Source organism: Numida meleagris, chromosome 3 (assembly GCF_002078875.1).
Source record: "Numida meleagris isolate 19003 breed g44 Domestic line chromosome 3, NumMel1.0, whole genome shotgun sequence".
NCBI classification, from domain to species: domain Eukaryota; kingdom Metazoa; phylum Chordata; class Aves; order Galliformes; family Numididae; genus Numida; species Numida meleagris.
In genome coordinates this window covers 39,991,068-40,063,156 of record NC_034411.1, presented here as the reverse complement: position 1 = coordinate 40,063,156, position 72,089 = coordinate 39,991,068, and the positions used below count along the sequence as shown (strand labels likewise).

Below are 72,089 nucleotides of genomic sequence, written 5' to 3'. Positions count from 1 at the left end.
GAGCTCAGCCATGCAGAAAAGCCAGCCCGCTCTGCCCAGCAGCTCATCAAAGGCTGTTCACCGGGAACGCTCGGCAGTCAATCCCGATGCTGAAATCCAGGCTCAAGTTTCAGTTTCAAGTGAATTCAAAGTTCACAAGTGAGGGTATTTTCTCACAGGTAGCGGTAAGCCTCTTTATTCTGCTTTCATGCTCCCAGGTCAATTCTTCCCCTCGGATAATTAAACCCAGTGTGGGGCTGAGGGTCTGTAGGACAAAAGGACATGCTCTGGAAGACACCCCAGGACCTCACCATGGCTGCGGGAGCCCCTGTTTCCCTCCAGCCTCACACCTGTGTACAATTTAAAGCCCTAAATGTGCAGCTCTACCACAGGCATGGGCTCTACCAGTCCAGAATCCCTGTGCTCCAGGACTGCCAGCCCTTCTATGGCAAGGAGGGGACTTGTGGGAACCCTCACCCCACGTCTCCATACACATGATGACCCAAAACCTATAATCTGCTCTCCCAGAGCCTTTCCTGGCTGCTAAACTGACTTTCCAGCAGTGTGCGAATGAGTGAGTTTAAGATCTCCTCCTCACTTTGACTCATAAAATCATGCTTGCTGCTATTCCTGATAAGAAAAAAATAACACCTTTCCAAACAAGAATAGAAAAGAGCACTCTGTTTTTGTGACACGTATTGCCACAGTCTCGGGTTTAAACCAGACCCAAATGGCCACGCTTATTATTCTCCTGTGGGCAATGAGGAAGCAGTTTCTCAATGTGGAGATGTAAACTGGAGTGATTCATTGTGCTTTACTTGCCTCATGTGATTTTTCTAGCCAATTTGGGTAAATACAATATCGGAAATCATGTCCTATACGAACAATTGCTAACAGCTGCTAAGAGCCCCATCACTTTTTGCCTCATTTAATATTCTCTGTAATTATGCTAGTCATAAAGTCGTTCAGTATTTCTGTGGATGTCACACGCCCTTCCACGGAAACCTCAGCAATAATTAATGCTCCATTAACACTTTAAGTGTCTTGTTATTATTTATTCATTTAGCATTAAAATTGATGAAGCTATTTTAGGGAGGAAAATGTCAAGATATATTATACAAAAATTTGTTTTTTGCACATAGTCACTATATCCATACAAAATCCACAGGACATTTAGGTAGTGACGACTGCCAGTGATTCTGCAGCCTTAGCTATATTCTCCTCCCTGCCTGCTGCCACACCATAATCCCTTGCTCACATGAGGAAAAGACCTTTGGAAAATGAAGAAATGCTGTCAGATGAGTCTTTCTGTGGAGAGACCTCATACCCAGGAAGTTTTCACCGTGTTCCCATCTCTATTGTACTTCCAGATTTCCATGAATGAGCTGCACTGAAAAGTCCTCACCCTGTCTATAGGCCAGGCTCTTGATTCAAGAGAGCCTTTTGTTTTCTTGATCATTTGTGGACAGAACCCTAAAAAGAAATATCTGGGAAATTTTGTTCTGATTTTCCCTTTGGCTGCTGGGAAAAGTCAGCCAATAATCTGTGCCCAAATGGCAGTGTTTGTCTAACTAAGAATCTGTGGGTATCCAGCAGCCCAAGCAAAGGAGCCCTGCCAGGGAGGCAGGTGTGATCTGCCTGGGGTCACACAGAAGGAAACCTGTGCCTGCTGGCAGACAAGCTCCCACTGGGAACTTGTGGTGCAGCTGGGAGGAGGACTCAGGTCTCTCACCCTCATGTCACACCAGTGGGCTCATCCTTCCTGCCCTGTGGCTATGAGAGGCACTTTGAACCCAAGGACTGCTTTTGCAACTGCATTCAGAACTGTTCCTCTGTGTTTCCTGACGCTATATTGGCTGTAAATTGATTTTCCAGCTATTACCGTCATCAACAACTCTATTAACAAGAGATATCAAGGCAAATTGCAAGCCCCCCATGGCTGAGTTTATTAAGGGGTGGAGTTCCCCAGTCAGCTCCGGACTACCACAACTTGGAAGAGATTTTCCTTTCTTACAAAAACAACAGGGAGCTCTTGTTGCACGCCCCCCCCTGTCCTCAGTTAAGCTATCTCACAGCTGTTGCTGACTTCTAAAACTGGATCACACAGAAGCGTGGCCTCTGTGTTGAGATTTACTGCCAACAAAAAGAAAAGAAAACCTGCTAGTGCCTGAAGAGACAGTCACACTTTTATTCCACCCTCTTTCCCATCCCACACACACATATATATACATGGGTACCTTGACAATAACATCTTGTCATTCATTTCAAAGCCTTTGTTATATAAGACAAAACCATGTATTTTTTGGACACACTGAAACTTAATATATTTATTCTGCTTTTATAGTTTTCCTTCTTTGGAGGAAGGCTTCATGCGCAACAGGATGTGCTGCCTCCTCCCCTACACCTTGTTTTCCTTCCCCTACATGCCATCTGCTACAGCTTCTCTATTAGAAGCACCACCTCTGAGGTAAGCTGCCCAGTCTGGGGCTGCAAGGACACTTCTAGAAGGGACTGCCTGTTCACCTCACACACTAAAACTTGCCATTGCTAGCACTCGGTGCTGAGCTACCTACCATGGCACACAGACTCTGCAGCTCGGCAGGGGATGGCTTGGCAGAAAGGCCAGGCAATTCATCGCTGCTCACCATGGGGACCATCTCCCTGTGTGCTGCTTTCTCTCCCATCCTAGATATTGCAAGATATTGATAGTATAAAAACAGCAAGTGCAGCAAGGTGCATACAAATTGGAAATAATAAGTTAATGGTCATCCTCCAGTTCCCCATGGAGAGGAAAGGGCCATTAGCTTCACTAAAGCAAGAAAAAGCATTCTTTTTTGCTCCCATTTTCCTCTTTACTGCGATGTGTAAAATGCACGTATCTGTGCCTCAGAAACCTTGCTTTGAATTATAACTTCTCATTACAGGGAAGAAGCTTTAGATTCAGTTTCATCTTTCCTAGAGAAGCTTTTTGCTGCCTTTCTTCCACAATAGCCATTCTGCAAATTCACTGAGTAAACACAACCCAAAGTGACAGTTCAAGGAAACTGGGTCCAAACTCCTCACCTCTGGATCTGATGCCCAGGTTGACTCTCCAGGTTTATGTAAAGACCTCTGTACTTTAATTTCAGCCAGTAACTCTCTCCCCTCCACTTCTACTCTGCTACACCAACCCACAGAATGGTAAGACAACCTTTATTTTGGCTTCCCTTTCATTTCATGAGTTTCTATGGAGGTGAGTGCTTTCATTTTTTGCTTCCTTCTTTCCTTGAAGGCCTCAGTCCCATCTTTACCAGACTAATGAGATGAGGAGGTAGCCCAGACACAGTCAGCTTAATGAGAAAGACACCACTTTCTCCTGTATCACTTAATTCCCTGAAAATAGTGGGCTACATTATCTCATCACTCACTTGTAGGAAAATCAAAGATTTTTCTCTAAATTATGTGGACCTGGTTTTCACTGACTTCATGGACTTGTTCCAATTTATGCCAGTGTAACAGAGATTAAAAGCAGACCTGAATCGCCAGTGACTGTTGACACTACTGCTCTGCACTGGGTCATGGCAGGGTCAAGACAGTCATTATTTTTCTGCTTTGATGTTAAGCACTGATGATGTACGTGGGCTATCCAAACTTTGGTCTGGATTCAGATCTGAATCTGAATTTTCTACCAGAAAGTCAGGATCCAGACCTAGGTGAAGTTCTACCATGGCAGATCAGTTGCAAGGAGAAAATTATGACATGTGGACACAAATAGGTTAGGAAAAGTAAAGAAAGCATTTAACTGAAACAATTCTACATTCAAACACCTAGGCTTTATGATGATGTAAGATTGTTGAAATGCTAATGAGCATTTCACTGACTGAAGACTCACAATTTTTTCCTCCCTACCAAATTTGTTTCATTTTTACAAAGAAGCAGCAGATACAGGTACTTGAGTAGTCTGTTCTCTTTGCATACAAGTCTCGTAAAGGATGTTGCAAACTGTCTGCAAAAATTTTAAGCACATCCTGGATTGAATTTTCTTAAGAGGAATCCAGCACTGCTCACACCTCGACCCACACAAAGAAAAGAAATAAATAACAAGGAGAGAGAGATGTTTCAAGAGATACACAGCCTATTTGCAAGCCAGGAATAAATATAATCTTGTCATAGAGTTCATTTCCCTCAACCTCATTCGAAGGAATCTGTCCATCCATAAAAGTCAGTGGATAATGGCAATGCATTTCTCAACAAAGCTTCCTACCTGGGAAATACAGCTGCCAACAGAGAATGAGTTTGACTGCAAGGAGGCCAGCAAACAGATGCTTTGTGTAAGGAGTCATGACATGCAAATTGAAAGGATCACTGCTGAAGGCATCTGCTACTCATCTCAAAGAGAGGAAGAAGGATGCATTCCTAAACCATTTCTACAGGAGCTCATGATCTCAGTATACTGTGCTCATGGGGACTTTAATTACCTTGACATCTGCTGGTTGTGATGTTCCTAAAACCTAAGATAAACCACCATAAAGATCACCTATGACATGAAAAGGATAGGTAATAAATCAGAAAAACAGGAGCTATTCTGGATCAAAAGAACAAGGAGTGTGAGGACAGTAGGGGAGTTTGTAGTATTTACTACAACTTTTTTGAATCTGGCCCATCCAAACTACCTGAGATCACTTGCTAAACCCAACTGTTACTCAAAAATAAATCACTGAAATAAACTGCTACTAAAAGCAATGCCACTGGATACATAACCCAAATAGTGCAGTTCTTAACCCAGCAAGTGTTTGGTGGTTTTTGTTGTTGTTGTTTTGAAAAGACTCTCTAAGAGTTGCTTAAAATACACTCTTTAGATATTTATTTTTGCTGTCATTAGTTAGATTCTTTTTCAGAATATTTACACAGAGTCCTAAATGAGCTCTAAACTTAGATCTACTTGTAAGTATAGGCTCACCCTCAGTGCCACATGGGAGGGAATTATGAGCTCTGTCTGTACTCAGCATATTTCCAGGGAACTGCCAAACATGCTGTTGTGTGTGTCAACGTAATAACCAGGCAAGCTTGCTTAAATGCTCACTCAGCTCAGTTGATAACTACAGTACAAACTGAAGTAGCCAAATCAGAGGATGGGAGAGTTCCTCCCTGTGGACTTTAGGCAGGAAAGCCTAAGTACCCTACTTGGTGAAAAGAGAGAGGGAAAGTCAACTTTGAGGTCAAGCAGAGCAGAAGTTCAAATTAAGCTAAATGTACTAGCTTCAAACTGGGGTCTAATGGCAAAGGAACTGTGTACTGAAATTGTTCAGTAAAGCAACTGAAGCTATCAGACACTCTGCAAACAAAAGGACAGAGACAAGTAGAGCAGAAATACATTACAAAGAGTTAATAAAAATAAGACCAGACTTCTCAGATACGGTAGAAACCAATTAGAAGAAACAGGCAAATGAGAAAATTCTACAAGAATAAAAACAATATTGAAACAATGAGCTACTTCTTAAAGGATCAGGAAATACAGCTACCAATACTTTGTAAAACCTCAGTCTGATAGGGTTCCTCTTAGAGATGTTGAATCCTTCTCTTTTGTAAATGTCCCAGAAATTTTGTATTGTATTTCTATTTCTCATCAATTAGACTCCTGCCATGAAGACTTCACTCTATAGAGGACAAGGCTAATACTTAACCTTACTGAGGCAAGCAGAGACAAACAAGTCACGGAAGGAGAATTAGGCATGTAACAACACTTAACTTCACTACAAAGACTATGGCTCTATTATTTCTGTTAATTGGATCCCCTCTACATGCATAATAAATCCTCATTTGTGTGGAATGGCACTGAAGGCCATGAGCTGGCAGATGCAGTCAGGTGAGCATGGCTGGTTAGCCACCTTGCAAGGCTTGTGGAAAATCAGTGGTGGAAATGGTTCTTGACTTGCATAGAAACAAAAGGAACAAACATGTTCTTGAGTGTTAGGCTTCATGTATATCTTGTATACAGCCTCAGAGGACTGTACAAGGGACTATTAGAAGTCCTGCGTTAGCACCTTAGGGCATATCTGGTATAACCTCTTCAGAGAAGGAAGCTGCAATGGGTGGTCTCAGGCATAGCTTTCCTTGTGCCTGCCTTGCACAGAGCTTTTCTATTTATTTGTAGTGTTCTTTAGGTATTTATTCAAAAGTCTAATGACATTTAAATGAAAACTCTTGTGCTGATTAAAAGCAGGTAGGGGAATAGCTGGGAAAATGAAATGCACCATACATAATCAGATCCAGATGACATGCAGACCAGGGTTTTGAGGGAACGAAGTTAATGAATATAGTGAGCTTCTGGTAATTAGATTTGAACAGTCACAGCAAAGGGGGGGATGTAAGGGGAGGTGGGGGGAATGCAAACATTGCATAGATCTTAAAAGGAGGAATAAACAAGAGGAGAAAAAGAGCTATCCTAGCAGAGACTTATAAAAACCCACATCACAGACCGTAACCCTCAGAGGGAACAACCGCGGAGCATTTCTCCAGCTTTCCCTTTCAAATGCATCCAGTCCTCTTTTCACTCACCATTTCCATGGTCATGCACTATTTGCTTCTTCTCCTCCCTCTACTCTGCATCCCCCTCCTCTGCGTTTGCGTATCTCCCTCATTTTACTCTTTCAGGTTGAAGGGCCCCTCCCAGACTGTCAATATTTCTCTTTCCAAAGCACACCCTCTCCATCCTGCCTGTGCAGTTAGAGAAGCACGGAAGCTCCACGTTGCCCCTTTCCTTTTATTTAGTTCTAGGGCAGATCCTTAATTCTGACTAGAACTGCATTTCTTCACCACATAAGCACAGCCACTCAGATTGGGGGAGGAGCTGGAGCCTTAAAAAACACAGCTTTATGTGCCTTCCCAGCAGAGAACCTGGAGCATTAATCCCTTTTCATCCCCCAAATACACAGAAGGGCAGGCCCCAGCTGCTCTACCCAGGCCCATCTCCTCTTCCTCACACACACACAGGGTCCAATTAGCGCATCCCCAGCATACATCCATACGCGCCTTCCTCCTCCTCACCCAGCAGCAGGCCTTGGCAGCTCAGACCAACCCAGGAACAGTAGGCTGAGAGCACCTGCAGCTCCAGGGCCTGTCTGCATCCAGAACTGACCATATGAGGGGCTGTTTGTACCCTAACTCTAACCCTGCGCTGACAAAGGCCCCCTTCAAGAGGCCATGCACCCGGAGGTGGGAAGCTGCCATGGCACGTTGCTGCTCCCCAAGGGAGCCCCACACCGCTGCGGCCCTGCGACCACACTGGTAACAAATGATCCACAGTCTGAAGAGAAATTCAGTGGGTCCGGGGGGTTGGTACTTAGCACTGAGCTCCTGTGGGCCCTGCTGAGAGGGTCTTGGGACAAATTCCTTGCATTGCATTAGAGTTAGAGTAGAAGCTCACGAGGACATAGTCCTGCCCCACTCTGAACCCACGTGAGCCCCAAGATATTGCAGCATCCTGTGGAACCACAGAACTACGCTTCTTTTTTCTTTTTTTTTCTTTTCTAATTCTTGTGGATAAGTGAATTCAATTAAACTATGAATAGTTGTTGCTATTTGAGTTGTTCACTTTTATGCTGAGTATTGTCTTCAATGTCCTTCCAATAGAGAGTTATACAGAGTGTTAACAGAGCTGTCTGTTAGGCAGCAATTCCACTTGAGAAGCAGAAAGTGCGTTTAGATGGAGATAAAAATACAGAGGTTTTTTTCTCTCTTGACATCTTTGCTAAAAAGTGGAAGTTTCTTCTGGGATCTATTATTTGGGATATAATCTCCTCTACTTTCTGTCAGAATACTGACTCACTGCACCAGAGTGATCAGGTGAAAAAACAAATTCCCGCTGGGAGATGTAACACAATCCCTTTTTCTCCCTGAAGCCAGAAATAACTTAAAAATCATTTTTAGTAATACTATCAACCTAAAGTACAGCAAAAGACTAAAATAGTTCGATTTGCACAGAATTGGAGTAAGAGAGCAACATCTCCTTGCAGCATTGTGCATGACTGATGGGTCAAAATGATTTGCTGGATCAGAAGCACTTCCCTCCCCAGGAGATGTTGACTGCAGCAGTAACTTCCCATTTGCATATTGCACAGCACAGCTCAGTGTGTTGGTTTTGAGGCAATCACATGTTAAAAGGCAATTTGGAGAAAATTACATACAGCTTCAGATGTCATTCACAAAGGATGGGGTAGTGGCATCTGTTTCTCATAACCTTTGAAACATTACATATGTTTCAGAATGGTACTGTTTCTTTAGAAGTAAACCATATAATCTCTGGATTTTTAAAATTAAGCACAGTACATTTAATTTAGGCTATTGTTATTCTAAAAAAGACAACGCTAACCTTTTTTGACCTTCTCTGTGGTGTGAGTTGTTGTTGGCAAAGTCACTTTTGGTCTCTTTGTCTGATCCAGGAGCATATTTCATGCATCGCCTTATAATCTTAAGTGGTGACTAGACCTTTGTGTTCTAGATAAGGTCACAAAAACAATTTATCCAAGGCATTTGACAAAGAAAGGAAAAATTGCCCACTTTTCCCATCAAACATAATTACCATTCACCACATCTAAATGAAGCGCTTGTTGCATCTTTAGTGGAGAACCAAAAGCCGCTATGAATCAGTTTATTTGTCCATTAGCTCAAATCTGGGGCAGTGAAAACAGAGGAAATGGGCTTTATAATTAACCCTCTTAGTGCTCTGATGGAAAATTGATAGATCTGAAATGTATGCCGCAGCAGGCTTCTTTTTTTTCCCTTTATGAATTACTGAAAACCATAAGGAAAGCTTCCTTGCCCTCCTGCTGAAACACACAAGATCTGAAAGCGGGCTGGAGAGAAGGCACGAGGGCAGAGAAACAGGCAAGCACACAGCCGGATTCCACAAGTTTATTCAATTAAGAATTAAATGTTTGGAACACGGTTTCATTTGCCAACAGCTGTATACAATCATTTGTGGTTTTGAGGCCAGGGTAATTGGCATGTTATGAGCTTTTGCCTCAGCTTTTGGCATCTACCTGAAAACCACAAGGGAATAGGGACAGCTCAGAGCAGGGCTCAGCTGGGAGCCACCCCGGGGAAAAGGGAGCTAGGAGCCCACAGAATCTCATGCCGGAGTCTTCCTGGGTGTCTCTCACCCTCTGCAGCACCTTCTCCATATTCATTTTTTGTGACCACAGTGCTTTAGTTCATCAGGGGCGATGAGCCTCTGAGAAGGAAATCAGTCTGCTTGTAGCTGCCCTCCCTTTCCAGCGAGTCTGTCATCTGCCGGGACCCTGCGAGGCTGCCTTCGGAGTCCTGCAGGGTTTCTAGGATCCAGAAAGTGTCCTTGGCATTTTATGGGTGTGAAAAAAAGTGAGTCATGGGTACTATCTGGGAGGCAGAGAGCCATCAGAAAACAAACTGCAGAAAGGTCTGATGCGTGGGTATTGGGCAGCTGGAGCCCACCAGCACCTCAGGGGGCTGGGGAGGCACTCCTTGTTGGATGGCATCCTGCCAGAGCCAGATTGCTTCATGTGCATGGATTTATGCTTTTAACTAAATACGGCTGTTTTCAGGAAATCAGCTGAAGCTCCTTGCTAATTGAAAGCAGTGAGGGAATTCTATTTTCCATGTTGTGCTTTGGTCCTCAGGAATCCAGCAGTCTGAGCCTAAATCCTTGCATCTCAGAAGCTGCCACCAGCTCTTGTCTGGCAGTGACATGGTCTCCCTGACCTCTCCTCAAGCCCTGTCTCCTTGTGGGGCATGCAGGAACTGTGCACACTCTACACACTGCATCCTCTCCTCCCATTCTGCATGTTTGTTTCCTCCACCAATTGCACTGGGACGCTATTTTGGGAAATGATGACCATTTGCTGCATGTTGGTGCAAAGCCCAGCACAACAAGCCCTAGCTAGGCTGAGACTCCTTGGCACCATTGCAACATTATTATTACGTGCTAATAACACTGGCAGAGCCAGGTTCTTTGCGCTATGAGCATCATCACTACAGAGTTCACACAACCTCTTTTATTATCACCTGCAGCCATTTACTTACTGCTTCCTGTCAAAGGCAAGCCGGCCTTGAACTGTTCCTCTAGCTTGCGCTGCTGCAACCACTATTAGATCCTGATTTCTTAATTGCTTACACCTTAAAGAGATGTCATGTTTCCTGTAGAGAAGCTCCCAACTAATGTCTAATAATCAGCCAGAGGAGATCTGAAACCTGCCGTGCTACTCTGCATTAATGTTCTTTAGTTACAGTAGTGGATTACTTTTTCCCAGCGGTGCTCTGAGCTTTGTACAAAGAAGAGGAACACTGTCATTGCCATTTAAGAGGTGAAAAAGCTGAAGCACAATGAAGCAATATGCCCTGCCCAAAGTTACACAGCAGATCAGCAGCAGTTGCTAGAACTAAAACACAAATCCACCAAAAGCTGTTTCATAGCCATTCCACTAAGTGAGAAGTCAACACAGTTACTTAAGAATAACAAAAAGTATAATTCATCCCATATACATCCAAGAATAGAAACCAGTTGTCTTGCCAGGCACTTTTGTGCAACTTGGCTTGGGTGAGTCCATTCTTAATGCGTGCTCAACTGTTTGTTAAGAGGATGGAGAGACGCAAATGGAAGCCTTCAGACTCCACTGTATGCAAACTTCTCTTCATCACAGCACAGCATGTCCTGCTCCTGATGGTTTTGGTTTCATGGTGCGTCAGGTGGACAACAGATGTTCACCTGCTTAAGTACAGCAGCAGCAAAACTCCAAACAACCTATTAGCAAAAATGGACTGTCTACTTCTGTTGCTTCGCAATCATGCAGGAGCCCTGCAGATGTATTTGTCTATACATCTCATCTAATTTCCTCCCAGTGAACTCAAGCAATGGAGCCTCTGCACTTTCCTTTGGTGAACCATTCCTTTCTGCAGCAGGACCCTGCTCTGCTGGTGTGGTTTCCTTAGCCTCCAAATGTCTCATTTCACCTTTCCCTCCCCAACCACGCTTGCTGGCAAGGATGCAAAGCACACTCAGGGCTGTCAACATTCCCCTCACAATTGCACTGTTATGGTTGTTCATCTGGAGCACATCTGTGTGAAGTTGGGAGTGAACTTGCATTGCACCACAGAATGGGAGCTGGAGGGCTGAGGAGCAAGGTGATCTCACTGAAGCCCTGGGACCAGCTGTTGCACTGGGATGGGTAATGAACCACTGTGTGCTGGGTGCAGCCCTGGGGTAGGTGCAGGAAACTCAATAGCCTGCGATACGCAGGACATCACATGGGATGCCCTGCTGCTCTTGTCTAGATGAAACCCTATGAGTCTTACGTCTGAGACTGGTATTGTTTATAGCACAGTTGTTTGGCAGCTATGAAGCTCCAAGTGTATTTGTGGATCTTGGAAATTGCAAGTCCCATGCCTGCTCCAGCACTGCAGTGATGGAAGACGCTGTATACATGCCCATCAAGAGAACCTTAGGATGAAATCCCTGTCCTATTGGCTTCAGTAGAAAACTTACATCAGCTTCCCTAAATGTTGGTTTGCACTCTTCCTCTTCTAAGCTCCATTTCTCCTGGAAGTGCCCCACAGCATAATACAGAGCACCGCTACCAAACCCCAAATGTACTAAGCACTGGAAAAAGTTCAACAAATAAGTTCAGCCAATAATGCAGTGAAAAAAGATCTGATGTCAGGAGGTAGTGTGGAGTTCTGCCAGCAGTTCCAGAAACATTCAGCCTGGAGAAGATTGCACAGAGAGACCAGAAAACAGCATGGCTGGGCTGGAGCTCACTGGTGGCATGAATGCAGGGAAAAGGTATGGAATGAAGAAAAAATGCTAACTTCCTAACAAACAGACCACCAAAGCAATTACATCCTCTTGCATCCCCTCCACAAACACTGTTAATGCTTTCCTCCTGCTCCTCCTATCCCAGGAAAGTTTTTTTAAGGGAGACAGTATGTGCCATGTTGGATCAGGGAGCAGTGACACTTCAGAATGTTTTCTGAATTAATAAGGTGACCGTGGGTCTGGATGGAGGTGACAGAGGGATGGACAACTAAGCTGGAGATAGTGTGAAGAAAAAGTGCAGCACACAGCTGTGCCACCTCCAAAGACACTAATCTCACAGATTGCTCTCACCTGGAGACAGAGCACTGCAACACGTTTCAGATGGTGCAAGTAGGATCCTGCCTGCAATGTTCCTGTGGACAAGGCTTTTCTTACCTGATGGGGAGGAGGAAGAAGGCGGCAGGGGCCCCTTCAGCTGACAGACATGTGGTCTGTAATGAGCTATCTGATGATTTCCCTGAGGGTGCATAGGTCAAGGAGGAAAAGCAGATGAAAGAACCAGTGAGCAAGTGCCGCTGGCTTGGCAAAACCAGCCAAGAGTTGATAATTCAATAGGCTCTTTGTGAATTCTTTGGTTTGATTTCACTTGCTATCCCCTTGTTATTCCCCCATCATTAAGCAACCTCTGGAAAATCATGATTAAAATCAAACCAAACCCCAGCAGCCAAAAAGGGAGGCACTGCTAGAAATAGGATCCTAGCTTCTATAATCTCATCTGCTTCCTTATAAAACTTGTTGGATCAGCTCTTTCTGCTCCCTGCTTTGAAGAACTTGTGGGGTTGAGCATGTTTCTTATGCCTAGCAGGACATGTTGGGTTTGGACTTCATATCCCCCTTTCGTCATCCATCTTAATCCTCCTCACTTTTCCTTGCATTAGTTTGCACTCCTCTAATCGCTTGTAAACCAGAACTCTGGCAGAAAACACGAGATCTCAAATGGACTGAGTGTGAGATGTGAGTTTCAAGAGAGAAAACAGAGAGGTCTCCTTGCAGACCTCATGCCCGCAGAGGTGGCTGGCTGAGTTATAGTGATGTTCAACTACCGGTCTATAATTTGCTTTTAAGTGATAAATCTTTATACTGGATTCTGTGCTGGCATTAGAATTCTTTTTAAAACCTGGCCCACAAAAGTGCTCCTGCAATTATTCACAGCTTCTCACAATACAGAGGGATTAGGGTCTCCAGTGAAAGGACTGGGTGCTGGAATCTGAACGAAAGGAGATATTTCTTGTGCACAACTTAGTTTAAATGGTGTCCCACTGCTAGAGGAAGCTATCAAGCCAAATATTTAAACAGATTCAGAAACAGAGATCAAATGAACTCAGGAAAAACTGGCCCATTACCAGTGGTTAAAGAGGACAATGCAGATGGCCAGAAGGAAGAGTTAATGTATGGAGAATCCTCAACACTCTGAAAGGTTTCTGAGAAAGGGTGGCATGAAGAAACAGGCTCTCAATTTCTGGAAATAATCATGACTGGATTTGATGGGCCCCTGAATAACCTCATCTAGGCCCTGCTCGCAATAGACTAGATTATCCTCCAGGCAGGAATCCAAACCAAACTTTCTCGGTTCTATGGATTCAGGTCTGAAGCCAAAAATTCAAGCTGTGAGGAGGATCTTTTTTCCATAGTCTTGCCTTTTTTTTTTTTTTTTTTTTAAATTTTTCCAAGTACCTGCTACTGCAGAAGCGGCATACTGGGCTGTATATGTCCATTTTTTGTATTCTTAACATCCCTTTGTTGCAAAACACCATTTTATTTTCCAGTTAGAGAGACTGTAAATTCAAAGTTCACACCAGAAGCAGGGCAGTCTTTTGACATAGTCGTGCAGTAGGAGGGATAAGCTATATTCTTTGGATGAATTGTAAGCTGCTTCCCAGAAAACAAAACAAAACAGAAAGCAGCTGGGAATAAGAAACAAGCAAGGGTGCATGTTCTAAACATCACTCCTTCCATCAATAAAGCTGTTTCTTGTATGTGTGCATGCCAGCGTGTATCGTGTCTTATCGAGCTAGAGCTGAGTGCTTAGCAGATAGCATTACTTGCAAAGCCACTGCCCCTAGAGTCTCCAGTCAAACCATATAAAATGATTGCGGGTTCACTCAAGCACCTCCCGACTTACATCCACTGAGACAGCAGCTCTCTCCGTAATGGTCATAAGAGCCTGTGAGCAGTGGAAGGAAGCAGCTGAGTGCAAGGAGGTCTGGTGGGAACAAATCACCACTGCTTGTACCCGATGGAACTAGCCCCTTGCAGAGTGACCTCTGACTATGTAAGACAGGCCCGCAGAAGGCCATTGTGCTCCTTTGATGTCCAGGGACACACTGAGTTCCTTGAGCTGGAGGTGCAGCCTCCTGCTACACTGGTTTTCTTAATACAATAGCAGGTACAGTAGCTGGTGCCTCAGGCTCTCAGAGCTCCTCACTTTAAGGCCTTTGTCCTCACTGGGGCAGTGATCCGAAACAGTGATGTGCTGGCTTTGTTTCTGGGCCAGAGTCCAGGGGACCTTTGCGGGCAGCAATCTTTCATCTCACCCTACCTACCTGTTTTGTTGGATCTGCCTGCAGAGCCCACACAGTTCTTTGTGTCCCTGCTCAAAACAACCATGCCAATACACTTTTTTTTTCCCCCCATAACAAAACCAGGATGGAAGAAGCTTGTGCTAACAAGCTTCTGCGAACACACTTAGCTGTGAAAAGCTAATAACAACAGGGGCACCGCTCTCAGACTTCCTTAAAGCTCTGCAGCACAGAGCAGTGAGCAAAGCCAAACTTCATTTATGGTGAACTCCAAGCGATGGCCTCATTTGCTGAATTATTTGAATCAGTGGATAATTTTCCAAATGGATGAAGCAGTCTGTGTGTCTTTTGATTTGACCCTGTCTATAAGACAAGCTTTGCCTGTAGCAGCTCTTCTGTACCACTCTACTTGGCTTCAGCTGAATTGCCAGACACGACCAAGGCTGGTCTTAGCAAAACAGCTTGAACCTAGCGAGACAGAGGTTCGGGGTATGTAGATGCAAGCAGATGTACTCTATGGTCTGCCACTTGTATTCTATGCTTTACATTTTACATTTTCTGTCTGTGTTCTCAGAGTGCTCTCTAACAGAATCACAGAACTGTGGGGTTTGGAACCTCTTTAAATGATCTCAATATGCCTAAGTGGTGGTTAGTGTGGGACCCCCACAGGATCACTATCAAGATAATAATTATACCTATGCAAGATGTTAAGACTGAAAAGCCAAGTACTGAAAAGTAGGGAAACAGAATTAATATTCTATTCCCTGGAGGTGTTCAAGGCCAGGCTGGATGAGGCTTTGAGCAACCTGGTCTAGTGGGAGGTGTCCCTGCCTGTAGCAGGGGGTTGGAACTAGATGATCTTAAAGGCCCCTTCTAACTCAAACCATTGTATGATTATAGAATCATACAGAACTCTATTTTTTTCTTCTGTAAAACTGCCTCATTCAGCACAGAGGATTTAGACATCCTGGCAAATAACCAGGACCACCTGCAAGACCCCTATTCCATTGTATTACAGTGGCAGCTAATGGTTTCTTCTAACTCAGATCACTTCCTGGCATGGCTGGGCAGAATGAGGAGGAGTGGTAAAAGGACAAGAATGAGAGTGAGGCATAGGGAAGAAGGGTTTATTCTGGTTTTGCTCTCAGCAAAATGCTCTTCCAACCTATGCAAGTGGAGACACACCCAGAGCCTCTTTTAGCCTTCACAATCCTTCACGAGTGTTTTTTTCCCCCTCATCACTTAATATGTCAGGCAAGGACTGAGGCTGGAGGAAATCTAGAGATGAGAAGAGAGGTTGTAGTTCTCAGTGGCTGAATGCTGCCCAGGATAATCGAGGCTTTGCTGCTCAGCGCCTCAGAGATGTTAAAACAAGTCACCTCAGCCACGAGTTTTGCAGACAGTCACTACTTTGCTTCCTCATTTTTTTAGTGCTTTCAAGTCCTCGCTCCAAACCACAAGAGCACTCGGACTTCTACAAGAAGATGCCATCAAATTTTGTCAACACAGCCATTTGTCTCCAGTCTCCTCAGATGTGGCTAACCTGCTTCATCAAAAAATTCAGGCTGGGGCAACCCCCAGGAATGTAAACTTTCAGCCCACAAGGTGAAGTGGTGGCGCGCAGATAAATACCTCAAATCAAGCTCTTGGAATGGGAAACATTTGGCACAGCTAGTAAGAGGCAAAACCAATACTCAGGAATAGAGCTTGTCCCTATAAATAATAAAAAGGAGCAGCTGCTATCTAATAAAGTCAAAGCATGATGCAAAAATGTCCTCCAGGATATTTTTGTACATTTGCAGGAATTGATGTACTTCTGAAGTGGCTGTACAGAATGCCTCTTTGAGGCTATTTGGATTTTATCTTTGCTTTATCATGAGTGTATCTGGGCTTCCAGCAGCAGTATGGGCAGACAGTTGTATCCCTCTGGCACCCTCACCTCCAGGGAAAGATGTGCTGAAGCACTCTACCTGAGGCCCTTTGTCCCTTTTACAGAAGACATGCAGGCATCTATGTCCCCACATTTTAGATCCAAAATCTAGGTAACTATGCTTGTACCTCACTGTGGATGCTGTGATTCTTCTGCTTCAGTTCTTAGCTGAAGCTATGAAAACATTGTAAGTAAACTACCCAAATTCAACTTTATTTGAAAATTTGAGAGAAGTTTGTCTCTGGGTACCACCATGTTATAAAGGTGACTTGTTTGATACCTAGCACGTGAGAAAAGCAGGTTGTAATTTCATATGCTTCAGTGCATCCTGCAGCCAAGGATGTGCACATCCCTTTCTGCAGCTAATGGCAACAACAGGAGGGAACTGTTCTTTCCTTTAAATATTTGAGAGAGGATTGAGAGAAAGACAAAAGATCACATAATCTGTAACCAATGAAATCCCTCCATCTTCCTCAGCTGTCCTACTACCAAGATTAGAAAGCCCTGTATTGCTTTGGTCAGTCAGCCTGGCAGAGAGAAAAAGTTGCCACCAAATGGTGCTGGGGACCCATGGTAATGGACCTCCATAATGCTGGCAGACTTCACATTTTCAGGTGCCACTTTCCTGCAGATTTGGACTTGAAGTTAATCCTGACTATATTAAAAGCTCTTGCTATTGCCTTTTATGCATTCTCTTTTTTTCCTCCTTTCCTTCTTGCCTTTGCTCTTTCTGGATCGTTGAAGTGGGAGGAAAGAAATTAAAAGAAAAAAAAACACTTAGTACATCAAAAGTTTTTTAGACACTAGAAATTGGTAGAAGCCTGAAGAGGCCACCCCTGGAAATCATCCAGCTGGTAAACATCTTGTGGATGTCACCTTCACAAGAGCAGTGCCATTTCCTCATGGAGTGGGTGTACTTATTTACTATGTCATTAGAGTTGTTTTCTTTCAGGCAGTAGCCTTTAAAGGCCTTCCCTGGGGATTCATCAGGCTGGGCAGCAAGCCAAGTGGAAACCTCTAACATTAAGTGCTCAGCTCCGCTGGACACTCTTCACTCTATATTTCAAAGACAACAAAAATGATACAGATCTAATTTTCTTCCAGTAGGAAAGAAATTATGACCAGGTAACACACTGAGCCCAACACAATGGACAAGCAATGCCATGGCAACTCCTCTAGGCAAGAACAATGAGGTGTTGCACACTCATAGCTGCGAGTCGTGATATTGGACTCTTTACCCTGCTTGCCATGGCTTGAGAGAACAAGGCTGCTGTCCCCCTCTGACTCTGCCCTCTTACTGTTACTGAGTCCTGTCATAGTCACAGACCTTCCCCCTGTCCTGCTTACAGTGGTTAAATTCTGATGCCGAGATTTTAGTTGCAACAGGCCAGAGCTCACAGGACGGCTGTACTCATTAACTGGCCCCAGGCCAAGTGACTGTAAAGCCTCACCTTGCATAGCAGGTTACCACCCCGGGTTTTGAAGTTTAGTTTTAACAGACCTTCAGCCAAGTTAAACTCAACGGACACAGGATGTGGCTTGAATAGTATGGGGATTTAGGGTTGGACATTAGGAAAAACCTCTTCATGGGAGGGCTGAAGCAACCCTGAAAGAGAGCCCTGCGAGGATGCTGGATCCCTGTCCTTGGAGGTCTTCAAGCCTTGACTGACAAAGCCATGTCTGACTGACCTGGCCTTGGTGAAGTCCTTCTTCAAGCAGGAGGCTGGACTATGTGAACTTCAGCCAACATTTTCTACAATTTCTACAAAGCAAAGCAAAGCTTGTCTAAACTAATCAGGTATCTTTGTTTTTCACTGGGATTGCTGGTGTGAGCGGTAGAGGCAGCATCTCAGTTTGCTATTGTGCACTTTGGCACCAGCGCAACTCCCCACTCAACGCTATACAACATTTTGGTTAAGAAATGCAAGTAGTGAGGAAAATCAGTGTGACATTTACTGATTGACTTGGAAGCAGAGTAAACAAGAGGTCTCAAAATGAAATGGTAGATAAGGAAGTGCAACTGTGCACAGCATTATCAAGTAGCTCATTTCTGGCGAGTGTCCTTGCAAAGCGTGACAGGAGGTTTATTTATTTCATATTTCTATGAATGAGCTGGAAGAAACACCACTGGCAAAGCCTGCAGGCGATCTAGAGATTGTGGTAGAAGCCAACATTGTCCTGGGATACAGACAGGGAAACCAAGCAAAGGAAATCACAGTCACTATCGCTGCGGGAACATCATGTCCCTGCGGTCCATGAACGAGGAAGGATCCTGAAAAACTGAGGAGGATTCATTGGAAAAACCATGGGAATTACAGCACTGTTACATTAAGAATCTGCTTTGGTGCTAGAGAGACTGAAGCCCAAAGGAGTAAAATGTGGTGTTAACAGTAAGATAGATGCAAGCAGCAGAGCATGAAAATCCTCTAACCTTAATAATTCAGAGCAGACATGAAGAAATAAAAAAAAAAAACTTACTCATTTCTCTCCTCTTCCCAACACTTCCTCAGCTCTACTTGAGTGAAACTTGGTTAAGCCTTACTTTTCTGTTCATTTGTGGTTATTGTAGTTTTATAAATACAGAAAAACATTAATTTCACAAGGCAGGGAAATGCTTTCCAAAAAATGCAACTTAAAAAGAACTTAAAGCAAATATTAAAAACTAACCTACATAGCTTTTCTATGCCCATTTCTTTTTGAAAAAATGGAAAGCCAAAGCATTTTATTTCAAAAATAAAGAAATCAATAATTGTGAACATACACACATGTCCCACTACCCACCCTTTTTCTACTCAGATTTTAAAGGAATGAATACAGCAGGTTTTCCCACAAAAAAAAAAAATAAGAATTCAGTGAGAAAATTAATAGACAGATAATTTAACACATCACTATAAACACTTCTCCAAAACTCACCATGGAACAAGGATTTTATCACTTGAGGAATCCTGCACAGTTCTGTGATGTGCTATGATGCCAGAGAATGATCTAATACACCAAGCTGACAAACAGCTGGCACCCTACCACACTGCTGCAAAACCACCGCACATCTAAGAGCCTTAGAAAACACAAAAGCAGCGCACACCGATATCCCAGCCCAATGAGCAGCACAGGCTATCACAACTGCAGCAGACTCCTACAAATGAGGCACTGGGTGAAGTGCCCAAGCACTATTTCTGGTTCACTTTTTCATTTAAATCACCAAGAAATGTGATGGGTTGATGACTGGATTACCTGATCTTAGTGGTCTTTTCCAACCTTAATGATTCTATGATTCGGTGAACCTGGAGTTCTTGAACACCTCCAGAGATGGTGACTCCAGTTCTCTAGGCACATCTCAGGTCTCCACAAGCACCCAGAAGTGCAGCACTTCACCCTGCACAAGCCTGGTCTCTAGGCTTCTCTCCCCATCCCACCCACCAGCTCCCCTGCAGCAGCAGAGTTTCATTAGTTGGATTAACTCAGTTTGCAGCAGAGCTCCAATTTTGCTCAAAACAACACAGAACAGTACAGAGAACACACTTAGTGAGGTCATGAAATAGGTCTGCAAAGTCAGAGCAAAAGCTTGCACCCAGAACTATGCTGAAAAGTCTCCCTCTTCATCATAACCCAGCTTCCCACACAGGGTTTGTATCCATGAGTTCCTCCAAGTCAGGCATGCATCACTTTTTCCAGCAAAACAGAGCCCTCAGAAGGATTTCACACCTCAAACACCAGATGAACCAGCAAATCCACAAAAGCAGAACACCAGGCCAGACCCCCAGGACCAAGCTAGCTGCATGGAAGCCACCACCAGTCCCAGCCATACCAGACAGAAGCAGCTTCACCTCCAGTCACCCTCATCCCTTCCCAAAATTCCAGTACCACCTTCCACAGGCATCACACACTCACCTGACCCCATGCCTGCAGCAAAATCTCTGCTCCTCTCCCACCCTTGGGCCTGGGCTTCAAACCTAGGCAAGACCAGCTGAGCTAATTAGCTAATGAGCAGTAACCCTTTCATGGCCTCCATGCTGTAATGTCCATGCTGTTCACAGGACACCGCAAGCAAGGAAAAGGAAAACCAGATCTAAACAAGAGCCAGTAGATGTGGGAAGTAGGGTATGAAGACACGTAATTTAAAGGTTTGTGTGTATTGCTCAGTGAAATCATGTAACATCATTTCAGACTGAGAGGTCATTGCTGAAAGGATCAGATCATCCCTGGTGTCTGTGCTTGGTGCTGGCACCATAGAATCATAGAATCATTGAAGTTGGAAAGACCATCAGGATCATGTAGTTCCAACCATCAACCCATGCCTGTGACCGCTCTAGTCCCTCAGTGCCACACCTACTGTTTTCTTTAAAACCTCCAGGGATGGTGACTCCACCACCTCCCTTAGCAGTTTGTAGATTCACTGATTTTTTTCTCCTGGAAGCTGAGCCTACCATTTCTCAGATCAGTGAATGTGGGCAAGAGTAGACTAAGGCAGTGCTAACTAGATTTTGCTTTCAGGACCAGTCTTTCCTGGATTCTGGTATCGGATTGCTACTATTTGAAGCTGAATCACCTGCAGCTCGTTATACATCCTTTCTAATGGGTTAAAGTTGTAGCAATGGCCTGTGTCATCCTCCCTTCCACACACCCTGGCTGCTTCACAGACTCACCCCAGAGGTGGAAGTCTCCATTTTGCCCACAACTCTTCTGAAGAAGACATCCATGTTCTCCTGCTTTCCTGGGATTGGCAGAGAACCTCAGACTCTTCGCGTAGTCAAGAATGTGCACAGCCAGCTCTACATTAAAAATAATAAAAAGAGAAGACAGTTTCTGCTTACTTACATCATGTACTTTTCAGATGCCATCAGATAAGTCTTCTAATAAGTTTATTTGTAAATCAAATAAACTCTAAAAAAAAAAGCAAATAAAAATAAAAATTTGAAGTATCCACCAATCAGTGCCATAGAAAGTAGTGATATGAATGAAAGTATTTACCTGGGAGCTAAAAAAGGCGGGGGGAAATGACAGTCCTCATTTATTAAGAAAATAAGATTGCTCACTACAAAAAGTGAGACCTCTGGCAGTTTCAGGACAGATGCAGTTTCCAAGGCTAACAGCAACATTTTGCTTTGGAGCTCACATTGTTTAAGGCTAGAATTTAATGAAACCAGCTGAAGCACTTCTCTAGCCAGCAGGCAGATGCTTGCCAGATGGGTTTTGCCAGTGACTACGCGAGAAGTGTTAAGCGTTTTGGGGACAGAGGGGGGCACTCAGCACCCCATAGCACAGGGCTCCTGGTTCTCTCAGCCTCTGTCAGCAGGTTTGTGTTTTACCATGTGCCACACTCATGAGGTTGTCTGGCTTACAAGTGGTCCCATTCCCTCTCATCTCCTCTTTGAGTGAAAAGAGATAATTGCTTTGATGAAGAGCTGATGGGCTGGCTGGTCTCCAGGCCCAGGAGCTGGGAGTTTTCCTCCCTGGTGAAGTTATGGGATCAAATCCAGGTCACCTGTAGCAAAGCAGGACTTGGACTGACATGTGGGTGGCAAAGGACAGAATAAGTCACCAGGCTAAGGCAGTTGCTGGTCAGCTGTAGGACTGCCCAGCACCATCGCTGCTCTGTTTCTGGTGGGTTTTACCACACATTCTCCAAATGGAGATAAAAGATGGTCCAGGTGTCTAGCATGGGAGCAATACCTGGGTGGTTTTGAGCAGCTGACAGCTTGCAGATTTAGGGAGACAGGCAGCCTTAGAAAGAGCAAAAGTGGTTCTAGTCCTTTCTGTACAAGGATTTTTTTTTTAATAAATAAATAAGGATCTGAATAAGCAGCTATGTAAGATTTTGGTCAGATGCTTTAAGGCCTGTGCTGTGACTGCTGCGTACTACACTCGCTTTCCATAGTTCTTTAATGACAGCTTTCATACACAGAAAATAAGTGCCAGAATATATGAGACATAGCCCCGACTACTTGACAACCTCCCAATGTTAATCCCTAGGAAAGCCTGAGATTCTTATCATATGAGCTTAATACACTGATAGGAGGGTTCCTACAGCAACATCCACCCCCCACCTACCCACTAGCACTTACAGTGTCCTTTCATGGGTCCTTTCATGACAAGTGGTAATCTTCCTCTCCCCATGACACCTCCGTCAGACCTCGCCATCAGAGCACACCGATGCTGATTTTGCATGCTCAGATAACTGAGAAGGAGATGGAGTGGGTTTTATTAGACTCTGTCTCTGGACTTCAATCAAAGACATGAGATATGCACCTCAGGAGGCCAACGTCAGAGAAACATCTCAACAATCCGAGAAAAAATCTCATCACAGAGGCTATGGCCACAGCGGTGCAACACTCCAGCTCAGTTCAAGTATGCAGCTCATGTGAGCTCTGCAAGCCTGTGGGCCACCAGACTTGTGCAGCCCTGGTTGCTATCAGTGGTATTTTGCCCAGGAACAAACAAGTGGTGGTGGCAGCATTTCCATTTCCCCTAGCACTTGGCTAAGGGGTGCCTTTCCTGCGCCTTAGTTCATAACAAAATTTCCTGCCGGGATGTAGCTACCCAAGAGCAGCTCTTCTGGGAGAGGCATCAGGCCTGGGGGGCATTATGAAGATGTCAGATGGCAGTGTTTTAGAAACTGGGGTGTATCGTAGCTGTAGGCAGGTGGCAGGAACCCTGCCATTCCTCTAACAAAGGGATTTTGAGTGTTTCACTTTTTTCTGCCATCTCCTACCTACTGGGCAAGTTCTGTGTGATGGGAGCATCTTCAGCTGACAGATGTGGGCAGCAGCTACTCTGATATAGGTGGCAAATAAGCAAATGGAGGAGAAATTTTGTGGTTAAAGCTTTAGTGTAACAAAATCTGCAGCAAATAAATGACAAATCAGATGAGTCAGGTCGTCCTAGGGCATCTGATGCTATCACAAACGATTTGAGCTTTGCTTATGTAATTTCACTGTCAGGCTCACATGATGTTAGGCATGCACATATGTGATACTAAGGCTCACTGTTCCCAGGTTCCCTCCTCCATTAGCCAGTGGCATCAATTCATCACAGTCAGGGAGAAATAAAGATATTAAGGATTACTGAGGATTAGTGGTGGATGAAAGCAACATTTCTGCTCAAAACCTATTTTGAGTAGTTCAAATCTCTTTTTCCCTGGTCAGATCTGAGTGCCTTGGGTTTTTACAGCTGCCATATAGGTAGGTACAGAGGCTGTACCTACTAAGATTGGGAGGATCTGTAGTTCTATGGGTGGCTCAGTCCTGTCTGAACTGAAATACTTGTCCAGGGTTACAGCAGGGCCTCATTATTTAACATAAAATCTATTTGATAATTTAAGATACCCAACTGAATTCATGTTTTGCAAAGCATTGCTCAGCTGTCCCACAGGCAGAGAGGCAGGCTGTAATTTTAAGCAGCAGCTCATCAGATTCCCAGGCGTCACCTACTAATTAACCCACCATAGCACTCTCACTTGGATTCTCACTTCCAGAAAAAGGCGGACAGTTTTTCTGCCTTTGTGTTACACCTCCCAGAGGAGCAATCTAACCTGAAAAAACATTTTTTGGTCCCACAAATACAATCAGTGAGAGTATATGAGCCAGCAACCTCAGCCATATTCCCAAAATGATCTTCAAAACTGAAGGCCTGAAGAGCTGGATCTTGTTGTACAGTGCAGGGTGGTCCCCAGCCTGGCCAGCGCTGTCTCTCCGGGTCCCTGTCCCCAGATACCCATGGGGCAGCTGTCAGAGTGCAAGGTCCCACCAGGCTTCAGGAGCACACACTGTGGAGTGAGCTGGCTTATGGGGGGCACCAGGATGAGTGGGGTGGAGAACTCATTTCTGATCCCTGGGGAATTTCATGCTCCATCAGTACCACAACCTCGAACGGAGATGAAATATTATGCAGAGCGAGAATGCCTTCCTCGTATAAATCAAGCCAAGGAAGCATGAACAAAGCCCTTTCTGTGCTCATTCCCCATAGACCCTCTGCTTCACAGAGTGAATGCTCCAAACGAAACTTCACAAGCCTTTAGCTAAGAAAAGATGAATTTCATGCTTTTCCCAGGCTGGCTGGGCACTCATCTGTGGAGCCATCAGGGAGCTAACCTTTCCCAGTTAATTTCCCCTCGATCTTAATATGGATACAACAAAATAAAAGTATTCTTAGACTTAAAAAATCAGAAGGCATCAAACGGATGTGCATCCACCACCTTTTTGCAGAGAGGGTGAGCAGCAGCACTGATAACGATGTTAAAAGTGGGGATTAAGCAACAGAGCGCTGAGGGAGCCAGCATATGGAAGGCCACTGACCCGTCCCGTATGCAGCAGCATTGTTCACTGCCCGCGCTGCCCCCTGCTTGCTTGTGCTTCCCCAGCCTGCGATCTGCTCCAATCTGATATTTACACATTAATTGTGCAGCGGCGTGGTGCAGAGAGCCAGGGTGACCTGGCCACTCAGTACCATCTTGGCAATAAGGCTCAGCTGAATAAAAGGTGTACGGCACTGGTGGAGAGTTGGCTCAGGGTTGGATTGTGGGGAGATGCTTGCTCTTAGTCAGCTGGGGGGTATGAAGGAACCTCAAGAGCACAATTGGATCAAACATAATCCTCTGCAAAATAGATATTCAAAGGTCCCGAGACTTGCAGCAGTTCCTGTCAGCTTTCACAATGCAGGACCATCAAAGGACTCCCAAACTAATTAAAACGATATAGCTATTTTAAAATTCTACAAGCCATTAATCCCCAGCTTGTTCCTTAGCCAGAATTCTGCAGTTTAATTTGATTTCTATCTAAAACCATAAACGAAGCCTCATTCACTGATGAGGTTTCAAACTTCCTGAGCTCAAGCTTAGCTACAGGGCTCTTACAAGCTTCAGGAGCACGGCTTTTATTCCCCTCACCACCACTGTTGCTGGCATTTTTCAGGCACCCTGTACCACCTACCCAGAGCCCCAGTTTCTCCTCTGCAGGCACAGCCATTAAGCTGATATTGCTGCAAGTACAAGTGCATGCACATCAAGGAAAATATGCCTTTCTTGTCATGAGATTATATTAGTCATCATGACCTAAATTATTCTATGAGTCAAAGGAAATTTGGAAAAATTTCTTCACTATGCATGTGGCCAACCATGAGAGCAGGTTTGCAGAGAGCATAAGCAATCTACATTCTTGCAGGTGTCTAAAACCCAGGTGGACAGCCCTGAGCACCCCAGTCACTTTGGCCCTGACTTGAGCCAGAGCTTGTAGCAGGGACCTCCCAAGACCCCTTCCCACCAGCAGTGCCCCAGGCCCCTATACCCACTGGCATCAAGGATGTTGGGGCAGTCAGTATTTCACCAACAGCAGATCATGTCCCATGCTGGAGAAGGAAGACAAGGAGAGCAAGGTGATGGTGCTTGCTCGACAGGATCCCTTCCTTCATCTTGAGACCTGCATCCAGAAAAAGGGCAGAAAACAAGGAAGCCTGATCAAACCAGTGCAAAAGAAGCTCAAAACACCAAGAAAAGCAGTGCACAGCCATGGCTGGGGAAATGGCCTCCTTAAAGCCTTGGAGTGAAAGATGGCATAGGCTGCTGAGACTCTCCCTTGTGCAGTGCAGTGGGGAGAGCGCAGGGAGCAAAGCCTCTGTGTGATTTCTCCATTACACACTGAATTAAGCCGAAGGCTGGCACGTCCTGTGAGCACCGAGGACCTGCCAGAAGCTGAATGGGGGCATTGTGCTTCAGCTGCTGCTGTCAAGAACCAGGTCTGCAGTCAGCCATAGTCTGCAGAAGCTCTTTTCTGTCGAGGAGCACTTTAATTGCTTGCTCACCCGGTGGCATCAATGCAGATGCTTGTAGCTTTGTGCTCCCTGTGCAGGGAGGCCTTTTCACTGAGCTCTGTGCAGCAGGAGGCAAGGGAGAGGAGAGCGCTTCTTAATGGGAAAACAGCAAGATCTCGACTGGCAAAACAAGAGCAGGGCAGAGCAGCCTTTTGGATTCTGCATGGCCTCTGAGGATAAATGCAAAAGTGAGAAAACCAAAGCAGTGTTACAAATCCCTGACATGCCTTTGAAGGGGTCATGCAGAGTTTCGGAAAACATCTCATCTGTTGAAAACTTTGTCTTCAGTAAAAAGAAGATGGCTTTAGGGTGGCTGGATCTACCATATTTCTTTGATTTTTGAATACTGGGACAGCAAACAAGCCCACCCCAACCTCCAGCTCAGCATCCTGGTCGTGGATTCAGTGCTTAGAAACTGCACGATTTTGCTCACCTCTTATCTTAACTTAAGCAGCTGATTTGTGCCCATCTCAACTGACAGCATAAGGAGAATGAGAAGAATCAGGTTCTTGTGGACTCTGGCATGGTCTCTCTGTAGCCAACTGACTACAACAGGCAGCACTCACAAGGAAGAGATTAGTAGGGTGCCTTTGTTCAGGCTGCAACTCCTCTGAATTAACAGGAGTTGCACCACAGATTAATTTGGATGGGATTTTTACTTGACCATCATTATAAAAGAAGGTTGTTCAGGTCTGAGGAGAAACAAAGACACTGTGTCCTTTGTAATGCAAATGTGCTTTCTGCTTCAATAGGCTTCAGAGAGTGATGGACAAAAAAACATTGTACAGGGATGTCTGTGGCTTCACTGTTATTCTTCTGCTATGTGTAACTTCAAAAGACGGCATTTTAATTTGACAGATGGACATTTAATCATAAATAATAATAATGGACACTGGTTCTTCAGTAACAAGCACACAGCTCCTCTGCACCTGTAGCCACTCTCCCTTACAAACGCAGACTCCCCTCTTCCCAGACCTCACTGCCCATTTTTCCCCATCTCCCCATAAATTCTCCTTGCCCTCCAGGCAGCAGGACTTAGCTCCTGCAGATGCACATCCCCCCTTGGGCCTTGGGGAAGGGAACGGAGGGCCCTGCATTACTCTGGGATGCATCAACAGCTTCGAAACTGCCCTGAAACTGTTTATTTTCTTCCAGGTTGGGATGATACACTCCTCCTAGCTGTGTGCTCCCCCACTGCTTTCTGTTGTTCACAACTAGAATGTGCCACAGACTTCTCAGTCATTTCCATGCTAAGTTTAAGCGCAGCACTGCAGCATGACTGTGTGTTGAGTGTGTGAGGCAGTGTTTGCTCATGTCCACCTGTCTCTGGCCGTCTGCTGCCTCTTGTTTCATATTTGAATAACGAGGCTCCTGGGGCAGAGGCAGCCTTTTTGTGCTTCGCTCATCACAATGGGGCCGCCACTGGGATTAGATGTTATGATGATAATAAAGAGTACAGTGATCCTGAATTCAGTTGACATGGAAATAACAAAAAGAAGAATGGGACTAAGGCATGAGATTGTGAGTGCATGTCAGCCTTGGGAAAAATAGGAGGTTATTTTATATCAAGGTCTGCCCAAACCAGTGCACTTGGGCTCCATTCTGCTCCAGTCCATCCCTTCAGAAGTCATTTAGCTTCATGAGAGTTGGCACAGATGGGTGACTTACTCTTAGTAAGACTGAATTTGCAGCAAGCAGTGAGAAAAATTTTTCTTAGAGAAGAACTCAGCCCATGACAAGAAGTTTACGCTGTGGGGTAGAAGCGATATGTAAAGCCAGTTCAAGCCTGGAGCTGAGACTCATTTTGGAAGGCAATGTAAAATCACATGATTTGTGCTTGTGAGAAGCGTTACTGCTGGTTTTAAAGGATTTAATTCAAGTCTGGGTCATGTTTTCTAGGCAGTCTGGAGCTATTCCAGGGGATTCAGTTTGTGATATTAGTGCTCGCTTCGTGCTCTGGGTATGTGTCTAGCAAGCAGGAAGCTCTCTGTTACAAGTTGAGTCTGTGTTTAGAAACAGGCTGAGGAGATTTAGAAATTTTGTGGATTTGCCTGCCTTTGAAGTCGAATTAGCTTGAGCCCAAAACTTTGAAGGCAAGCTGGAAGGCCATTTTGAGGCTTTGTATTACTGCCTTGGGCTTAAGGGAAGCCCAGGAGCAGCTCCTCCTCGATGTCCCAGCTGGGCGCTGACATTTCCATAACTACAGGAGAAATTTGACCTCGCATCCCAAAGGAGGCCCAGGCCAAGAGGGTCCAAAAGTCCCCTCTCTCCTGGGCTGAGACTGGAGCACTGCCCCAGATCCCTCCAGTCCCTCAGTGTGACATGTCCCTGTGCCCCTTTTTATGGGAGAGATGCATTATGGCACAGGCCTTGTGCGACACAGCTCCACATCCAGGCCTTGGGCAGAAGGATGGTGGAACAGCCCAGTGCCTGCCAATGGCGTGTCACAAAATGTGCTCCTCATCATCTGGCTGCCTCTCTGCAACCTTTTCTCTCTCACACACAAAGAGGTTAATATTTGGTTTAAAATTTAGCAGAGTAATTTAAAGCACACACTTTGCAGGCAAACTAGCGTTCAGTGTAAACAAAGCATTAAACTGAAAAGATCCATATGCACTCGTTATCAGTTATTGCATTTTTTTTTAAAGGAAATCTAATACATTTAAAATAAACCCATAGCATGAAACAAAATAAACCATGGTCTTAGTCAGTTTGGTTTGATTTTTTTTTAATTTATTTAATGAGGAAAATACCTCTGTGATATCCTTTCAGAGGGAAAGGCATAGGCAGCTCTGAACACATCAGCCACATGTTGCAAGAAGATTAAAGTCTGACGAGACTCTCTTTCCCATGGTTTTTACAGCACAGCAATATTTCTGTGCTTGGTATAGTGCAGAACATCCTCCTGGACAGAGGCCCTACAAACACACAATTCTTTGCAGAGAAGCCCTGTATAGAGCCACTGATGATCCAGGTGTGCTCCAGTACATCAGAGTCAAGGAAACCCAGCACAAACTGGCTGTGCTCAGCCACCAGAAGGACAACCAGACTTTTGGGTTTTGGTACAACAACATTTTGTGGGGAGCTTAACAAAGGAGCCAGTGAGCTCCACCATCTTACCCACTTCCCTTTCATCCATCACCAGAACCTCCTTGAGAGAGGGGAAAGTTAGTTACACCTGTAGCAAAGGTATTGACTCATTGACCCTAGTTTTTTTCAGAACATTTTCTAATTTCTTTTAACCTTGCCAAATTCACATGTATATTTCTCTGGCTCCCATCATAAAGATGACCAAAGAAACCACTCCCATCTCACTGTTTTGTGGTTGGTATAGATGTTGAGCACCAGGTGGAGAGCCCCTTTGCACCCAGCAGCAATGGCCTGGAGTCCCAAACCAAATCCTGATCTCTCATTTGTAGTCCTGAATTTAGAACATACAATTGTGTAAAGCCCAGGCTGAGAAATTTCCAAAGTTACTAATGTGATATAATTAGCACTAGTATTTGCCTTCAGATGAGAGGCCAAGGACTGACAGCAAGCCATAAATTTCAGAGGATACAGCTTGGGGTACAGATACAGATATAGACAACAGCAACCAACAAGATGGGAAGGCTCTGAGAGACAGAAGGAGTTGGAATGGGGCAGATTTGGAACCTGGCCCAGCTATCCAAGTCATCACATCACATGAGCCTTTAAATCTGTCACTCCTTTTTGTCAGCAAGTGGTAAGATCCAGTCTTGAAACAAGGCTCCCTTTGGAACAAAATCCTCTGTGTTTTGTGAAGAATGGGAGCAATAAGGAAGACTGAAAGCAGGGAAGTGGGATGTTTCAATATTGTCACAGAGTTAAATGTTTTGATTTCTCAGGAACAGTATTTTAATGTGTCTGCTTTTAAAGGGTGATTACCTCTACTGCAATGTGCTACTAACTAAAAGACAAAACTGATACAAAATCTTTCAATCAAACTAAAATCTTTTTTGTGTGTGTGTCTTTTGTGGAAAACTGTGAGGTGCTTTTTTTTTTTTTCCTTTAAATGCTATCTGGAACAAAAGGAAATGCCCACTTTGTTGATGCCCTACAAATGATGCTGTCTTCTGGAATGTCAGGTCCGCATCTATTGGCATGCCACATGCTGCCTTGCAACACCTACAGTGTAGCTCTGCAGGCTTCTGGAGAAAGGAAAGCAGTAGCTGGGAGAGTAACACAGGATATCGCAGTGCCACAGGGATGGAGGGAGAGGGAATCCATGCCAGTTTGAGACCTGGGACAAGGGAAGTGCTTCAGGAGGCACAGGTAAGTGGCCATACTGGTGAATAACCCAGTGTGGCAAGCTTCATCACCACCTCCAGACATCAGTGCTCTAAGGATGCTGAAAAACGCAGCAGTAAGAGTGGGATCTTCTGAGACCTAGGGGAGGTCACACCTGCTTTCAGTTTGGAAAATGCCCAGGTTTTACAGCAGAAGTGTGGCAGGAGTGGGCAGAACTTCTGCCTGCTAATCTTGTATGTGTGAACACAAGGAGGGAGTAGAAATGCTGCACCCAGTCCCCTGTAATAAATAGCTGGGAGAAGTGGGTAATTTCCTCCAGCCCTGGTGAGCAGTAGGGCTGTCTGGCCCTGCGACATCTGTATGTTCTTACAGCTTGAGGAAGTACATAATCTGATCCAGAAAGAAAGTGGTTTCTTATTGAAAACCTAAAGCGGAGGCGTCCCCTCCCTGGGTTTCACAGGCAGGCAAGGCACTCGTCCCCACAGATGCAAGCAATTAGCTGTGGGGAGGAGGCTGGCCATGGGTCCACTCCAGCACTTCGGGGCCCACAAACACAAGACGATGGCCATGCCCCACCTTTCCTGTCTGGCCAATCCAGCTTCTATCCAGCTGACTATTAATTAAAAGAAGCTATTAGAGGATTGTTGATTAAATCCTCCTCTGGTAATAGATATCAAGCACTAGGAGGGGACTGGAAGATGGGATAGTGTCACTAGGTCTGGCTGTCTGTACATGCAGGCAGCTCACCCCTGTCCAAGGCAAAATTTAGCTCAGAAAATGAATAAATTGCAGTCAGCTTGTGAAGTCCACCGGGAACCACATTATTGTTAGTTATTCTATATGGAAAACGTTGGATACTCCAGTGGTGGGGAAAGGGCACAGAGACAAAGGGAAAGGAAACAGTGAGCTTGAAATCTGCTGGAAGAGAGGCAGATTTTCCACTGGGGCTTCATCTGGAAGCCTGCTTTCTTGCCCTGGGCTGGGAGGGAATGGCAGGGGTGTGATGGCTCACCCACCGCCCACCTCACCTAGCTCCCACGGCGGCTGCCTCTGCATTTCCTCTTGCATGCTAATTTTCGTCCACGACAAAGGTGACGACCCGACCTTATTTTTGTTCTTCTTGATGCCATGTGAAAAAGTGCTTCTCCTGACAGGGTGACACACTTTGAACAAAGGAGGGCACTTTGGAAGGAAATGTTCCAACACTCCTGCTTATTAAGCCCAATCTCTCCTGCCATTTGCAATTAGTCACACCAAAGCCTGGGAGATTAATAGTGTGGGAGGAATAGCTTAAAGGTGTGCTGTGGGGAAGTGGAGGGGGCACAAGGACCCGAAAGCATCCTCTGGTCCCCGACTTGGTTGAATAGAAACCTGCCCCTTTTTATGGGCCCATTCGCAGATACTAAGGGAAGTGTTATTAGCATAGCCTAGGCAGGGCATTCATCATCTGTATGAATAGTGAATGTCTTAGTGAGTACAGAAAATTAACGAGTATGAGAGAGGTATTTGAGATGCCATTTGCACGGATTCCACAATAATTAGCTGATGTTCAGCTAAAGGAGGCCTTAAAACTCTAACGTTAAAGGGTGTTGTACACTTCATTCCCACTGCGAGGATATGCGTGTGTGAGAATCCCTGAAAACCACTTTGGAAAATTAGGGAGAAATATTCCTCCCCCGCACATTAGCTCACTTTGATATTTGTGTGTGGGCCTCTCAAATGAAGGAAGGATGGTATTGCGGCGATGTTTGTGACTGAGCACAGCAAGCTGCAAAATTGAGATGGTCATGGTTCCCAGGGAGCTCAGCTGAAGAAATGTCTGTGACAGGGAGAGATGACATGGGTTTAACTGAGGATCTTCCGACAAAAAGTAGGTCTGCATTACAAGCATTGCCCCTATGTGGGAGAGAGGGCACCCAATCTCTGCCCATTAATGTGTATTTAATGAAAGATGGGAAACAGATAGGCCGACTTGAGAAAGCATTTCCCCGCACCTTCTGGTTCACACACATTGTTCTACAAGTCAGATCCCAGCGATGTGCCTTATGGCTCCTAACTGGAGGTGTTGCCTGGATTTCTAAAAGCCCTGGAGAGAGAGAACAGTGAGACACAATAAAAAAAAACCATCTCTAGAGCTGTCAGAAAGATCTCATACAATATATTATTTAAAAAAAATAAATGCTGCAAGTATAACCTTGCATCACCCACTGAAAATACAGACCCTAAAAGGGAACCACAGGCAGTAGCAGGCAGAATCTATCAGGTAGCATCTTGTTACCACCTGTGATGGAAAAAAACATGTTTGAGAAACTTGAGTTATTCTCAGACGTCAGTTGGAAAAGAGAACTGAGAGAGCTGAGAGAACTGAGACTATCTAGGATACAGAAGAAATATCATTATTATAGACTTACAAAAACAATGTACGGTCTTACCTTCAGATTCTTTGGTGAGTTGTTTGCATCTAGAAAAAGCGAGTACAGTTCCTTCTGAAGGATGTTTACTTCTGAATGATGGCAGAGAGTTGCAGCTGTGCTCACTGGGCTGCTCCTTGAGTTCTTAGCATGTGGGAACATGGGGCAGCTCCCAAACACTGTAACTCTGACAGCTGTGAAATGATTGCCTTTGAGAATAACCAGAGAAAGTCAGCAAGCCGCCTACCTGTGCCATCTAGTTTCTGTGCTACCCACCTGCTTTCCTCCCTCTCATTAAGTGTTCCTGAAAAAAGCAAGGCCAATAAATCCTTCTGGAAAGAGTGCATTCTAATAAAACGTAGCTTTTGCTCATTCTAGTGCTTGGAAATTGTGTTCTGATTTATTATGTGTGGCTTGGCAAATCTGCTTTTGCAAGCTGCAAGCAATTGTCTGTAGAAACCATGCTTGCTCTAACTGCAACGAGCACAGAGGCCTCTGACGAGCTCCTTAGAGACCACCGTGAATGGAGCCAATAAAGCAGAGAGCCAAAGGAAACATTTGTGTTACAGTTCGGGAGGAACCAGACTTTGGTTTTATCAGTCTCCTCAGTCTTCCATGATGGAAACCTTCTTTAAATGTGCTCACAATTAACTCAAGGTAAACACTCTGCACATCTCCCTCCAGAAGAGGTGAGCAGGGCACTGGCAGAGATCCACCCCGGGGCTGTTGGCATCCCTGACGCAAAGCTCAGGCCCTTCCCCATGTGAGAGGAGAGCTGGTGCTGCGCGCACTGCCATTAATGCCATGGGGCTAAGCACGGCATCGGAAGTGCTGTGGCTGGGCAGTTTTTCCCAAGCCCCAGCTAGTCCTAGGGCTGCCAGGGCACAGCATATTTATGGAGGGGTAAAATTCCTCTCCCTGCAAGTCAAGGCCCATGCAACATTCAGATCCCACTGAAGTGTATCCTGATCAAAGGTCCCGGGCTGGCCTCCTGCACTGGGGCAGCGGATCAGCTCTCTGTGGATGTGCAAAGGAAAACCATGCAGCAGTCTCACCCTGAGGTGCCCATCATGGCTGATGTGGGTGCAGGAATCTCTCTTTGATCCTCCCACACTCCAAGGTGATTTTCCCTCTGGGTGTACTCGTTCATGTGCGCAAGGACGTGTGGGAACGGGTGCCACTCAGCAGGGTTTTTCTCACAGTCTGTACCAGGGTTTTACTCTATGATCTCCAGAGCACTCCCACAGTCATTGCCTTTATAACTGAGCAATGTGATGCGGAAGATGTGAGGATGCCACAAGCACAGGAGGCAGCAAAGCTTTCCAAACACTTCTCTCCACTACTCAGTAGTGACAATGCTTTTTTCTCCTATTGCGTCTGCTGTCCTCGCAGTAAAAGGTTATGATTGTACTTACTTTTAGGCTAAGACATGTTTGGATTTTCCTTCTGAAATTGCAGGTTTTCAGGACAGTGTTCATCTGCTGGTCCCCAAACACAGTCCAGCCAAAGGATATTTTCTCCTTTGTCGGTTCAAAAATAAAGTTCCTATTTCACAACATCTTGATTTTTGAGTAAAGTGAAGAATCACTGCAGACTCCTTCCAGAAAAGCCCCCTCTTCACTGGTGCTGTAAGGAGGAAAGGACTGTGCAGTGATTCACGTATACCAAAGCACCTTACCATGTTTCCCCTGGCAGATTCAAATGGCCCTGGGAAGCATAGAAGTACCAAGAGGATTTTGCAGACTCTCTGGTCCCCATCCATTGCTAACAACAGTCATTCCATAGGACCTGGGCTTCAACAGCTTGCAATAAGGGTGGTGAGGCTCTGGAACAGGTTGCCCAGAGAGGTAGTGGATGCCCTGTCCCTGGAAACATTCAAGGTCAGGCTGGAAGGGGCTCTGAGCAACCTGACTGAGCTGTAGGTGTCCCTGTTCATTGCAGGGGAGTGGGGCTAGATGGCCTTTAAGGGTCCCTTCCAGCTCAAATGATTATATGATTCTACGATTCTATGACCATTGCAAGTAAGGGGTCTTTGTGAGAAGTCCAGAAAGTTACATGTAAGCAGGGCAACCTCATGAGAAGCCAGAAACTCCTTTTTTTCTGCAAGGCCTCAAAAATGCCATCTCAAGTACCTGATGCACACAGGCACACCTGAACCCTCCTTCACAGAAAGTCTGTGTGATATGAATTACATTACAGCTGAGTGGGAATGTCCCCAGCATGCTGCCCTCAGCATGGCTCTGTGATACGTGGGCTGCTCTGCTAGCACGCCTGCCGTAATCTGTCATCCCTGAGTTTGAGCTACAGTGTGCAAGTGCCAGCACCACGCACCATTTAATTAACCTTCCTACAAGATGTAAGATGAGACATCACTGTTCGCCACGAGATTTGTTTTCAGAGCTACATGACAGCAATAGAAAATAGATATTGCAATTTAACAGGAAATGAATTGTAATAGGGGCAGTACGGTTCCATTAGGGGAATTGTTTTAGCACAGCATAGCATTCTGATTTTTTACAGTCTCCTCAAGCAGATTAACTTTGTTTCTCATACATCAAGGTTGCTGCAAAACGCTTGTGTCATATTCGTTTCCCTTTAGCATGTGTGTGGATGGCACCTTTGGTCTGCAGAGCAGAACTGCAACGTAAGAGGTTCACAGATGTTCCGCCTGCACCATATGGTGCGCTCGTCACCATTCCCTGAAGATCGGCTTCTTGGGCTGAAAGTCAATATTTTTTCCCACACATGGGAAAACCAAACGGAGTGCCTATAAAAGGGAATAAGGAAGAACAAACCAACATGCAACGAATCAAAGAGCACTGCTCTGAAAAGACAATGTGGAAAGAGAGAAAGTAGACTTCACTGATGTTTTACGCACCACTGTAAAAAGCTGCCTGTGCACTCTTCAATGTGCACTTCTAATTTAAAGTGTAAGTAAAGAGTATTTCATACAATATGCTAAACTTTATCATAACCATGTACACAATTGTCTGTGTGTATCCCTGCATTCGTGCATTTAACTACAGAGAGGCTCTGGAGAATCTGTGCTTTGTCAGAGGGACAGGATATTGTCGCCAGCTTGCAAATATCATTATTGAAAAAGCACTGAGTATTTCTGCTGTGTCTTTCATTTAAATCTGCCCAGTACGGTGAGGAATAATTCATTTCAAATTAAAAAAAAAAAAAAAAAGAAATGGATTAAAGTAATACAAGACTTCCTGTGTCCTCAGGCTTTCTGACTTAACTCTGCCTGTCAATCATATAGACACATTCAAAAAGATTTTCTAAGGCACTAATGCCAATGAGACACCTATGGTAAATCCTGTTTGACCTTTCTGGGGGCAATGTTCCTTGCTCCGAGCTACAGCTGTGCAAATCTTCCCCAGGAGACATCCCCAACCCTGCTTTGCCCATCGCTTTGGGTCACACTGTAACAGCTTTCCATAAAAATATTGCTGTTGTAGAGATAGCCCTTTAGGGCGAGATGCAAAGAGAATCAGCTTGAGCCAGAACTATAAACTGAGCATAAAAGATAGCCCATACCGTTTCCTCCATCTCCTTGGTTTTCCTTTGGGATTCTTCCATCCAGCACCTGATCAATTTGTGACTTGCCAAGCCCAAGCATATTCAGGGGGGAAGCCTGGCCGGGAGCAGGAGTTACAGCCCTGTGCAAAGGCCTGTGGAGCTCCACCATACCACACGACACTGACTGTCCCCTGGCTTTGCAGGGATGTTCTGGCAGCAATTAAAGCCCCACACTGAGCTTGCACACGTGCGTGCCCCTCCAATCCCTGAAGCAAAACGCCAGGATCACCCTGCATTTTTGCTGGCTGCAGTCTGTAGCCTGTGCAGAGAGCCAAGGGAGTCGTTCTGCTGGATGAAGTGCTGAGCGATAGCGGAGTGTGGCCCACGGGCCCCCCACACACGCGCTATCGGAGGTAACTGGTACCAAGCTCCGCTGTGTAAACAACGAGGGCAAAGGAGAAGGAGGTGGTGGTGGGGTTAAATATCTGCTTTCTTTTACAAGACCACCTACAAAATGTTGCAAAGACCCCGCAACAAAAATAATCTGCCCCGATTCCAGTGTTAGGCAAAATATAAACAAGTTAAGTGCTCTGTTAAAGAGAACATCTGGGAAGTTGCGGGCTGTGCAGATGTTTTCACAAGTTGTTTTTTACAGAAAAGTAACCCTGCTAAGCTTCCTGCCTCTTCCATCTTCTCTCTCTTGACTGTGTTTATCAAGTCTGGATATAAACACATTAAAAAACCTTTAGAGGCCCTTCTCTCATCGTGTTATTAATTTGGAATTGACTGAGGGTTGACAGCTGGTTTAAGTTTGACCCTGGGTTCTTGGAAAACCACTCCGCATGAATAATTACCCAGTTTTATGCTGATTGGATTTTATATACTTATATATACATACATATATGTATGCATGCAGTTGTTTGTCATAAATGAACTTTACCCTCAACACCCAGCTGGTGCCCATAGGCCTCCATGCCATGAGTGCTCAGATCTTGGGTACTGGTAGTTCTGGGAGTCCTGAGGAATGCAGAGGATGGCTGGACCGCCTCAAGAATCACTAGGTAAGGAAGATATATTGCTTGAGGATGTACAAAGTGTATGGTGGTTAAGATAGTTTTTATTTTAGCATCAGGCTCTCACAGATTGGAAAGAAAAAGACTGCTGTGGAAAGACATCTTCCTTTTTTATTTATCTTTCTCTCCTAAGATTACTTTCAGGACTGCAGTCAAACCTTGGGAGCCTGATCTCTGCCTATATTTCTGTTTCCGGAGTGATACTGATGTATATCTAATATTTTTAGGGAAGAAATGATCTATTCTTAATTCTGTGGGAAAAAAAAAAAATCTGGCATCAGTAATATATGAGAAGTAAATTAGGAAGGCTAATTGGAAGAGCAAATATCAAGTGCATAATAAAGTACAAATGTGTCTATTCCTTGAAATATATGGGAAAATAAATTTGTCCAGTGGGTTGTGAAGAAGTAGAGCAATTAAATGAGTGGTAATCTTATGGCAGAATAGCTATTTGATCCCTTTAAACTTGAGCTTTTTCCACAGAGGGTGCTGGAGGTTCTTACTACACTCAGGTAATAAAAATAAAGTATGGCGAGAACCTGAGGTGTTGAAAGAGGAGGTGCTGAAACAAATTAATAAATTAAGTACCGTGAGGCAGCACAGCCAGACGGTAAATACTAACGAGAGCTGAATAAAGTGTTAAAGAGCCCAGCAACTGAATGGCTAACAAAAATATCCACTTCCTCACCAAAACCAGTAGATATCTCAGAGGACTAGACAAGCAGCTGATGTTGGGCTCAGTCCATACCTGCAGTGCTGGATGGCTGCAGCCAGCGGGGTTCTCTTCAGACCTGCTCGACTTGCTGAAAACTGAATGGAAAATAAAATGTTGAGGCATCTGAATGGGGATCTGTTGTCAGAAAGCTATGTCTCTGCCCTCTGGTCAGCCAATGGTCCAGCTATCCACCTGGAGATGCTGAGGTAGGATGGTGGAAAAGCAGAGCTGGGGCTGGTCACAGCCAGTGCAGGGCCTCCGTGCCACAGGCCCCACCACCTCTGGGAACAGTTTTAGCAAAACCAGAGGCTACACTTGCCAAGACAGAGATGTAGCCAGGACCCACCAGAAACTGTGTCCTTCATCAGAGCTGGTGGCCACACTGGTGCAAATGTGGTAACGCAGGGAATGTGGTTGCCTCCATTGGGTGCTGGAACCACAGGCAAAGGTGGTGACGCTGCCCAGACTGACTGCTGGGGAAAGCAAAGGAAGATGATTAAAGAAAAAAAACATTTGTGAAAAGCATTTGGGATGCTTCATAGCGTTTCACTCCTGGTGTTAGAAGTGCAAATAGAAACACCACCAAGAGTGTCTTGTTGTTTCATTCAGTATTTTTTTTCTTCTTTCCTTTACTCTCTATAGTGTTGCCTCAGAAAAACAAGGTGTGATCACAGCATTGACTTTGGGACTGTTTGGTGGAGCCTGGGAATTAGTGTGGAGGAAGGGCTGCATAATGATGAGACAGTTTGTGTAACAGGGGAAAAGGGAACAAATAAACTCATAATGAGCAAGAAACTGCATTATTTGCTCTGCTCATCATCCATCAGGAGCTTCCAGAGCTATCTATCAACACGATGAGAATTTTCGTTGGTTTCTCCATTATGTGCCCAACTTGAAGTGCCTTAAAATTATTCTGATTTCCTGCCTGCGCCAAATGCTCACTTCTTTTAGTATATAAACTGGCTATATTTCAGTGTATAAACTGGAGAATTAAGACATTAAAATAAATGAATGAATAAAACCAAATATTCATTAAAATGTGTGCATACAATGTTGATACATTTATAATAATAATATATTTTATACGCGCTGTATAAAAATAATATTTTTTCTACCATCTCAGCCTGCCTTCCTCTGTGATCAGAAGGTTCTCTCTGTGGCTCAGGCAGCCTCACAGTCCAGATGAGGTAACAGCAGGCATCCAGCTGACACGCACCCTGTTATGAGCTGGATCTTGAGGAATTCCCTGTTTCTCCAGGTGGCCAGGGCCACGTCCTGTGTCAGCTCCTTATGTTTCAGCAGACAGCCACGAGCATACCAAGCTGCAGCACTGGAAATCCAGCTCTTGGAGCAGCTTCAAGCCCCTTGTTTTACTGTGGCTGGCAAGAGACAAGACGCACATGGAGGTGCGGAGCCTGCCATCTGCAAAGGACGTGCAGCTCACACCTCTCTGCTGAGTGAAGCCCCAGCCACTGGTAATGAATTGGCAGTAATTCGTTGTGTCTCAGGAGTGTGGCAAGCAGAGTGGGGACACAGCCACCAGTGCAAGGGAAGGAGCAATGCCTATGTTAACCCCACCACCACAGGAACTGGGATGCAGCTGGAGAGGTCCTGCCTGTTGCATCCCCCCTAGGTGGAACCAGAAGATGTGGTGGTCAGAGACATGACGGTTCTCAATGGCACCTTCCCAGCATGAAGGATGTTGGAAAACAGCCCACACAAGAAATCCATTGTGGTTTCACACTGCAGTGTCTGGAGCCTGAGGACTGTACTTCTGCTTGCTGGGGATGAAGCCAATAAGTCAGAGAAGGCAAAGGAAACCCTGAAACAGCTTTGCTGCACTTTGATAAACAACCTGTCAGAGCAGAGAGGAACCTCTGAAACCTGCATATTTCCCTCCTGAGTTTCCTGTCTCAAAATTGTGGAGCGATTAAAACAAGTCAGGGATTTTAGGGTCTGATGGCCACTTGTCAGCTCTGCATCACAGCAAGGTGACAAAGGGAACTGCTCATCGGTACCGTTCTGACATTTTAAAAAGTCACTGCACTGTAAGATTGGTCCATTTGTCCTAAGGGGACAAGCAAGAATCTGCAATCTGCAATCTGAAGATAAATATCTCTTTCTCCTGACTCTACACATAGGAAGAATATATTGAATTCTGCCTTGTTGATTGCAGAAGGAAAACAAAGGCTTGTCACTTTCTCTTTTTCTCTCTCTATTTTATTCTGACTGCAATTCTGAGGTGGGTCTGGATTTGCCCTGCTGCAAATGAAAGTAAAATCAGAGGCTAGAGCAGAAGAGTTATTTATGGTTGTGAATGTCATTTACCCCCAGAAACATTTATGAGCAGGGCCTGTGGTTTGTAGATACATGTGGCTCTCTCGCTGTGCTTCAGGCCATATGCCTTGCTGCCTCCTGAGACTTGGGTTTGAATATATCCCCAAAGCTCCAATACAAATTCAAATGAATCTGCACAGTTTGAGCAGGTTTCATCATGCATCTTGGAGTTGTGCTGTGGATGTTCAAAGAAGTCACCAGGTGACATGAATCACCTTTGTATCAGTGTCCCTTGGCACATGGCACATTTTAATAGGTGTTTTTGTTCGCGTTCACTTCTCCTACCAGCTTGGTGCCCAGAGTTCTGATCTTGGCATCACTGGTCATGGATAGTTGCTTTCCTTCTGCAAAATCCAGACAAGTTCAGTTCAGTTTAGTTTTGCACTGGGGACAGCTACTGCAAAGACCGGAATTTATCATTAGACCCCACTGAACTGTGTGATGGACTCGGACGTTTTATATGAAGATTTAGGGACAGATTGACCCCTGAGCAGCCACAGGAGCTGTGCCCTTTTTCACCCAAGTCACTGCACTCTGCTCAGTCTGGGCCATGTTATACAGAAATGGGTGGTGGTTGCTCTCTCTCTCAGCCCCATCTCCAAGGTGGTGGCTGCCAGAAAGAGCATTTCTCTCTTCAAATTGTGGTCATCTACAGAAAGGGACTGTACTATTGTTTGTGCTGTGCCTAGTACAAAAAAGGCCCTGAGCTCAGGGCTGGCTCTGGGGCTCTGCTGCTGCTGGAGCCATCACCAGTGGCAGCAAACAATGGCTTTTGTCTGCTAGGGACAATTGGTGACAGAGATGTGGGCAGGCAGCCTGCACATCTTGTTTCTCTGATTTTAGGGCTATGGTGCAAAATGGCCATTTTTGAGGAAAACAGGGAGGACAAAATCATCTGTATGATGATCTGTATGAAGTTTTTCATATTTCTCATTGTCACCACTTCCTTTTGTTTTTTTTAATGATATGAGTAAATCAGCTGTAAAGCCCCTGGGCAGGCTGGATGGGGCCCTGGGCAACCTGATCTAGCTGTGCGTGTCCCTGTTCATTGCAGGGGAGTTGGACTAGATGGCCTTTAAAGGTCCTTTCCAACTCAAATGATTCTATGATTTCTACCAGAGCCCTCATCTCATTGCTTCCAGACAGCTGAGTCCCCAAACTTCCAAAAAGCAGGAGGTGTTTTTTCTAGTCTGGAACATGTCATTGAAGCAGCTCATAGTTTGTTTGTCCTCATGCACACTCCTAGGTGAAGAATCCAAGTGCTTCTTCAGGTGGCTTTGCCCCTACAGGCTGCAAAGCTGCCAGCTCTAGATGTGTTAGCATGTTCACAGTAGGCATCCAGAGCTTTGTTAAAATTCATTTGTGCTCTGTGAGAAGTCAATGCTCTGGGCTCCGGGGAGCTACAGGATGGGTGAGAAGGGAGGTAAGAACTAATGGAGGAGAAAGGTGACTTATGTACTAATCTACAAGTGCTATTTTGGGCAATGCGGGAGCCCTCTGATACCAAAGTGACGCTATTTGCATAATTATCTGTGTGCCTCCACTCTTCCACAAGAATCATTTATTGCTTAATGAGAAGTAGTAGAAATGGAGATATCAGCAGGTCGCATTGTTAGCCTTCCAGCCTCTTACTCCCTGTGGTGTCACTCACAGCCCTTACTGTCTTGCAACGAGAAAACACAAAAGGAAAAGGTTTGCATGAAGTGGACAGCCCCAGAACAGCTTATTGCAAGATCATCTTTGCTGGCTGTAGCTGAATGTGAAAAACTTGCCCTTCAGGAGGATGCTACCCTGCCTGGCAGTCCCAAGAAGCAACTGAAACTCTACAGCTTCTCTCCCTGCAGGGCACAATCCAAACAACAGACTATTCTACCTGCTTTTAGTTTAAAACACCAAGGGGGGGCAGAGATACAGTGGTAGGCATAAAGAATATTTTCCCTGAATCTTCTCTTTCAGGCTGCCCAGAGAAACTGTGGATGCCCTGTCCCTGGCTCAAGGCCAGGTTTGATGGGGCCCTGGGCGGCCTGAGCTAGTGGGTAGCAGCCCTGCCTGCTCCATGGGGTTGGGACTGGATAATCTTTAAGGTCCCTTCCAATCCAGCAGTTAATAAATAGCCATGAAATCTGCAAAGAAAAGATGCTAGGGAAGTACAATTTTGAGGTTGATCCATCCCTAGATTGCGGGAAAGCTTGCAGTCCGTTCAGACTGAACATAATCCCCACTATTGTTTTCTCTGATTTATTTTTCTTTTTAAAACACAGCCACAAAACTTCATGAGAATTTGGACTTAATCCTCAAAAAAAAAAAAAAAAAAGCCTGTTTGCACAGCTGAGCTAGGACCCCACCTGCAGATCAGGGGTGTGTTTCAAGCAGACTACAAGTGCTGAACAGGGATGTGTCTCTTCCATTAAAAACACCTGTTTCTTTGAGGTTTCCCTGCCTGCAGTGAGAAGAGGGAGAGGCAGAAACTCTGCCTAGAAAGGCCCAACTGAGGAAAGCTTTTTCTGCTCCCGTAGCTGATTTTCACATGTGTTGCGTATTAAAGAGGATATGAGTTTGATGCTTTCTTCTGATAGAAAATGAAAATTTTATGTATTATTTTTATTGGACTCAGAGGTTCCCCAGTCTCCAGCCAGGGTCCTGCTGCGTTAGGCACTGCACAAACACTGGGCTCAAGAGCTTACAACGACTGTAAGAAGTGTGAATGAAGGAAACCACTTTGATCCCGGTGCAGTCTGAATACTCTGCTAAGAAGCACATTCAGGACTTGTAGCTGGGAAAGCCATACACATGTGGCTTAACCTAACAAAAAGGAGGGGCAGCCTGATGCGGTCCAGGAGCTGCGTTTTTCTTCAGCAGTGTCAGTGCCAGCTAGGTGCAGGGGAGGGCTGGTGACTGCCAAACTGGCGGCTTAGGAGGCTTGTTCTGAGGCACCACGTGTTTCACGTACTGCTTCTTGCTTTTATTCCAGGGGCTCAGGGAGTTTGGTCACCGGCTGTTACTGCTGGATCTGCCATCAGCTGCTGCAGCCCTGGCCTCCTGGGAAAGGCTTTCTAATGAGGATGGAGGCCTCGGGGCTCTGATGTGGAACGGAGGCTGCTGCAGTGAGAGCTAAGAAGATAAGATCAATAGGAAATGCAGATTTGCAACATATTAGAAACATGACAGCTTCCACGCACACCCTGAGGAAAGGATTTTTAACTCTTTTAAAAGAGTGGCAGAAAGCCTACATCTCATATATATACATTTGCATACATGTGTGCCTAGCAGTAAGAAGCAGCCCACCACCTCACTCCTAAAATATTTGCCGAGGATCACAGAAACCTTTGTGGAGTTGGTCAGGTTATTTAAACAGCTTTTTTTTTTTTTTCTATTTTCCTGCAGCAGAACCAGGCTGTCCCCATTCACACCAACGGGAGCCTCTGGTTGCTGTGTGTGGGGGAGGGTAACGCAGCCAGCGGCTACAAGCTGCAATAGCCAAGTGCAAACAAGGAGCGGACTAAAGGCTTTTAACAGCCGGGATGAATGACTGCTGAAAGCGCTCACAGAAGGATGGGAGGAAGCTGGTATCACTTGAAGCCTGTAATCCAAGAGTAGAACTTCTAAATTGTCACTAAACTTTAGCCACACACTGCTCAAGCCAGTCAAGTAAAACCTGAAGCGAGACTCGTGGACTGACCAGAACACTATGATAGTCCCTCGTGGATTGTGAGAATTGTGTACATTGCTGTGATGCACTAGAAACACTGTAAGGAGTACTTTAGGTGTTGGTATCGTATCAGCTGGTCAACAAGCATCTGCTTTCCAGCTGCTTGCTGTGTTAAAGGTGCCAGAAATAAATGCTGTGATCAATTTGGAATGTATTTAAAATCCTGCTCATGTGTGCTGTCACCTCCTGCGATGAAGTAGTTCCTGCTGGGAGGGAGCTGCAATCTGCCCAGAGGCTGAGTGCACGGCATCACCACTGCCCACAAATGCTTCCTCAGAAAAACGTCTCCTTCTCTCCACACGCATATATAGGAGGGAGGGCTGGAGAAAGGCTCCTGGGAGCTCCCACCTGAGCACAGCTCCAGCTCACTGCTGCAGCTGACCTGCAAGGAAGGGCTGGGGCAGCCCGGCTCTGCGAGGAGCCCAACCCAGTCCTGCGTTTGCTTTGGGGCATTAACAGCGACTGATGCAGGAGTGATTATGTTATTAGTAGCAAAGGAACTAACAGCTTGTTCTGTACAGCATGCGCGAGGCTGTGCTGCCAGCAATGCCGGCTCCTGGCCAGCCACCAGAGCTGCACCTTGCCCTCAGCAGGCCCCCTGCGCACATCTGTCACTTTCCCTTGCAGGGGCTGCTGTGATGTGCCCTGTGGCCCTGGAGGCTGAATGCTAAATGCATCAGACAGTGTATTTGCTGCTAAAAATATCACCGAGCACTTTGCCTCAGAAAAGAAAATGTTCCCCCTGGTTGACAGTTAGACAACTTTGCCCCGACTGCCCCAGCCAGAGCTGCATTGTGAGGTCCTTGTGCAAAACCATTTCAAGTATTACAGCGTGATAATGTTGGCAGCAATGTTTGATCTCCTGCAGAATGGAAGTTGTGGGTGCTAAACCCTCATACAGGGTGGCTGAGGCAAAAGTGGCATTCCTATAGCAGGTTGACAAGTGTGAAGGCCAGCAAAGCTTTATGCGTGTACATCAAAGTTTATGATATTAAACAGGTTCGCAGACTTCAAGCTCTGTTCTTTAGGAATGATTACGACTGAGGAAACAGCAAATTGAATCCCTGTTCATTCATCACGTTACTGTATGGTCATCTCTTGTCTCCTAAATATGTAATAACTGTAATAAACAGTACTTGGCAGAGTTTTTCATCCAGCATTTCAAAGCACTTTGATGAAGACTCGTATCATAACTAAGAAGTTGGGCCAGGAATACATCCTCTCAGTTAATCATTAATGAGTTTGGAGTACATGATATAGAAAGGCTAAAAATAACATTACATGAATATCATGTATGGTCTTGATAATACACACAGAAATAATCTTGCTCACCACCTGACAAAGAACCAGTGTTAGAACAAGTGCAGCACACCTTCCTGCAGCCTCAGTGTTTTCCGTCTCTCAAAATCAATGTGGCAAAAGCTGTGCTTCTCAGGAGAATTAGGGAAAACTTCCTGTTTGTGTAGCCCTTCAGACACCAGCTGAATGTTCTGGCAGTTTTTTACCTGCAGCGCTCCCCTAAAACAGCAGCACAGACCTAGCACCCTGCAAAATAAGAAACACAGAAAATACAAACTCCATGTATGTCCATTACCAAAATGCTCAATTAACAGACATGAAATACCTCATTGTATCATTTTCAAGTTAGCCCTGTGTTTGTTTAGGAGCTTGACTCATGTTTTTTAAATGCACTGTGTTGACAATCCAGCTTTCATTACCAAGATGAAGGCAAAATCAATGTATAAATTAACTCACAGATGCACTGAAATTGTTCTTCTTTACCTTGACTCTCAGCCCCCAGCCAGATATAAATCCTCAGCCCTGAGTTAATTATACTTAATGTTCTCCTCTAATTGGGCTGGAGCTTATCTCCTTCTGCAGGAGCAGCAGCATCCAGGGTGCAGTGCACTCGTCCCAAGAAAAATTACCAGCACAATAAGCAGTGAGCTGAGAGACTGGGTAAGTGTGCTCTTGGTGGAGTGAGTTAATGTTTGATGGACAGGTGATGGAGTAGGCTAATATTTGAACCTTTGGAGATTTCACTTCAAACACTTGCCGGGATTTGAGTCAACTCTGATCTGTTCTGGCATTTGCCACGTCTAAGGACTTCTACACAACAGAGCAGATCTCAGCCAGGCTGGCAGTCTCACCAGCCATCCCCACCAAGCTTGTAGAGGGCACCGTGTTCCCAGTGACCTGACAGTCCTGTCTCAAAGAACAGCTGAGTGGCCCAGGTGTGCTGTGACAGGGAGAGCACAGTGAATTGACTCCAGCAAGTGGAAAAGGGTCAGATTCAGCAACTCTGGGAATGAGCTGTGGCATCCCTGGGGTCCTGCTGCAGCGCTCTATTTCTAAGCTATCATTTTTCTCTGGTTAGAGGAAGCTGTGGTTTGAAATGAGAGACTTGGAGCTGGATTCACGCAAATTTCACGAAGTTCAACAAATCCAAGTGTAAGGTTCTGCACCTGGATTGGGGCAAACCCAGGCATGAGCAGCAGCTAGGCCACAAGTAGATAGAGAACAGCCCTGCAGAGAAGGACTTGGGGGAACTGATGGATGAAAACCTCAATATGAGTCATCAGTGTACTTTTGCAGCTCAGGGGACCAATTGCATCCTGGGCTGCATCAGAAGGGTGGCCAGCAGGGATAGGGAGGTGACTGTCCCCCTCTATTCTGCCATCATGAGGCCTCAGCTGAAGTACTGTGCCCAGGTCTGGGGCCACCAGCACTGGAAGGACGTGGAGGTGTTGGAGCAGGTCCAAAGGAGGTCACAAGTATGATCAGAGAGCTGGAGCACCTCTTCTTTGGAAAAAGACTGAGGGACCTGACCTTGTTCAGTCTGAAGAAGAAAAAGCTGTGGGGAGACCTCATGGTGTCCTTCCAGTACATAAGAGGAGCCTACAGGAGAGCTGGAGAGGCACTCAGGGAGTGTAGGGATAGGACAAGGGATAATGTCATTAAAGTGAAAGAACATATCTTTAAATGCAGTGTTAGGAAATTTTTCACCGTAAGCAGTGAGGCTCTGGCACAGGTTTCCCAGAGAAGCTGTGGATGCCCTATCTCTGGAGGCGTTCAAGATCAGGTTGGATAGGAACTTGGGCAGCCTGATCTGGTGGATGGCAACCCTGCCCATGGCAGTGGGGTTGGAACTAGATGATCCTTGAGGTCTCTTCTAACTCAAGCCATTCTATGATTCTATGAAATAACAGTTCAGAAGCCCTCTCCAAGGTAAGAATTAGCACAGGGAATTCTGTAAAGTGCTGCTCAGAACAGAAGGGACTTTGGCATTCCAGTCTTATATTTGTTTTTGCTCATGCTTCACTTTTTAAATGAATAAAAAAGTGTCTTTAAACAAAGAATTCCAGAGTACAAGGTTTATCCTTAAATTTGCATTTGTTTGATCTGTATTTCTCTGCTTCAGCATAAAGTCAATTTCTTTTTATTCCCTGCTCTACATCCCCATCTCTAGCTCTGAGTGATTCATGAACTTCAGTCAAAATTAGCAACCAAAGCTACAGCCCACAGATCTGTTTACTCAGCCGAAATAATCATAAAGCAGGGAAATACCTTCTCAGTTTTACAATCCTCTTGCCAGTCTGTGCCAGGAGGGCGTGCCAACTTGCTGACTCCTTGCTCTCCTCTTAATGTTTTCTGTGCATGGAGAAACTTCCAGGATGCACAGCGGATCAGCGGAGGGACCTCTTGCAGAGCTCACAGTAGAAACACTACTGGAAAAGGGTCTGGAAGTAAAGCTGAAATGTAGAGCGGCTTGTGCTAGGATGAAAAGGAGGGGTTTGGGGTTTTTAGTGCCCTCACTGTGATGCTGCACTTAGTTGTGGCTTACTTAAAGAGCAGCATATGACCCATGTGTACCTTGTCACATTTAATAGATCTCACGTGAAAAGCTGAAAGCTCTCAGTAGTAGCCGGGCCCTGGGGACAGTCACAATGCTGAGCTGCATGAATTAAATAACCAAGAGCAAAGCCCACAGCTCCTCTGACACAGCCCCAACCCTGCCAAGAGTGGACGGCTGCTCCAGCCCTCTCCTTCTCCTTATGCCCTGGTGGGACCAGACCTTCCCGATAGGACTCTCATCGCTCCAGTGACTTCAGAGAAACTACACTCGTTTAAATCAATACTGTGTCTGACCCTTTGTATTAAATCTCCCACCCAGACTTGACTTTACAGATCCTCAGGGTCACAGCAGAGTCCTCATCTATCACAGTCAGGTTGCTCTCCTCTTCCCTAAATCAGACAGGCCCAGCCAAGGGCAGCTTTTCTGTGGAAGGCTCTCTAGACTGGTGCCCCTTTCTTCCCTTCTAATTGTTCATTAGTATACGTAAGTGATTTAACCAAATAGAGGCTGGAGTTCCCCTCTCCAGAGGAAAGGGCTGTTGGCAAAGGAGAGGACGACAGCACAGATGGATTCCTGGATTGATCTGTATCTGATCCTGGGCAAATATTTATCTCCTTTCCTTTTTCTGCACCCCTCTCACACATGGCAGCCAGGGGCAGATCCTCCCCTGGCCTCTGGGCGGCAGGAAGGCATTATTATCCCCATTTTACAGGCACACAACTGGGGCAAAGGTGACTTAATCTTGAGTTTGGGAAAGCCAGAGGTACCATTATCATCACGTCCAAGGGACTTTGGTCGGGAACAGACAGAGCAAACAGCTGCTGTGGGCTGCCCGCATTGCCCCGTGTCCTCCCATGGAGGCTGACCCAAGTGCCTGACTCGCACTGTGGAGGTGCTGGCAAGGTGCATGAAGGAGTGTTTGCAAAAGGGGACAATTGATGTTAGGCTTTTATTACAAAACAACAGACTACAGCCACTCTTTTTTTCCCGGAATAATAATAATAACACATTACGTCAGATTACTCGGTAGTTTTCACTAATCCATAAGACATGCACTGCTGACCTCTGAGGTAATTTTGGATCAAGCTCAAGCCAAATAAAGGCAGATTTGTGGCTGCAGGTGAGAGATCCTCTGAAAAACCATAAACGTAACCACAATGTCCTCTGGTTTTATTTGAACTCAGCCTGGCCTTCGTCAGCTTTCCTGGCGCTGGTCCAGAAATAAGCCAGCTTAATTATTTAAAGGCATTACACTATGACATGATGTAACCCAGCACACGGTGGTGGATTTGTGAAGGCAGCAAATAGTATGTACCCCAGGCATCCAACCATGGGCCACCTCTCATGGATGACACCTCACTCCTTGGAAAGTGTCCCTGGTTTGACTGAAATTGCTCATTGCACAGATTTGTCCATGAGATCACAGGGGCATATGAATAGGCTTTTCTACAGGGTAGAAAATGACCCAGTGATATGGTGCATCTCATTTTCTTCTTTCTGAAGAGAGAGCAAAATGTTTTTTGGCTTTGGTGGATGAGGAAAGAAGGCAAGGGAGGAAGGAGACGGTCCTGTGAGGGCAGTGGTAGTGCCCGTCTCATGATATGACATGACACAACACGTCATGTTCCCAGGGAGCAGCTTGCTTCAGCAGCAGTGGCCCTAATGGCTGGACTCTGCCTGGAATTTCCTACCATTTCCTCAGCCACCGCTACCTGCGCTCATTAGGTAAATCTGTCAGGCGTACCCTTATCCCAACTGTAATCCCTTCTCTGAGTAAGGTCTGAGCCCCTGCCTTAATCTTGAGCCTGTACAGAAAATATTTCCCAGCCTGTTATGACTACAGATCTGTCTGAGCGCTAATAAATCAGTGCAGCTCCAGTGGAGTAATGCAAAGCTTGAGGGAGTGCCAGTGGGATGGATAGAAAAGGCTGGCTCAGTCTTCCTTCAGCAGACGCTAACTTCTGCCAGCAACGGGAACAGGGAGCATCAGCCATGCTGGGATGGTGCTGCTCGCAGTACAGGCTGAGACTAAAGCCTGAAGGGGAACAACTTTTTTACATGGTCTAGTAGTGATAGGGAAAGGGGGAATGGCTTTAAAAGAAAAGAGGGGAGATCTAGGTCAGATGTTAGGAAAAAATTCTTTACTTGCATGGTGGTGAGGCACTGGCACAGGCTGCCCGGAGAAGCTGTGAATGTCCCATCCCTGGAGGCGTTCAAGGCCAGGTTGGATGGGGCCCTGGGCAGCCCAATCTGATGGGTAGCAGCCCTGCCCACAGCAATGGGGTTGGAATGAGATGATTTTTAAGGTCTCTTCCAACAAAAGCCATTGTGTAATTCTATGATTCTGTGAGGACAAAGTGGAGAGGCACTGTGGGGAGATATACGAAGCTTAAAGCAACCTCACCTTGCAATTAAGGGCTGCTTAAGCATTTAGTCTGTGAGGTGACATCAGTAGGCACAACACCCATTGCTGCTTCTATGACAGAGGCACAGGAGGAGGATGTTTCACACAGAGCATCTTGGGGGCCCATCAGTGAATGGTGCCAGCCCTGATGGACAATGACCAAGTGACGCCTTATCTCCTCCAGCTCCATGCAGTGTCAGCCTTCCTGTCTGTCTCACCACAGCCAGGTCACCTCGTTCTTGCCAGCACTAAAATAAAGATGAGCGAAGGCAGAGCGCACAGCCAGCCACAGACCCGGTGCTGACCTGTGATTGCTTTCCCTGATGTGTTCACTGCTTTTGTTCAGGCTGGCTGTGCAGGGTCTTCTGGCTGCTTCTCTACCAGTGAATGCCTTATGGGTTCAAAGCAACTTAGTACTTCCTGAGGCGTGAAAGATTTGGCTTGCCCTCCCTACTCAATGAGTTTCCACATCAGCTTCATCCACTGAGATCCGCTGCCCCTGGACCTCCTTCCTGATGGCAGCAGCCTTTCAGTGTGAGGCGTCACGCCGTGGGGAGCCAGAGCTGCCTGGGGAACGCTTGGAGACTCCATCAGATTCCGCTGGAAATATCTCTAGGTTAAGAAGGTGTTAGGCTCTCTCAGAAGTGCTCTCTCCATCTGCTTTTTCATGTAAAAACTGGAGGTGCCAAAATCTGCCGAGAGGCCTGTGGAGAAGCGGCCAGGAAAGATCGCTGCTGTTGTCCCCCCAGGCTCCGGCCCAGACATCATTTCACAGATGTGGAGTCACAGGCACAGCCACAGACATTTCAGGACCCACCTGCCAAATAGTTCTGGAGTTGTCTATTGAGAACAAGCCCTGTGTAAATGTCAAGGGAAAAAATTCAGGAAGATAAATCCCCATTTTGTGGGTGGGTCTGCGATGAGCACAGACTTTCATCTTCACACTCTCCTACAAACTCAGTCATTTTCTTAGCTATATAAAGTATAAATTACAGGAATATGAAACACATACACGTGCTGTTATTCTTTTTTTGCAGTGTCTCTTCCTCTTGCACAAATGGGAGTTAAAACAGATGCACACACAGATCTCCTTGCTCTAATTTCTCTGGTTTTAGGTCCAGTTGTGTCACCCGCAGCCCTCACTGAAAAGCAGCCTTGCTCTGAGAGTTATGCTGCATTACTTTACCTTCTGGAACAAGACCATCAGGATCAGTGGCTTATACACATACACATACACTCCTCACATCCCAGCATGGCCTACAACAAAGAAGGGGCAATAGCTGCTGAGAGGAGCAGCTGGCTACAGAAGTGTTCCTCTATACTCACCATGCTGATGACCCCATCTCTCTCACACTGATCTCACTCTGGTGCCTCCTTTCCTTGAAGTAGTGTACTGAATTATAGGAATATTTTGAATCCGAGGTCTAGGACCATAAGTAGGCAGATGTCCACCTCCAACAACCCAGCCCCTAAAAGAGCTCCTCTTGTCTACCATAGAGAGCTCTTTTCATCTGCATAATCCTCATTAGCTCATTTCACCTGTGTTGTTAATCACGGCCAAGTAACCACCACACTGGTAGTGGCTGGAAGGAATTGGACCCTTTAATCTTTTGGAGCTTGGGTTTGCTCATCCATGAAGCAGTGACTGTCCCTCTTGAGAGCATCCTTCTGCAGCCCTTCCTCTGGGAGAGCTCATGCTGTGCTGAGGGTCACTGAAAGACTCAGGCTGGAGGGAGCCCATATGTGGGGATTTAAAAGGGCAATGAATAAATGTCTTTCATTATTTCATTCACCTCAGTGAAAAACCCTGAGATGCTTTAACCACAACTTAAGTGGCTCACAACCTGCTGGGCAGAGAAATGGGAAAATATACCCTACGCTGCATCAGGGGCAGTGCTAGCACTGTAATTAAAGGGTAGCCACATCAGATATGGGAATATGAGAAAAATACATCAACACAGTTCTTACTGTTAGTGTATTTATACAGACACTACATCTCACTGCTGATACAACTTATCCCAATCAAGGAATGGACTTGAACCATACCATCATGACATTTCGATTTTATTTGCCCAGCAAGCTCACTACAAACAAGCCCTCAAGATGCTGGCTTTACTGTCTGGAGAATTCTCTCAATGTACACACTCACCCTTCCCCATATGAGAGGCCATAGTGTGAGGAGGAGGATGGTAGAGAAGCAGGCTGTGAACCGTTTCCAACATCAAGAGTTCAGTCTGATGTTAAAGACTTCCCATTCTTACAGCTGGCTGGCTCTTGCTCCTGCTTTCTCCAAGGGATGCTCTTTGGGGATGCTTGGAAGCTGCTCAGCCTGGGCAGGAAGCCTGCCCTGCCACAGCCTCCATTTCTCATCCACAGGAGCAGCTAAAGGGGAAGGAAAAAAAAAGAAAAAGGGAAAGGGAAAGGGAGAAGGAGAAAGGTAGAAAGGTAAAGGGAGAAAGGGAAAGGGAGAAAGGGAAAAGAGAAAGAGGAAAGAGAAAGAGAAAAGAGAAAAGAAAAAAAAAGAAAAAGGAAAAGGAAAAGGAAGAGAAAAAGAAAGAGAAAAAGAAAGAGAAAAGTAAAGAGAAAAAGGAAAGAGAAAAAGGAAAAGAAAAAAGAAAAAGAAAAAGAAAAAGAAAAAAAGAAAAAGAAAAAGAAAAAGAAAAAGAAAAAGAAAAAGAAAAAGAAAAAGAAAAAGAAAAAGAAANAAGAAAAAGAAAAAGAAAAAGAAAAAGAAAAAGAAAAAGAAAAAGAAAAAGAAAAAGAAAAAGAAAAAGAAAAAGAAAAAGAAAAAGAAAAAGCTCTGTTTTAGCCCCAGCTCTGTCTACCACTGATTCCTATGAGATTTTGGGCAAGGAAGGGAACTTCTTTACATCTTTGTCTTCCTCATTTGTGTAACACGGGATAATATTTCCCATTCTCACAAGGCTATGATCAGAATTAATTAGTGTTTGAAAAGTGCCTTGAAATGGAAGATGCTTTTGGAAAACTAAAGTATTATTACTGGATTGAGTGAATGGCTTACAAGGTAGGGAAGCATTTCACCATTTCATTTGTTTTTTCCTGAGGGTGGAATTGCCTGGAGAGTATTGTGATTTCTTCATATTTATTCATTATTCAAGCATCTAGTACACATTAGGTAACTAAAACAGACCCAAATTTGGATATTTATCCCATGAAATACTGGGTATACGAAATCCAAGGCAAACAAATCACCTGACACTGGGTTTCTTCCCCTACTGGCACCAACTTCTCTGGCATCACTACCAGAGGACAGGCATTTAAAAGCTGTTTTCCATGACTCTTCACACAGGATTTTGAAATGCACTCCAGCTTTGCCAGTAAAATAAACTCTTACAAGAGTCGCCAGCAAGCAAGGCAAGGGCCCTGGACAAGGCTGAAACAAGCACATGTGAAAAAAAATCAGATGAATGTGCTTTGTTTGCTTAGGCCTTGAGTCTGCAGGATGTTTTAAAGTATTCACTTGTAGTCTCATGATTAATCCTGCTAAGGTGAGTCGAACTGCTCCTTGGCAGAATCAGGCAGGCACTTAAATACCCTACTGAATACAGTTCCCAATTATTATTTTGTCAACCCAAGTGCTCTTGTGCTCTATTTCAGAAAATTCCTGCGTGTTGTTGCACCGTCTTCCCTATATGCTTTTAATGCTGACTGCTGTTGAGCTCTGGTTGGAAGAACACCGCCTCTGTTATCCATGAAACACAATTAGTCCATAAAAATGTATTTCTTGTTCCAAGAAACTTCCAGTAATTTTGAAAAAAAAAAAAAAAAAAAGTAATGGGGAATATTTTGAAAGCTGTGCCAGATTGTGGGGGTGGCGGTAGTTAGCTCTGTGTCTTCCATTAACTTCATCTAGAATTGCCCATCTACCCTGGGCACCATGCTCTGAAAATCACCTCTGAAAGGAGTACATGCTGGACATGGGTATCCCCAAAGGTGTTCAAGGCCACGATGGATGGGGCCTTGGGCAACCTGATCTAGTGGCCAATTTAGTGTTTGGCAACCTTGCCCATGGCAGGTGTGTGTTGGAACTGTGCTGGAACTTTGAGGTCTCTTCCAACCCAAACTGCTCTATGATTCTTTGGGATAATCAAGAATCATCTAGATGACCTGCAGTTTCATGCCTGCTTCGATGTGCACCTCTGTCCTCCTCTTATGCCTAGGGCATAGGTCTCCACTGCAACCAGACCTGAGTGAAGTCCCACAGCTGTAAGCTGCATCCTGTGCTTGTGCACTGCCTGGTGGGGAAGAGAAAGGAGGAAGGCAGAAGTCAGGACTCTGGACCATTTTGTGTGGTAGTATACAAAGGAACTACTCTAGATTTCAAACCCCTACATGTTGATTTCAAAAACAAATGTCCTTTAAAAGCGAGCCCAGAGAAATGGCTGCACGTTCAAGGGTAGGTGAAAGCCATGGAGCACCATGCCACAACTACCTGCAGGGACTGCCCTACATTCATGGCCTATTTCATAGCACAGTTAAATGAGATCCTCCTTAGCTGCCCCATTAGCAAGTGGTTGTCCAAGTGTGGAATAATGCACAACATGGCAAATCCAGCTCCCAGCTCAGTTCCCCACGTTCATGCATGTTCTCACCACCCATCCCTCTGGTCTTTGTCTCCTCTCTTCACCAATGTGATTCCGAAGGATTTCCATGGAGTTAGCAGGTCTGTCTGCTGAACTGTATCTAGGATTGATGGCAGGAGGGCTGCTTCTGGTCCTAGGTGAGGATGAGCAAATGGATGACCCCTCTATGCCACAGCAATGGGGTCTACAGAGCAAAGGGATAACAGTACTCATTTACCTCAGAACAGATGCTTCTGAGACATGTTATGATCTTCATATTTTGAGACTATTTCTGCAGTATTCTCAAGGGAGGAGTATGCTGCTAAGTGCAGCACTAAAACTACACAATTTTTGGTCCAAGGAAGTCCTGGAGGTTCTTTAAAGAGGAAAGGCAATGTAAGTCACTGTGAATGATGGTGTGCCTCTGTGAGTGGCAGCCCTGGGAGGTGCTGGCCACCATAAGTCATCTGTACCAGCTCACACCTGCTTGGAGCAGCTGGCATAGCACAGGGACACCATGTGGCTCCCATCACAAGTGTAATCAATGAAACCTCTCTTTTATTGCGCTTCCTGCTGCCTGACATCAGAACTGAGCCCCTGCAGAATGTCCTCTCTGCTAAACTCACCTAACAACGCTGCAGCGCTGAGCTGGATGGACAGCACTGTGAAGGCCAAAGCTGTGCCACTGGCTGTGTCTGAGGCAGCTTATTTATGCCAGCATCTCATTTTCATGACTGCTTCCTCATACCTCAGCCTCAGAGGCAGAGACAGACAGTCTCAGTTTAAACCTTTTGCTCCTCTTCTCCTCTAACTCACGGTTTGGGTTGTACGTGCCAGGGTGTATTTTCTCCCCTTTCCTTACAAAGCTCACTCCCATGAGCAGTGATAGGAGTGCAAGCCCATGTTATCCATGGGAGACCCAGCTGCTCATTGTTAATGTTTAATGACAGCTCTGCAAGCTGGAGATATTCTCAGGCTCCATTTCAGCTGGTCATGTTTCATACAAACTGTTTTCAGCAAACACTGTAAATCTGCAGAGTATTAAGCTGTTCAGTAACACTGGGCCAGACTCAGAGGAGACTAGAGAAAGCTTGCTGTGACTTACCTCATCCAAAGGCTTTTCTACATCCAGACTTAATATTTTTTCACATATGCCAAACTCTCTGCCTGATGCTCTGGTAACAAACAAGTTGTGCATCCAATGACCTTCCCGGAAGGGTCAGTGCTGAGCAGGACTCCCAGACAGGATGCTGTTCTGTCAGTATTGTCCTGCATGAGAAGTGGTGTCAGACGGTTTCCTAGAATAAATTAATGCGGTCCACAATGTTAGGGCAACTGATATCAGCAGAGAATTCAGACAGCTAATTTTCTCTAATTTCCCTCCGGCTCATGAAAACATTTCCTGCCCCGATCCTTCTGACAGTCCCATGGTTCCCCTCCAAGCATCTATCCAGGAGAGAGACAAAGCCAGACATGATGTACAAGAAGCTCAGAGCTTATGATGTTACAAAGATGATCTAAGGTACTCTAATGATCTGGTATGACTTAAATGTTCGGCCGAGAAATGGTAGGTCAGCTTGGCTAGGAATTTGAACCTTAAGACCAAACTCTGCCTTCTTTTACATCTCACTGTGGCTGTAGGGGTATCACAGCTCCAGGAAATTTTGATGTCCCCACCCTCCACCCCCACCTTTACCAAGGGCTGTTGATTTTCTGTTGATGTAATTGCTACTGACAATAAAGAATTCAGTCTGTAACTGAGAGCAATGATGGATATTCTGAAACACACACAGGATTTGGCCCTGGCTGCCTTGATATTCTGCGAAGACCTTGAAGGACATTGACAAGGTTGTTGTTCTGGCTGTGGGAGTGAGGTGAGCTTGTAGAAAGGTTTAGAAGACTCTGTGTGCACAGCAGTGTGCACAGCAGTGGGCTTGCTGCAGGGGAAATACATCACAACAGGCCAGGTCAGTGCCTTTCCAGTGCAAAGACAACATGGAGCAAAAGGCTGCCCAAGCTGTGAAGACAAGTTTAAACACTTTGCCTTCTATTTTCCCTCTCAAAAACACATTTTCAGACTACTAAATGCCTGCCGAGACATATTCCATCCATAACCGGAGGGGAGCTGAGAGCTGTCAATCTGAATATCACAGGCGGAAGGTCAGTGACAAACCCTGCTCTGACAGGCTCTCTGCAGTCACAGGCAGAGAAGGCACTTTGAGGCTGGTGCTGTGGGACTGTTTCTGTGGGTGACGGTGTTAATACGTGCTATTGCCCTCCAAATGAAGGTGCCAGCCTCTGCTGAGGATGTTTCCAGAGCTGGTGTGGAGGTTCTTCACTACTCACCACAGATTTCCAACTCACTGCACAGTGCTCGGGGTGTTGCCACTCCCTGCCTTCTTCTTCCTTCCCCCGATCCTGTTTGAAAGCATCCCTGTCTTAGGATGGAGATGCTCTCTGTTGAGCTAAGGAGGGTTGTCAGCAGCCACTGTAAGTAACCATAATGATCTGTAAGGCTGTACGCAGCTCTGATGTGCAAATGGGATTTGGAGAAGCTTCACTAACGGGATAACGCAGACAGCGTTTAAGCAGAGTTTCAAACTGATCGTAATGCTTCACTTGACAAATGTCTGGTTTTGAACTTTGCTAAGCCTTCAGGGCTTTAAATGGGGAATGTCATTCTCCTGCAGAATAAATCCTCAACAGTTTGGGCTTTTGCTTAGGGAGAGGAAAAAAATGCAGAAATCTAAGCAGAGAAGAAGCCAAAAAGAATATCTTATTTTATTGCTTTCATCATACACCACCACGTACCATTTATTTTCCCTAAGAAGCCAGGGGCATATCTTCTCTAAATATTTACTTACTTTCTTTCTAAGGGCATGTCTGCACTGCACTCACCACACTGACTTGTATGGTAGATGTAACCGCCTTACTTTTGATCTAATACACCTAATATAGCCAGTATCTAATATCAGGCTAATAAAACCAAGGTCTAACAGCTACAGCAGGAGGTCAGGGCAGCGTATAACTACCCTGGAGAATATCTTACAGCTCTGTGCTGCACTGCAGGCCTTCCGGTGGTTCCAGGGACCAACAGACTGCACCGGGTACAGAACTTTGTCCAGGGAAATCTTTTGGCCGCATAGATCATTAATTCCATTTGGAAATGGAGTCAAGTCTCCTGGCTCTCCCTCTGCCTTCACATTCGCCAGACAGTTGGCCTGGACAAGCAGTGGCTGTGACATCTCCATCCCTGGAGGCTTTCAATCCACAATGGGATCAAGCCTAGGGATGACCCTCCTGAATTCTTAAAGGGCTCTGTCCCATCTCCGTCCCAGCAACAGCTACAAGGTTGTGCACTCTGAGTTTTTCCAAGCTCAGCAAAGCAAGCTAAAGGCATGAATACACCAAGGACAAGTTGTTTTCTTTGGTCAACTCGCCTTCTTACAGGCAAGCAGTACTGATCTCTGTCTTACAAACAGAACTATGGTGCATTCAGGTGACACAAGATGGCTCTGGCTAAGGTAGCAGAAAAGAATTCAAGCCAACGGATCTTTGCAAGGAAAGTAAGGATGGGTGACCACAGGCTTGGAATAACTGCCTAGTTTGATCAGTACAGTGCGAGGCCTTTGCCATGCATTCTCAGTGTCAAACAGAGATTTCTGATCAAAAGAACACTGTCACAGTGGGACTGCAGTGTCCAATGCACACCCATCTTGTCCTCAAAATTGCCTTTCACTTTGCCTTTTTCACTGCCCTGCACAGGTAATGTTTTAAGATGTTTCTTTAAATTTTTTGGCCTGCATGTCTATCTTCAATTAGATTTAACTGGCTGTGCATGATGCTATGGAGAGAGTCTGCAAGCCTTGATCTTCCTGTGTACATGACAGAATCTGCAGAAAAGGAGAGCTGAGGGCTTGGAAGCTGTAGGCTCTACTCCCAGTACTGGCACTGCCTTGCTTTGTGTGGGCTCACATGCACCAGCCCCTTGCTTAGTTTCCCTCTGTAAAAGTGGAAAGAAGCAGAAGCCCACAGGGGTGTGAGGGTCTGAGCATTTGCACTGGCACAACTGGAAGCTGCAAGAGAAGTGTAAATTGTTCTGCGTTATAATGGCCCCATCCCTTCACCTCCTCCTCCCTTGAGGACAGATCTAACATCACCAAGCTTCCAGCCTAGTGATGTTTCCTCCATTCCCTTTAGCACTTTGTCTGTGCTCTGCTGCATTTTTCCACCTCCTTTCCCTAGCAGCCAGCTCTGTGCATGTACTCCAAGCACACCCTCTGCCAGCTATCATGCAGAGCAGTGTGTGGCCCTGCCCTCCGTGCTGCCCTCCTGCTGGCTGGTCTCACTGCTAGGCACTCCTTCTACATCTCTAGGGAATACTTAGCACTTTGCTGTCTGCATGGCTCACAGAGCTGCATGGCAGATGCTCAGCAGACAGGCTCAGGCTGCCCGCATCCTCATTGGCAAGCTCTCTACAGCACTGCTGCTGCGAGCAGCGTTATCCATACAGCTCAATTACCAACACATTGCTCCCCTGAAGCAGGAGAGAGGTGAGGATTTCCATGAGCCTCTAATTGACTTAGGGGAAGTATTTCCCATTTTCGGTGGTTTCCCTGAAATTTAAGAGCCAATTCATGTAGCTCTTTGTAAAAAAGGACTTGGGTGCTCTTGGGAAATTTGCCTGCAGTCTCTTCCCAGAATTTACAGTGGATTCATCTGAGATGTCTTTAGATGTGAGTGACATCTACATGTGAGCCAGACACCCTGGGCTCAGTTTACAGAGATAAACAGGCATTTGCAGGAAACAATTCATCTTATCCTACAGTAGAGAGAACAACCCAATAGCCCAGAGCAATCACAAAATGACTGCTTTCCTCCATAAACTATAAATTCAATCTAGGAAAGCAGCTCAGTGCTTGACAGAGATTGAAGGATTCAGTTGCCTACTGCCTTTTGAACTGCCCTACCTTCTTTTAGACATTCACATAGGCAGGTTTTTATATATTTATATCTATAGGAAATAAATGTCCTTCTGGTATGTCACCTGGATACCAAGCAAAAAATCTAAAAGTGCTCAGAAAGCACCATTTTTAGGCAGCTGCCTTCACTCTCATACATTTGCTGTCTGTCTATATTTGCTTAGGGAATTCCAGCCCTACAGAAGCATGTGGAAAAGTTCTGCTTTGGCATCCTTGTGCTCCTGAATAATTTTCCTTTCATCATGACTTTCCTGAACAGGTTTGAAAACAAAACTACAGTCTTTGTTTTGTAATCTTCCCCCGTCTCTGGCAGTCTTTTCTTTTATGCTGCACACCCCCTCCCACTCACATACCTCTCCTTGCTCTTCCTTGTTCAGACACAACCACTGATTCTTGACATTTTCTACAGACTTTCAGGAGGTCCTATTGCATCTGTGCACTGCTTGCTCAGCAAGTGTTGTACAAACATTTGAGCCGCAGCTGCAGAAGACCTGTTCCTCTTTTGGCCCCATCTCTGGGCTGTGAGATGTCATCCCATGACCCATTAATGCCAGTGGCTTTCAGAGCAGGTGCTTCAATCCATTGCAGAATGTTCAGAGTCTAACATGCTTAGCAGGAAGCCTGCATTCCCTGTCTTGTTATCAAGAGGATGACCGTTGCTGTTTTTGGGGTAGCTGCAATAATTTCCTTCCATCACACCAGAATATATATCTCCTGTTTCTTAACATAAATGGTCTGCGCTGCTATAGCTGAAAAGAGATAACTGGGGCCACAGTGCTACACAACAAATAGTTGATTTTATTAAAAAGAAAATAAATCAAGTGAGTTCCATGGAAACTGCCAGAGTAATGTGCAGGGATATCATTCAGGTTCTGCAGATAACCACCCCTACCAGGAAATGTATGCAAGATGTCACGTTTCAAGTATTACATCATCAGGAAAAAATCTCAATGGGTGATCATAGCCTGAGGGGGATGTCAGTGTTCCCAGCTTCTGTGCAGAGAGTAGTCTTAGAGGAATTAACTCTTTCCTAGGTGATACGTACCACGAGATCTTACCAGTGTTTCATCCACTTTGCCTAAAAATAGTCATCTCTTTCTTACTTTCCATCTTTCTCTTTCATTCCAGTCATAAGTGACATGATTTTGCAGGCAGTTGTCTATCACACCCCTGTGTCACATAGGACTTTTTCTCCTCCAGTTCACTAGTGGGTTTTTACTAGATGCTCGATGTTCATCACACAGCATTCCCTCAGAAGGAGGTAAATGTTATCCACTGAACACACAGCAGACAGCTTCTCCGTTTTCAGGAGAGCAGGCTTTTGTCTTACGTGAAGAAATATTCCCTGTGTATCACCAAAAAGACCCATCTGCGGTAATGCCCAAGGCAGTGTGAACACGCCTCTGTTCTGAGGGAAGCAATTGTAAAATAGGCTGTAAAATAACCAGCTACGCTGGTTACCACTGATTCTAAGGGACTGTTTCCACAAGGATCGATGCCCTCTTCAATCCCATGCTTGGGCAGAGCATCCTGGAGAGGAAATCCCCTCTCATCCTAAGGGGGGACTGTAGAAGTGGCAGTGCCTTTCCTCACATTTCCACAGACTCAAGGCAATCTCCAACCTCATTAAAATGTCTTTTTTCAAGTCAGGAGGACAGTGTATAGAATATACTTCCTTTAATTCAGTGATATTTTGTACATAAAAACACTGTTCTTAGGCCTCAGCAGGTGCCAAAGCTTCTGAGCTGTGGATTGCTGTGAGTAGTGTTTGAAAGCTGGAGTCCAAACACTTCCTGTTCTTAATGCACCCACTATCCCATTGAAAGTTCACCTGTGCCCTAGGCCAGCCTCACATGGCAGAAGGAGGAGAGGGAGAGTCCCTGTAACATCTTCCCTTCCATCTGCATTTTTTCTCATTTGTTTTGCATCCCTCTTGCTCTCTTGGCCACAACTTCCTGAGCATCTTATTTTGTTTTATTCCTTTTTCTCCCTAATGCAGAACTATACTGCTATATCCCTGTGTCTCTCCAGGCTCTCCAAGCTGTCTATTCCACGGGCAGCATGGTCCACCTCCCTGCTTACATACACTGAGTCTATTTTTAAAAAAATCTTCAATTTGTAATCTATATAGAGAAAGACAGCTCTTTCTGTTACTCAGCTGCCCACCGGCCCTATTTCTGCCCTTGTATTTACACTGGGAAGCCCAGTGATCTTGTGCATACTTGTTCTAGAGATCTTCCTCACTTTTGTCTTGTCCCTGCCTCCCTTTCTCTCTTGCTTACTGGTTCCTTCCTTCCTCTGTCTTCCTTCCTTCCTCTCTTTTTTTTTCTTCCTTCCTTCCTTCCTTGCTTCCTTCCTTCCTTCCTTCCTTTCTTCCTTCCTTCCTTTCTTTCTTCCTTTCTTCCTTTCTTTCTTTCTCTCTGTTTCTCTCTCTCTTTCTCTCCTCTCTTTCTCTACTTCCTACTCTCCTTCTCTCTTTCTTTCTTCCTTTCACATTCAAGTATTTTGTTCTCTTTGTGCTGTACAACCCCTCAGTCTCCATCAAGTGACTTTCCTCCAGAGGAGCTTAAGTCCCCCCAGCACAAAGTATATACTGTGCTGCCCCTGAATGTCTCAATTCAGAAAGATTTGAGCTCCCATTGTTTGCAGTTCACAGAGTTCACCTGCATTTTAGTCTCCTCATCTATTAAAGAAAACAAAGTGGAAAGAAGAGAGGAGAAATACGGCTGTAAAAGCAGCAGTTGCTCAGAGAGCCCTCATGTTCCTGGTACCAGTTGTGGTCCAATCAATCAGTCTTGAATAGCCCACTGGAGAATAACTGCTCAACATACCCAAATTTATTTTCTTTAATAACAGAATCCACTTGTGACCCCATGGTTATTGCTGACACAAAGTAAGGCCTGCTCAAGCCTTTCTCCCTGCTGTGTGCCAAGCAATGGAACATCATCCCCTCATTTTCCGTGTACAGTAGCTTTAAATCACTGCTGGTCACTTCTGTCTGTGAGATCTGGGAGGGGCATTCCTATAGAGATCATTCACTGTGTGTGTTTGCTCATACTAGCCCGTGGAGACCTCACCTTTTTCTGCTTTCTCCTTTCTCAGTAAAATAGAGGTGGAATGCTCTGGGACATCTTGTTGTTTGAGTACTTGACTCCACCAGGGCTGTAAACACAGAGACTGAACCATCAGACCCTGTGGAAGAGGAAAGTGCTGCACAATCTCCATGCTCATTCTCTGGCCAAGTGAAGATTGCCATTGCTCACCAGGAGACAGGTGTGCTCCAAGCAGCAAGATTGGGATTGAAAGCAAAGGAAAATAGAAACCATAGCTGTAGGGCAGGTCTGCATTGCGGATAGAGTCTCAGGACACATTACGTCCTATGTAACACGTTTGAGGCAAAATGTGATCCTTCCTGCAGGGAGGTTCAGAAATTCTTCTGAGAAAAGTGAAGGGGTGGGTTTGGGGCATTTCTGGAAAAGGAATGCTGCCCAGCCCTCAAGGTTCAACTATAAGGCAGGTATTTGGAAGGTAAATGAAAGATCTTTAAACAGTAAATTAAATTTTGTTAGAACTGATAAAAACAACAACAACAACAAACCTGTTATTTATATTATATATATATATACATACATGAAAGCATCTTCGTGTCTGTAGGATTGGAATAATAAAAAAACTTACAGAATGAAACCTACCTATTTCAAAGAGCACTGCTTTAGAAGCATGTAGGAAATGATCCCACAGACTTCATCCCAGGTTTGAACCCTGCAGTGCAACCTCAGCACAAGAGTTGCAGTGCTATATTAACTTCTTGCAAAGATTTTGTTGCTCTGGAAGCATCTTCTACTGCTATCTAGAAAGCTCAAGGCACTTTAACATGGCAGCATCTATCACCTTTCACTCAGGGAATTCCAAGTTCTGGATCTAAGGTATGCACAGCTTCAGCCATTGTTGTGACTAAGCACAGCTCCTGCAAAATTCACTTACTGGGAGCCTTGCACTGCATAGACATGCCAAGCAGTTGCTTTCCTACCAAGCTATGGAAGTGAAGTTCAGATAGTTCACACCAAGAGCTGCCCCTGGCATAGAGCATCCCTTCCCCAGCAAGCTCTTGGGTGTACTTGGGAGCTTCATCTCTCTTCAGCGACATGTCTTGAAGCTGGACCAAGCCAGGGAGCTCTGGTGTCCTCCAGCCGTGACTGAGTGTTACCATCTGCACAAAGCCAGTGGTGCCCCTACCAGGCCTCCCAAAGTGCAGGAACAGCCCCACAAGGCAAAGTGCCCACCCACACCCAAAACTTGGCATGGCCCAGGAGATGACCTGCTGTCTCTGGGACAGAAGCACAGGGCTGGGCTCTGCCCTGCACCATGTGGTGCTGGGCAAGAGCAGGAGTGAAGAGGTGGAAAGGGACAAGCTGGAGCACGGGGAAGAAAAGCCTATGTAGAGGCAGAACACGTGGCCTGCAGCTATGTCAGGTATTTCCAGGTGAGACCATGCAGTTATCAGCTGGACTGCACTCACGGCCTGCCTGGCCATGTGGGAACTCTGCCTTCACAAAGTCCCTACCTGCCTCTGGCCCTGGGTTTGCTTTCAATGAGCAGTAGGGCTTGAGGGAAGAGGAAAGGAGAGAGATATGGTGAAAAAGGTTAATGTGCATCTGGACCTTATCTTGCTGCAGGGCTGGGATGAGCTGAGTCATCCGTCCTGCACCATTTAGTCTGGGCACGCCCCTCTGATGGCTGAACATCCTCAGCAACTCCTACATTGAGCAGGTAGAGGGTGTCTACCAGGACCTCTTGTTCTGAAAGAGGCTCAAAGCACAACAGTAACCATCTTGTGATGGCTAGGGCAGAGCCCACCATCACCTAACTGCAGCAAGAAGAAAAGACATGGGAGTTGCAGTGGCATTAATGAAGTACCATCAGCACATGGAGCACTAGGAGCATCATTTTGGCAGAAGCATCTAAGATACATGAGTGGACAGGAGGGCTGCAGGCCTCTCACTCACCTGGCAGGGCTACTGCTGAAACCCATGGGTCTGTCTGGGGGGATGGTCTATCCATGGGGACAGCCTAACTTTCAATGACATGGAACAATTAATGGACTTCCAGCTAAAAAATTGGCACTGGCTGCAGACAAATGTGTTTTTCCAGTCATTATCATGTTTGCACTTGGATGTAATCCAAAGTGTGTAAACCTTCCTGTGGACATTAATTGGCTTTTTATTGCCTGTCCCTCAGTATGGTGGGAGACTCGAGGCTGATGCTGTTTAGCTTTTCATAGGCTTGCTTGGTCTCATAATCTCATGTGAAAATTATCTGGCACAAGTTCTGCAAGTCAGAATGGCAAAAGTGTAATTAATTCCCTGTGTGAAATGAAAACAGCCAATTTTCCACAGCGTCAGCTTGAACACCAACAAGTCATGGAAGTAATATGCAAAGAGCAGATGAAATTTGCACACAGATAGCAAATCTACTGAATTTTTATGGGGAGGCAGTGCTTCATATGCAGCTGGGTAAAAATGTCAATAGAGGTCTGAAGCACTCTTCATTCCCTTTATGTATTCAGCTGAAAATCTGAAACAGCCTACAAAGACAGCCTCTGATCAGTATCATAATACATGGAGAGTATATGCTCCTGTGATGTTATTTTTTTTTTCTAGACACTACCGTTTTGCAGACAGGTCCTGCACAGATAGCATAGATTGGAAATTATTTTTCTCTATCTGGGGATAGAGAGGTAAGATAAGACATTTCTGAAACACAAGGCCACCCTTTCCACTACCTAGGGTTTTCTGTCCCCATAGCAGATTAGGTGAGTTTGTGTCTTCATTCCTACCTTGTATTAATTCCCACGTTACTCTTCAAGGCCTGAGGCCCTGAGCACAATCTGCATCTGACTTGATGAACTCCAATAGCTCTAACAGAGGTCTTCGGTCCTCTTTGATCCCCCAGAACACACAGCAGTCAGCACAGTTGAGCTAGCCTGGAGACCCCCTTGTACATCTGCAAACCAGCTAAAATGTCCCTGTGGGCTAATCCTGACCTCCAACCGCTGGTTGCTCTGAAGGTCCAATAACATGATTTGGAGAAGATGTGTTTCCAAAGGAAAACCTGAGTTGTTCGCACGCTGGGGAAGCAGCGTTGCTGCTCGTAATGAGTGGTGTTGAAAAGCACCTTTCATGTCTCCATCTGGTTGTTTTGCTACAGGTGAGTTGTAACGCAAAGAAGAGTTATGCTCTGATAGCGCCAAACACAACTTGTCCCTATTAAATGGTCTCTGGTGAGTATCCAGAACAGATGTTACAGATATATGTCTCACCTCTCTGAAACTCCTGTTACATTCTGGGATAGTGGTGAAATTAAATATTAGCGCTGCCATTAAAAAAACAAGTATGTGCTAACAGTGGACTGAATGCCTATTTTTTCTACCTCTATACTTTGGAAAATAAATAGGCAGCACAGGTGTACAATCTGTATAGGTGAATGTGAATTCTTGGAAGCAGTGACCACACTGTATATTACAAAAACAGTGTTGGTATCTGCAGTCTCATTCTATGTGACAGAGTAACACAACAGTTTCAAAAGAAGCAATTCACTAAAGAGAGTGATTGGTGGCTAATTATTTTGCTTTCCCTATCTGCACGTTGGCTTGTAATTGGGTATAACAGAAGTAGAAATCCATCCTTGTTCTTTACCCATTTCTATTTTGTACTTCATACATCCCAGAAGCTTCCTTGAATCACAGACTGCTTCTTCTGCCTCTTCTTGCTGAACAATTCTTAGTGAAAGGCCATGATAGCTTCTTGTGTGCGTAAAATGTAGCAGAAATATGAAAGCAAAGATCAAAGGCAGTTCTGTTCCTCAGATATCTTCCCTGACCCTTTAAACTGGAGAGGTGCAGAATGAATAATAAGGAGCAGACTCTGCTATCAATTATGCGGAGTTAAATCCAGAGAGGGTTGTTGTAAATCAAGTTACTTTGGAGTTACACAGCGTAACTGGGAGCAGATTTGGAACCTGATTCTTCAGGCCAAAGAACCAGACTGCAAGGTGGAAGTCCCATCTCCCTCCCTCTCCAGTACACCTAAACTCCCAGGCTCTTCAAATAAGCAGCCTCCATCTGCCTGCTTTGAAAAGCACACAACACTAAGGCCTTTCTAGTCTGCCCAGCTAGAGCAATCCCACTTTCAAACACAGCTAAATGGATCACAGATAAATGAGGGTTTTTATTTAATTAATGTGGCAACATGTGGCCTAAAGGAACAAAACAACATTAGCAGCTATAAAAGGTGGAGGAAAAAGGCTGGAATTATCTGAGCGCAAAGCTTACTGGGAGAGAAGTAAAAGCAATAGACCAAGTGCTTAGTCAAAGGTGTCTGGGACCAAATTTAGGTAATTTATTATCTATTTATTGTGTCTCTTCTCTTTCTTTTTCCATTACATGATGCTTCTCCCCCTCACACAAGCCTTAATCTTGCTAAATATCTGCAAATTGGCACCACATCTGATCAAGACAACAGAGGGGGAATGAACAAAATGATCCAAGCCATGATACACTTCTTATTACAGCGATAGCATTTCACAAGATTAAAGGGGATTTTCTAGGCAATGGAGATAAATCCAGCACCAGCTTTATTGAGCAAACGTCGCAGATGCTTCACTTGTTAACATGTGGCAGTGCAAACAAAGGAGATTATCTCTAGCTGTAGGTATCCCTGTTCATTGCAGGGGAATGGGGTTAGATGGCCTTTAAAGGTTCCTTCCAACTCAAATGATTCTATGATTCTATTTCAGTTATTACACATTTTCCCACTCACCCCTTCAAGTGTTCATTTTTGGAAGGCATTTATGTACTGGCTGCTGAGACCTGGGGAAGTCAATGTAACAGTCTTTGAAGCAGAAACCCCAGCCTGATGGCAGCACCTGGGGAAATTATCAACTGCAGAGACCACTCTTGGGAGTAACACCAGGAACCAGGATGAGAAAAGGAAAAGGGGGAAAAAAAAAGCAGCCCCATATCCTTCTGTCATGGGGATTTTATGGGTCACGAGTCCTGAGAAACTCCATTCTGGTCCACCCACTGAGATAAAGCTATTTGTAAACACCAGATTGTGCTATCTTTCTTGCCACCCTGATTGCTAATTAATCAGAAACAGAAGTGCCTGGGTGAGAAATACAAAGTGTGGGGGGGGAAATGAATGAAGTCTTGCCCAATAACTGCTGTCCCCAGTTAGGAAACAGCCCTCTGAAGCCAATAGAATAAATAGCAAAGCAAAAGGGGGCTTGCAAGGCTCCAGGATATATATTGCTCCTGAGTCCTAACCAGCTCTTATGCTATTTATTACAGAAATGACAACTGTTGAGACTGAGAAGGGCCCCAGGGCTGCAGCCCTGACCCTGCCCACCAGCACTTTCATTTCTCTGGCTGTGTCTCCCTCTCTTCCGTGGTCTTCCGGGTCAGAAGCGTAGGTCAAATTTCAAGCCTCGTAAATGTTAAGGCCCTCAACTGTACACTAAAGGGATGCAAAGTACCTGTATGAAAGCTGCCACGATACATGGTGGCTTTCTTATGGGTTCACTTTGAACTGTCACTGATCAATGAGGATCCACGGCTGCTTCCTGGCCTGCCAGGTCTGGTTCGCACCAGAAAGCTTAACCAGTAAAGGCGGCCTCCAGTCAGAGCAACCTGGTCCTAATTAGAACTGATCTGTTGCACTTTAAAGGGGTTTAGCGACTGCTTTAACTAAGCCTTCAAATGAAGAACTCCAAAAATCTGGACTGGCTCCCAAACAATAACAGCGCTTATCAAGGCGTCCTTCTGTCATCAAGCCTGTCAAATGCCTCCTGTCCATCTCTCAGCATTATTTTGACGCTGCTGCTCCCAAAAGCACTGACCGTAAAAGTTGCTGCTTTGGATTCAGGAGTGTAAAATGCCTGATAATATCTGCAGGCTGCACCTCACATCCTTACAGTAAGCCCCAGCATGACAAGGCGGAGTTTGGCCTATGTAAAAATGAGATAAGAGTCCAACTGCTGTTTTCTTTTGCACTTTTCCTGCTAAAGGTAGTGTCTATAAAACATCATACTCTATTTCTTTCTAGCCTGGAGTAACAGTATATTGTGTCTCTGTACCCTGAAGTCAAGCAATAACAGATGTATACTGTTGAAAGTCTGGGATTACAACCCCCCAGAACACTAAGAATATTTCAAATTTACAAGGCCATTACAGATGTTAGATTTGCACACGTGCCTTTCACATCCACATGCAGTATGGGAGCACATTCAATGTCATTTGGATAAAATTTACTGAGTTTCCATTGTGACTGGGCAAATTTTATATTCTGCACAAAACCCAATTGAAGCTGTACTTTAAAGAAGGATGTGGAGACCCCTTCTCAAAGCACTTAGGCAATAGAACAGTATTTTGGACTGCTGCTTGGGTAGCTCAAGAATTTTTGCCCTTCTGAAGTCGAATCTTTCAAATATGATTGAGATTTGTGCAATCAGACTGGGAATAATTATGAATAGATTTGCTTTCTACTGAGTAGGTGATCAACAAACCTGTCAAAGAATCCCTGGTTAGCAAGCCAGCAAAGTGGCAAAAACTTGTGACACATCTGGAATTTGTGACCTAGCATCCTGGAGCCATTTAGCACCCTGGTGTGATAAAAAATTTTCATGATCCATGTCCTCCAGATGGAGGGGGTGATGCAGGAAGCTGCTGCTTGACTTTCATCCGTGGTAAGGTCACAGACTCATCATAGACAAGTTTTGTTCAGAGAAATCCCAGGGCAGATTCTCTTTCACAGTGCTGTACCACTTACAGACAATTGCCCATATTTTCATTTGGAAGTTAAATGCTACAGTAGAGTGAGATAATGGACCGCATGGACAATAGAGTCTGTTGAGGAAGTGTCAGCCCGACTTCCCTGAAGGGGAATCCTGGAAATCTGCTGCGGTTGGAAGGGATGAAGGCAAACTCATGGGTAATGGGTGTCCCAGGGAGATAACATAGCTGGATTCCCAGAAAGCTTCTGGCAAGTTTCAATACCGGTGCTTGTTGAAACAATGCACACAAATTGCTGGGCACTACCAAGAAGCATGCTGAAGAACAAAACACAGGGCTGAATTTTTGCCCGCATTTCTCCTCTGCACCCCTCAGGAAGGGGACAGTGGGCTCAGGGAGGACCCAGAGGGACAGCAGCTGAAATGCTGGAGGGGGTGAAGCAAGCGCCTCATGAGAAGAAACTGGACAAGACTGGGACACTTCAGCTGAGGAGGGAAAAAGCAAACACAACATGTTTACACAATAGAGAAGACAGCGGATCAAGTCTCACTGTCACCTTGCCACCTGGCCTCCTATTTATCCATAAATATGATCGTATGACCATCTTGTCACGAGGGATATGGAAAAAACTGAGGTGCTTAATGACTTCTTTCCCTCAGTCTTCACCAGCAAGGGCTCTAGCCATGCTGCCCAAGCTGCAGGAAGCAAAAGTAAGAGCTTGAAGAAGCGCTGTAAATGAAGATCAGGTTTGAGACCATCTAAAGAACTGAAGGTGCACAAGTCCATGGGACCTGGTGAGATCCATCCATGGGTTCTCTGAGGGAATCACAGAATCACAGAATCACAGAATCATAGAATTATCTAGGTTGGAAAAGACCTACAAGATCATCCAGTCCAACCATCCACCTACCACCACCAACCCCACTAAACCATGTCTCTCAACGCTATATCTAAATGTTTCTTGAACACCTCCAGGGACGGTGACTCAACCACCTCCCTGGGCAGCCCATTCCAGCGCCTGACCACTCTTTCAGAAAAGCAGTGTTTCCTAATGTCCAGCCTAAATCTCCCCTGGTGCAACTTGAGGCCATTCCCCCTCATCCTGTCACTACTTACAAGAGAGAAGAGGCTGACCCCCAGCTCACTACAACCTCCCTTCAGGTAGTTATAGAGAGCAATAAGGTCTCCCCTGAGCCATGAGGGAATTAAGTTCCATGGCGAATGAAGTTGCCAGGCCACCATCCATCATATTTGAAAGGTTATGGCAGCCTGGTGAAATTCTCACTGATTGGAAAAGGGGAAACTTAACCTTCATTTTCAAGAAGGGAAAAAAAGGAGATTCAAGGAACTACAGGTCACTCAGTCTCATTTCTGTGCCCGGCAAGATCTTGGAGCAGATCCTCCTGAAGGCCCTACTAAGGCATATGGAAAATAAAGATGAAGTGATTGGTGGTAACAAAAGGCAAGTCATGCCTGACAAAGTTCGTGGCCTTTTATGATGGAGTTACAGTGTTGGTGGATAAAGAGCAACTGACATAATCTACCCGGACTTATGCAAAGTGTTTGACACTGTCTCACATGACATCCTGGTCACCAAGTGGGAGAAAAATGGATTTGATGGATAGACCACTTGCTGGATATGGAATTAGCTGGATGGTCGGGGAGTTGCAGTCAATGGCTCAGTGTCCAAGTGGAGATTGGTGACGAGTGGAGTTCCTCAGGGATTGGTGCTAGGACCAGTGTTATTTAACATCTTTGTGGGCAACATGGACATTGGGATCGAGTGTGCATTCAGCAAGATTTCAGATGACACCAAGCTGAGTGGTGCAGTTGACACGCTAGAGGGAAGAGATACTATCCAGAGGGATCTGGACAGGTTTGAGAGATGGGCTCGTGCCAACATCATGAAGTTCAACAAGGTTGAGTGCAAGATCCTGCACCTGGATCAGGGCAATTCCAAGCACAGATTCAGACTGGGCAGAGAATGGCTTGAGAGCAGCCCTGAGGAGAAGGATTTGGAGCGTTGGTTGATGAAAGATTCAACATGAGCCAGCAATGTGCACTTGCAGCCCAGAAGGCCTACTATATCTTGGGTTGCGTCAAGAGAAGTGTGACCAGCAGGTCAAGGGAGGTGATTCTGTCCCTCTGCTCTACTCTTGTGAGACCCCACCTGGAGTACTGAGTCCAGTTCTGGAGTTCTCAACATAAGAAGGATATGGAGTTGTTGGAGCAGGTCCAGAGGAGGGCCATGAAGATCATGAGAGGGCTGGAGCATCTCCCCTACAGGGTCAGGATGAGAGAGCTGGGGCTCTTCAACCTGGAGAAGAGAAGGCTCCGGGGGACCTTATAGCACTTATAGCAGCTTTCCAGTATCTGAAGGAG

The 72,089-nt window shown here is 45.3% G+C and overlaps 3 long non-coding RNA genes across 4 annotated transcripts in view; all 3 read right to left on the bottom strand.

Annotated features, from left to right (window-relative positions):
• LOC110397145 overlaps positions 1–81 on the bottom strand; it is a 9,384-nt gene extending 9,303 nt beyond the window's left edge. The window contains exon 1 of the long non-coding RNA XR_002437563.1: positions 1–81. This exon is cut by the window's left edge and continues 178 nt beyond it. This is a non-coding gene — a long non-coding RNA (uncharacterized LOC110397145).
• Positions 31,077–33,044, bottom strand: LOC110396979. Of its 2 annotated transcripts, XR_002437427.1 has the most exons (4): positions 32,758–33,044; positions 32,547–32,606; positions 32,320–32,411; positions 31,077–32,144 (listed from the first exon to the last, which is right to left on the bottom strand). It is a non-coding gene; the product is annotated as an uncharacterized LOC110396979 (long non-coding RNA). The 2 variants fall into 2 exon arrangements; XR_002437426.1 differs by having other exon boundaries at positions 31,077–32,411.
• On the bottom strand, positions 43,147–47,899 carry LOC110397059. The gene is made up of 3 exons (XR_002437509.1): positions 47,663–47,899; positions 45,468–45,640; positions 43,147–43,497 (listed from the first exon to the last, which is right to left on the bottom strand). It is a non-coding gene; the product is annotated as an uncharacterized LOC110397059 (long non-coding RNA).